The 68,127-nt window shown below is 39.1% G+C and overlaps 3 protein-coding genes across 3 annotated transcripts; all 3 read right to left on the minus strand.

Moving 5' to 3' along the window:
• Positions 1-12,239: 12,239 nt before the first annotated feature.
• Positions 12,240-16,934, minus strand: LOC108668262. Its single transcript, XM_018155448.1, has 6 exons — positions 16,910-16,934; positions 16,335-16,403; positions 16,021-16,133; positions 14,315-14,418; positions 12,872-13,000; positions 12,240-12,479 (listed from the first exon to the last, which is right to left on the minus strand). Exons 2-6 carry the CDS (start codon positions 16,382-16,384, stop codon positions 12,429-12,431), a joined length of 447 nt encoding a protein of 148 aa, XP_018010937.1. The 5' UTR covers positions 16,385-16,403; positions 16,910-16,934; the 3' UTR covers positions 12,240-12,428.
• A 30,102-nt stretch (positions 16,935-47,036) lies between these two features.
• LOC108668260 (cathepsin B) lies at positions 47,037-54,783 on the minus strand. The gene is made up of 5 exons (XM_018155444.2): positions 54,297-54,783; positions 53,610-53,874; positions 53,185-53,308; positions 48,454-48,554; positions 47,037-47,901 (listed from the first exon to the last, which is right to left on the minus strand). Exons 1-5 carry the CDS (start codon positions 54,404-54,406, stop codon positions 47,239-47,241), a joined length of 1,263 nt encoding a protein of 420 aa, XP_018010933.1. The 5' UTR covers positions 54,407-54,783; the 3' UTR covers positions 47,037-47,238.
• Positions 54,784-62,126: 7,343 nt separating this feature from the next.
• LOC108668261 (cathepsin B-like) lies at positions 62,127-66,744 on the minus strand. Its single transcript, XM_018155445.2, has 6 exons — positions 66,684-66,744; positions 66,010-66,140; positions 65,346-65,610; positions 64,864-64,990; positions 63,881-63,981; positions 62,127-63,389 (listed from the first exon to the last, which is right to left on the minus strand). Exons 2-6 carry the CDS (start codon positions 66,117-66,119, stop codon positions 62,751-62,753), a joined length of 1,242 nt encoding a protein of 413 aa, XP_018010934.1. The 5' UTR covers positions 66,120-66,140; positions 66,684-66,744; the 3' UTR covers positions 62,127-62,750.
• Positions 66,745-68,127: the final 1,383 nt, after the last annotated feature.

The following is a 68,127-nucleotide window of genomic DNA, read 5'->3' on the forward strand; positions in this document are numbered from 1 at the left end:
TCTATGAGTTATCCTCATCTATCTCAGACTAAATAGTGGTAAATACCAATGAACTTCCATAAAATTGGTCCTAGTAAGTATTTTCAATTTTAAAAGGCAGGCTTATTAATTTGTATATGTTGGAGCAGTGGCTCCAAGCCGTCTCGGAACTAGTATGGCATGCGATGTTCCTAACATGGTTAAACTAGTATAAAGTTGTCCCATGAGAAGCTCATTTATGCAGATATACAGTGTGTTGTTCGAATTGTTCGAATGTGGTCACTGACCTCGGTGACGTCACGGGTATTAACCAATCATTGAAATGCGATCAAACCAGTCAACCAATCCGTCATGGGAATGATTGGATTGCTTACGTTTCTCGATCTCAGTGACGTAACAAGAAAGCTGAACTGAAAGACGGAAATCCTCGTGGGTCAACCTTATAAAGTTCAACCATGGTTTCTATGGTCTGCCACTTTCTAGCTCTGAGGCTGACATTACGAAGCGTTTGCTGCAAGGCTTGTTTAGGAGTTAAAATTGTGACCGACGGCTGCGCACCCCTTCTTGTCAGGTGAGTGACGATTCATTTTTCATAAGCGATTCCCTAGGGAAAAGCATTGAAATGTATCAGTTTATCCCAAAATTTTATTTTCTTCGATAAGGAAAGTTTCTTCCAAATGAAAATATGCAGTAACTGAGACATTTTGATAGGCAGTGTACTTTCCGATTGAGTAGCTATTGTCATGACAATGCCCCTCATCTTGTCCTGCCATTGTAGACTTTCAGAAATATTCATTTACTGACGACCACAGCACGTCATTAGTTATGTACTTCCAACCACTGCACGCCATTAGTTATGTACTGCCAACCACAGCACGCCATTAGTGGAGTTGAGTTCTGGCAGTGATCGGGGACGCACGTAGTGTTTGCGGGTCCCAACTTTCTCACTTAATCTGAATCTTGAAATGATAGAGGTTTAGATTTGCGATTTGAATTGTCCGAGTAGCCTTCTGCTTTTTTCATGCTCATGAGTTAGTCGACACACAAATTTGCGCAGGCTGCGGGCCGCTAAGTGTCTGACTGCAGCGACTTTATGTAGTGTCCTTGAAGTTTCCATTATGATCTGTACGATTGAGGTTATTAACGGCGCTCTGGTTTCGGAATATCAAGTCTGATTTGTTCTATGGATTTTTTTTTTTGAGCTTAAACTCCTCATTTTCATTCGTACTTCATGGCATCTTGAGGTTGAAATTTATCCAACTTCTGGAACTTAAATTCTTCTCGTTAAGTCTCAGAGATAAAACATTTATCAATAAATTTAAGTTATTCAATTTTAGGTTATGAACATTTCCTATGGTTTCTATAGATGCCACCCAAGAAATAACTCATTAATTCGCATCTACAAATGAGGTTTGAGTTTCGACAAATCAATTTCATGTTTTAAATATACAGTGCGTGATGTTTCTGATCAGTCAAGCTGTAAACCATCATTGCTCATGGCAATCAGGAGCGTTAAGTTTTCTGCCCAGAGCTTCAATTCATTGGAAACATGGCAAGAATAAAGAAATATTAACATATAGGAAATCTATATAGGTACTTGCTGATTGGTGCGGACAAACTATAGGTGTGCAAATGTAACGAATATCTCACGTAGTATTCTTGTAACCTATTAACATATAGGAAATCTATATGGGTACTTGCTGATTGGTGCGGACAAGCTAGTAGGTGTGCAAATGTAACGAATATCTCACGAAGTATTCTTGTAACCCGTGAAAAAAAGTCGACGACGACGATTGTTTTTGGGTAATTTATTTTATTTGGATGTTACACTTATTCGTTTGCATTAATCTTTATGATATTATATTGCTTTTGCTAATTCTGTCGTTTATATTTCCCGATATTGACAGGATTTATGAAAGATCATTGATACCGCAATCGGTATTCATCAACGCACATCATTAAAATAACTTGCCAGCAAACTTTTTAGCTGAACCTAACTTTAACATTTTTTTATTTAAAGGAATTTAAATGGAAACAATGAAGTTTCCGTTGTGCTATAATTTGTGACCCAAAATAATAATGTCAGCAAAATTCTACACTGGTATTACTGGTCTGTACAACAACGATTAAAATTTTCTGTGTCCATATAAAGTGCGTAAATAAATTAAATTGGAGACGCATAATTACCTCATGCATCCTCCTTCAATGCGACGCAATGTCATTTGAATTAACGGGTCTGAAATTCATGCCCAGGATATGAATTGCAGACTCAAAAAGATGGCATTCATTTTGTACGTATTTAGTAAGCAAAAAAGTTGTTCATTTTAACCAAAATTCTTCTATCGTTTACGTCAGTTTCAGCATTATTTGACTTGCAGCAGTAGTGATATGTTGTTAAATACATAAAAGTTTAGAGGCAGCTCTGCCGATTTAATTTATACCTACAGATACGGACAAATTATTCCCGATTAAGTTGGTTACTAATTTCCGAAAATTCTCGAAGACAATTAAAAAAAGTTTATCTTAAAAATTCATCATTCAACATGTTACGTCTTAGCAAGAAAGAAAAATATCCTTGTAGTTTTAGTATGAATAAATCATTTCACTTATCAGTCAGTGATTGAAAAAATACCGTTCGTCATTGTCACAAAGAAGCTCTTTCAATGAGACCGAAATAATCAAAGGTAATAAAAATATTACAATTATTCTTTTCATTGTTTTTTCCTATAATTTAATAACGAATCAGGCTTAAAATGGTTTATTAAAATTTACTAGACATGTACAAATAGCCAGTGTAACATGTGCACTAATTATTACAAATTTCCATTTGGCGGAACCATGCATGAATAAACTCCCTCAAGTTAAGTAGAATTTACAATGTTCTTCAGTTTCAGTTTCTCTGAAATCAATAAATATTTTCCTCATTTAATGAAATTATTCGCGTAATTCTGGAGTTGGGTTCAGAGCAAAGTTTCTCATCCTGTATATGGTGGAGCCGTGAACAGATTAAACTCACGTTGCTATCAGATTATTCTTTAAATTTTGAAAGTATTCCACACTAGGCATTCGCCCATGTTGTATTGAGCCACTTCGGTAACAAACGCGTTATGGACCGTTGCTGACATTGCGATCGTTGACGGTTATATCTCGAGCCATGCATGATGGTGGAGCCGTGAACAGATTAAACTCACGTTGCTATCAGATTATTCTTTAAATTTTGAAAGTATTCCACACTAGGCATTCGCCCATGTTGTATTTAGCGTTGCATTCTGAACCAAGTGGCGAATTAAGGCATAAAAAAAAACTTATTTTTTTCTTTAATTGGTTAGTACTATCAATTTTTTTTTCACGGGAGAGATCGAAATGCGAAAAAATCCGGTCTAAAACATTCATTAAATAATATCTGAGAATAATTGTGTCATTTTTGAGTACTGTATGGTCCTTATTTGACCAACCAACAAATAAACGCTGTCAAAAATATGTTCTAGGTGAGAGCAATGAAATACATAAGAACTTTAAAAGTAAGAGCAGACTTTTTCTTGTATTCGTTTTATTTTATCATTGACGTGATCTTGCATAGTCCATCATGTACAATTTTATTTAAGCCCAGTGATTCCTGTGCAGAGAAATGTAGTCGTGAAAGGTTTTTTAATGATGATCACCAATGCCGATCTAACGGGAGTTTAGATATGTGATCTTGAATATTACTATTTATTCTGGTATTATTGATATGTGTATATTGTTATGTGTATGTTATTGTGTTTTCGAACCAAATTTTTTTTCCATGGCGTATATACATATTTTCCTATATTTTCTTTTACTTGCCCATTTTTCAAAATATCTCCGAAGCTAAGACGAATTGCGCAACGTTTTACACATGATAAATGAGGCTAAAGAGGAGACATGGTTAATGTAACTTGTAGGTATTTGTTTTTGGTTAGTATTTAATATTAATAGACATTTTCTTCATTGTCATTTTATTTTCTCTTAACAGATATTTTCACATTATCGAAAAAATATTGTATTTTTAGCATAACATTTGACCAAATATATGTGGTCATTGACGACTTGATTTTATAAGGGGCCTTGTCTCATGTGACGATGTCGGGTTCAGTTAATGGATCCAACATTTTTATATGTATTCAGGAAACCCCAAGCAATAGCCTAGAATTACAATCATAACGAGAACTATTTAACTACAGAGAGGAGAGGGACTCATCTCTGTCCTACCGAGATAAATAAATGACACAATAAATACACGTAGAAATGAACACTACAGGAAGATAATACAATAATCTAACATACAATAATCCATATAGAAGCTAATTAAAGAACACTATTCCAATGAACTCGTACCTGAGACTAGCGCACTGCAGCCTATAATAGCTCAGTCAGCCTCGCAGGGACACCAGAGACAAAGAGCTCTAACTTGACTGGCTAGGCCGTACAACAGGTACTATTCCGACAAGTAGTGCGGATAACATTCTTACACCCCATATAGAATTGAAATGGCCGCGAGAATATTATACTTGTTCCTAGATCATTGATCCACATATTATCATTGACCCTTTGCAAAGTTCTACAGTTGTTCTACAACAAAATAACGGTGCTGACAAAAACAGGTTATATAATCACAAACTGCATAATTTCTACATCATTAATATTATCAAAATCTAAGGCAGGCCGCTATACTTCAAGTGTTCACTCAATTAGTTCATTAAAATGTTTTTATTTTTAGTAACTAAACATTAAAATAATCACTAATAGATAATATGAGATGCATACTTCAAACTTCATTTTACTTAAGAAAACACTCGCTTAGGTAACAGAAATGATCGAAGCATCTTCAGTAAAATTATTCACGCCCACAGATGGATGAAGATCATCGCAAATGATCTTCTATAGGTCGAAATTTTTGAGTAATTCCATGATTCATTTACAATACCGCATATACTCTTAATTTATTTCTGTTCTACAATTAATTAATTATGATCAATCAATGAAATGATAACAAGCTCACAGATTCAGAGATCACAGTTTTCACACAACCATCACCGCACCCGGACTTACAAAACTTACTCAGATCAAACTTTTCAGAAGCGACCATGACCCCACCCCAATTCCAGCAGCACCTCGCAACGTTTGGGCAGCACCTCGCAACGTTTGAAGAGTTGGAAAAGAGAGCCCCTGGTCTAAAGTTCTCGGTGCACGACGGAGACTCTGCCGGCCCTAACTTTCAACTTTTCGACTTACTGAAACGTGACAAACTTCTCCTAGAATTGAAGACCTCACATTAACATAAACCCCCACGACGCTTTCGACGACATGAGCCGCCACTCTTCTGCCACAACGACAATCTTCAGGAAAACCAAGCCGTCCTCTACAAAACATTCTCCTACAACATAACACGACAGCGTTCAATAAAAATTACCCAACACTGTGTTGGGTAATAATATGTAATTAATGAATATTATTAATGTTCCTCTCTTTTTCAGATACCAGTGACAATCTGGAAGTCAATTCACTTTTTTCCATGCGTTAAAACTGAAGAAACTATGCAACATCGGACTCACTGGCACGCATTTGCAAGGAAAAATTGTTGACGATTTTGAAATAAATTTGGAATCTAATTGCGTAATTGATTGAAATTTCTTATAAGTCTGTTATCGAGTAAAAATGCCTATGGGTGCATGCCGATAAGTCTGGTATAGGTCGAGCGGTGAGAGTTTTGTATTTCATTGACAATCTTCAGAAACAACAAAAGTCGTTCAAGAAATGTCAGGAAAAAACACCTCGCTCAATGATTTGGATGCTCCAAGTACAATTTTAATCGTCTTTAAGGTGTATATATTGATAGCAGGCCATAGGTGTGTTCGAAAGTTTTCGAGACATAGTATGCACTTTATGAATCGATAAATTCATAGAACTCGCTACGAATAAAAGGAAGACAATGGTGCCTCGGTATCCCCACACATCAATAGCGGACTACACCCCAGGGCCTTCCCTCAACTTCCGAGGCACACTGCCGCCCGAGATTGCCCAAGATGCCATCGTCTACGTCATGGTGAGTGATACATCATTAAGAAACGTAAGCAATCGCAAATAAAAGACAAGATAATGAATTTAGTCTCATATATTCATCAGAACTTCAGATTTTAAGTCATAAACATGAATATTGCACGTCATATTTTACTTTTCTGGGCCTACATAGTTCATGATGAAAATGAAGCAAACGAAAAAATTCGTTTAACAAGTCGAAATTTGATTTCTAAAACGTCGTAGAGTTCTGTTGTGCAACAATATGGGATCAGCGATATCTTCTGGAATTATCGGCGATGTAATCTGAGCAGTAATATCAAAGATAGATAAAGCTTTACTAAAAACCTATTGAAAGTTTCCAGTTTTAAAGCTTTTCTAACACTTCAATATTTTGATGCTCAAATCAAATAATATAACGGCAGGCACGTAGACTGCCTCCTGCGAATTTTATGTACGTTGTATCTGCTTTATTGCAGGCGGTTGTTGTCTTCTATGCAGCCATCATCGTGGTGTTGGTGGGCACTAACCTGCACCGTTTTCGGACCCGACCAGCTGAGGCAACGTTACACCACCAGATCTATGAGGATAAAACCAAGAAAAAACCTAAAACAATAGCGTCTCAGAACGTCAAGGTTAGTGATGAAGGTGAAATTGTTCTCGCAGCAACTGACAACATTCTTGATCTCGACTCGCACAATGAGGGAACTGTTATTGCGCCTCTCATAACAAACAATGGACACGAGGAGGAAAATTCTCAGCATTTCACAGCGAACACTTACATAGAATTCATTGAAGTTATTCATCAATCTGATAATAATCAAACATACACACACACATTCATTGATCCTTCGTTGCTCGTGGGAGGTTATTCCTCAGATGACGGCTCAAATTCTAATATGAGCGGTGAATCCAAAGACCGGTCGTTTCCTTCTCGTACTATTACGTCAGGAAGAAATTCTCTCCGAGATGCAAGCAAAAGTTTCACAACTCAGATTTTACAAAAGGTAGGGAAGTTTGCTCCTCAAACCTCCGTTCCTCAAGAATCAAGCGTCAGCAAAATTTCCACGACTGTAGTGTCCAGAAACCATCCGTCAGCAGCGAACAACCAGAAGCAAAATGTTGAGGTCGCCTTTACAGCTGAAGAAGAAATCAAACCCCGAGCCCTGCTGGAGATGGCAGGAGACGATGAGGTCGATCCAGTGTCTGTCTGAACATAAGTGATAAGCGGAGAGCCAACCACAGCACGCCATTAGTTATGTACTGCCAACCACAGCACGCCATTAGTTATATATGGACGGATAAGCTGTGTATTAGTATGGACAGGGTGGCCTAGTTATTACAACCAGGATTGTAGAAAAGAGGCTGCCAAGCAAAGCAAAATTTGAGCAGCGAGTTACGGGTTCGAGATCTTAACAAGCAGTGAAAATTTTGCAATGTATTGAATCGGTGGCAGGCCTACGGCGTAATGAAAGCTAAAATGGATATTATTTTCATTAAACGCATAACGTTTCTTTAGAACAATCACAGCCAAATCGAACTTCCTGTGTACAGACCGCATTAAATGCAAGGAAATTGTTGCCGATGGCATTCCTCATCGTCAAAGACTCGACCAAACTGACCTCGTGGGGTCGAATCATTTCTGAACTTGTTTCTTGCTGCCAGCGTCGGAAGTTTCATTTGCTCAGTGGCGCAGCTCGCACATATCTTTCATTTAATGCGTGAATTAACGGGTCGTGAAAACAATAATAGTTGTCTGGAGTTGTCACCAATGGCTAGAGATTATCCTAATATGATCGTGCTCAAGCCTTTTTATATTTCTATAAAATTTCCATGTTTTTACCTACAGTTCGGCCTGATCTCAGTGTCGTTGAGAGTTCTCTCTCGTGCTCAAGAAGATGGAACCGGGCATAGCAGAGAACGGAAGTTGGCTATTATCTGAATACGGGAATAATTAGAGGAAGTAGAAGCCCCCTGCGATTACCCTGAATGTGGTCAACTCAGGTGCATAATTTTTTGCCTGCGGAGTACTTCGCGCACGATAATTATGGTCCATTTAAGTATCGTAATGATGAGCTAGATTCTTCCATGCCTGTTTAATCTAACGCAGTGGTTCCCAAAGTGGGCGATATCGCCCCCCTAGGGGCGGTGAAAAGATTTTGGGAGGCGATAAGGAAGAAGAAGACGGTAGGGGGGCGATAGGGGGGCGATATGGGGGGCGGCTGTCCGAAGTCAATGTCAGAAGTTCGAACGTTTGTTAGACGATTTGTACACAACACGTGCAGCACATGACTCCCAGCGATGTTTTTTTCTGTTTTTTTTTTTTACCTAGCTCTCCTGTGTTTACGTCTCGGACAAATTAACGGCCGGACTCGAGGCTGGTCTCACGGCCAATTTTGATAACGTTGAATTTCTATGACTAATCCAGGTAGCATCTGGAAGGAATCCGAATATCTCTCAAACTAATGAACTTAACTCGATGAAACTTGGTACACGTATTCATTAGCACCTAACGGTAATGTTTTGCTCGTGAAAATTGTTTGAATTTTCCCAGCGTTCGTTTTTTTCCATACTATATGCCAATACGTGCCGAAATTCACAGTTATCAAGTAATTTCTTCCAAACTACTGAACAGATTCGAACGAAATTTTGAATTTACAGTCCTAACTAAAAATTTTTCGATTGTGCCTTCGTTCGCGAGTTTTTTTTTTCATTTCACCTTCATTTGTGATTTAAACAGCAATTCGTGCTTAAATTCGCAGTAATCAAGGATTTTTTTCCAAACTACTGAACAGATTTGAACGAAACTCAGTATTTAAATACCTAAACCTCAGCAACGATGATGCTTACATTTTTTCTTTTTGCCTTCGTTTGCGAGTTATACGGCTATTATACGTATACTGATTCTGATTTATAGAAGCCACCGATCGACCGGTAGAAAAGCTGGTCGTTCCTCATATATCTGTATAACTCGCAAACGAAAGCAAAATGGAAAAATTGTCACGAGCTAAACATCACTGTTGAAAGGTTATGTATTTTTATACAAAGTTTCGTTGAAATCTGTTCTGTATTTTNGTTGAGAGGTTATGTGTTTTTATACAAAGTTTCGTTGAAATCTGTTCTGTATTTTAGAAGAAATTTCTTGATCGCCGCGAATTTAAGCGACAAATTACCCGGCGATACTGGCCGAATATAAGGAAGTGTGAAATCAAGAATGACGGTGAAATGAAAAAAACTCGCAAACGAAGGTAAAATCGAAAAAAATTTATAAGCCAAAAAATCACCGCTTGGTAGTTAGGAATGTATATTCAAAGTTTCGTTCAAATCTGTTCAATAGTTTGGAAGAAATTCTTTGATCAATGCGAATTTTGGCCTGTTACGCAATATACGAGCAACTCACGAATGAAGGTGAAATTTAAACAAATTTACTAGCTAAACATCACCGTTAGGTTCTGATGAATACGTGTTCCAAGTTTCACAGTATAGTATAGTATCTTCGGCATTTAAATAATAGGCCTGGATAGGCCTGTCGCCGATTCTTCTACTCTTCTTGACTAGACTGGCCTTTTGATCAGATCTTTTCAACGGACGGTAGATTTAAAATAGCTTCTAGATATCAGTTGTTCCGTAGGGTACGAGGCATTTTAAGATTAAACTCAGAGCTGCGTTGAGCTGCTCTTGTTGATTAAACACAGAGCTGCGTTGAGCTGCGTTCATTTGTTTTGGGAGATATTTTCTTGATAATTGAATTTGGAGATTGGTCGTGAGACCGGCCACGAGTCCAGCCGTAAATTCGCCCGCGACGTCCTTGGCTTCTACATAGTGCTGAAACAGTTCAAACAGCTGAAAACATATTGGTTTACTATATGCGGTTCTATTTGTGAAATACACATTTGTGTTCAACTTTTATCTTTCAAAATTTCAGCGTACTAAATTTCAAGAGAGTGGCGTATGTCTGTGGGGGGCGCTAGAAATTCACTAGGGGGCCAAAGGGGGCGCCAGCCTGAAAAAGTTTGGGAACCACTGATCTAACGGGAATACCTTCCCCTCATAGCATATAATTTCATAACAAATTCTCACCTTGTTCCTTCTGTAGAATAGCTGTAATCGGCGCAAAATGCTGGTCCTTGAATAAAATAACGAGTCTTGTAAAATATTTTTTCTGTGATGCTGCTCATGGTGTTTGTTGATACATTTTCAACTATCGAACCAATCTATACAGCTGACTGCAATGCATTTTTGCAGGCTTCATGCAGCTTGGAAGCCGTACGTGTTACTGCTTGTGCACTATTCGGTTCATTACCGACCGCCAACTGAAAAATTTTAGCCACGATAAACTAGAAATGAGATATGGAGTTGGTGGGAGACATTCTGGCAAGACAAATGAATTAAAGATTAAGTAAAGATGTCGCCTCTGTTGAATGCGACTGCGGTGTCAAAAAATGCAGAGAGCTGATGATCACTTGTACAGTGAATTATTATTATATATTATTACGTACTATTAAGAATACAATTAATTAAATTTAGTCAGAATTTACATGTTAGAAGTCCCCTCAGAAATATTTGAATGAACCGATTGAGCGAAGAAGTTTATACAAAGTGAAGTTAGGATGAAATCTTCGGCTCTACATCAAGACAGGCGATGCCGGAAAACACAAAGCCGGCTTCGCGGGGCGTCCTTGCATAACGAAATAAATAATCTAATATTGAGATGCAGCGTCTTAACTATCGAATACAACAATCTAAACAAGAAAATAATGTCAAACATGAGCAAAAATTCACAACTAGCTCCTTATCACCGAATAACAAAAATACTCATTAGAACTAAAAGAATGCTGTGGTGCTCCGTTCTTTTCCAGTTACCAAAATACATAAAATTATTGGTTTGGTAAATAATTCAACGCATTCGGAGGTATTTTATTATGTTATGTTATCATCAAAGATGTTTGGTTATATTCGATTAAATTGGATTATTCCGGTCATATTCTGAGGGATTCGAAGGTATGATAAGTTATTGTTCGTTCTAATTTTACTATGATTCAATACATTTCTTTCTAATGGTAACTAATATTAATTCTTCAAATGGCTACATTATTTCATTCACTTGATTGGCCTATTCGATTTTTCAACTTTTCACAATATTTTTGAAACTTTATTTATGAGTTGGAGAGTTTGAATTCTGTTATCATGGTAAAAATCGTTGTATACAATCTGCGTCTCTTACGTTCGGATTTTGCTGCAATCTATTAGTATATCATGCATTTAAGTGTCACTTCAAACATATATATAAATGAATAATGACAATTTTACGAAGGCTTTAACCAGATGAATGATCACTGCAACTTTTAGTTAGTTGGTAAAATTCAGTAATGCAGTGTCAGAGCAAAGCTCAAACTGGAAACTATATAGAACCCCTGATATCGCTAGAACTCAAGCTTGTAATGATCCTTTCTAGAGACAAATATTCCGAGCACATATCATATAGTGTGGAACTGCTTGAAAAGTGCAGTTTTATCTGTTCTGTTGCTCCACATTTATTGTTAAACTAATTCTTCTGGTTTCTATTTAAATTTAGCTCGAAACACAACATTCAAATTTGCCTGCGAAGTTGCAAAAGACGCGTCAATTTATGCGTCTCATCAATATACTCAGACGCATAAATTATTGATCAACGGCACGTCCACAAATTTTTTAAAATATTACAAATACTCATACTGATGATGATTTTCAGCCAGATATAAATCTTGAATTAGATAATGCACTTTAGAATCAACTTCAAGTCGGAAATGATCACAAAAATTATATCCGAACGATTTATTATTCTTTCCGCCGTGATTTACGTTGCTACACTGAAGCTCAGGAATATGTGATGAACGTGGCATTCTCTTCCTTGGCAAGACAAGCTATTGCTAAGGATGATTTTCTGATGTTCATGATCGCAATTTCAAGCATGGCTTTCAGTGAAGCATAGACGGACGGCTTCTAGGCGAGATGTGCTGTCGCGTTCACAATTCCCTCTGAGCTGGCACGCAGATGACGAGAAACTGACGGAACTTGCTGCAAGTTTGGACGCAGTTCCTAGGGTAACCAAGGCTTGAGAGGGTAATGGGTAACCAACACTTGAGAGGGTAACGGGTAACCAAGGCTTGAGAGGGTAATGGTCAATCAATACTTCAGAGAGTAATGGATAACCACCACCCGAGTGGGTAATAAAACTCAACTTCTTGCATTTCATGGATTATATTTCCGACCATCAATAAAGATTGTTACTCAAAACACTTCCTTACATTATGAACACGTGGATAATATAGTCACACTTGATATAGAAATTCATTCTGATATTAATGTCGATTTCAGTCGTGTTCCGGTTGATTTCAGTACGCCGTGTTCCGGGAGAGTTAATTCCGTTTCATTTAAGTTATAGGTTCAAATTTACCATGTAGACAATAGACGAACCGAAGATACTGGAAAACAGGACATGAAACAACAGCATCAAACATTTGCAGATACAACAAATTGTACCCTCGCTGAAGGCATGGGAGTTAATAATAATATATTAATAATAATAATAGTTAATAATAATAATAATAGTTAGAGGTATAGTGACAGTCATGCTATACATTACATCAATGTTCTGATATAATTGATAAGCAATATATATACAAAAATTAGATCAGTACTCAATGCAGTGAGTGACAGAGAGCGCATTTTCTCGTCGACGAAAACGTGAAGTCACGGACGGACATGACGAGCACAATAGCGCATTTTTTCCATAACTGAGAAAATGCGCTAAAACGATTTGAAGTTGGTCTAAATAATATTAAAAGAAATCATAGACAAAGTAATAGTTCCTTACGTTCAAGTATTTCATGGTTGAGTCCCTGCAAGGCTGGTACGCGGTTGAGAACTTAGTGTCCGAGGTGCACTTGTTCTGCAACGTTGTTTTCTTGAAGGCCGTGTCGTCGAAAGAGCCGTCGGCTTTAAGCTGTTGAAGATAATAATAATAATAGCGGTTTCAGTGTTAATTAGGCCGTAGGCCTGTCGCCGATTCCTAACATCGCAGAACATTCACAGCTTGTTGTGGTCTCGAACCCACAACTCACTGCTTCAATTCTGCTGTGCTTAAATTAACCGCCCGGCCTCCTCGCCGATTCTGACCAGAAACTGGCGCACAGAGCTGGGATAGAACCCGCAACTCTCTGCTCCAATCTTGGTACTCTGGGCCTATGCTCTAAAAAAAAGTTAAGAGATCGTAAGTTCATTAGCCAATCATTGACGGCCTTTCAAGCAAAATCCACCAATCATAGACAAGAAAATAGAGCGTAAGTACTTACGTTCACTTAGCGAGTTTTGAAAGTATGGCCCCTGAACTGTAACCACTGGGCAACCCTGTCCACTCAGATAGGATGCGATAGGGTATAGGATGATAGAATAGAATGTGTTGAGTTAATGGAGAAAAGGAAGTCAAGGAAAATAAGAACCCTTTTTCTCATATGAAGGTTAATGTGGAGGAATGTATTATATGAACATAAAAGTATAAATTGTTGATAAATCAAGATCGTTAGCCTCATGGAAGCAGTTGTTGATATCACTGAGAGAGGATGATGAAAAAATAGTTGAATCACAAGCATGTATCAGAAGAAAAGAAGCAAATGACTAACTCCCCTCAAAACATTGAAGATTCGCTTTGAATGAATTGCCATGGAGACACCAAATGATTCCCTTTGAGATAACTCGAGTCATCTGTTCTCTGCAAATGATTTATATTCATGTTTCTTTTTAGATGGGTTGATATAGGATAATATTACAGCAGCAAGCATATTTAGTCCGTATCAATAAATTATAATCCGATTTTCCTTTCGATGCACATCCATTTCAACTCCAACGACCGTTGTCCTCATTTTGAAAATGAAAATAGCGGTTTCAGCGTTTATTAGGCCGTAGGCCTGTCGCCGATTCTTAACATCGCAGAACATTCACAGTATTTTGCGGTCTCAAACTCGCAACTCATTGCAACAATTCTGCTGTGCTTAACCGCTCGGCCTCCTTGCCGATTCTGACCAGAAACTGGCGCACAGAGCTGGGATCGAACCCGCGCCTCTCTGCGCCAATCCTGATACTCTGAACTTTAACCACTGGGCCATCCAGTTTTAGCCAAGAAGGGACTGGACAAACAGGGTGTGAAAAATAAAAATATTAACGTCCCAACGCATTTTTTTGCAGGCAAACAACCGTGAAATAAATAATAAAACCAAATTTTTAAACACTGAACTCATAATCAGTTCGCAGAGATACTCACAAGTCCTGAAGTTTTTAAGATGCATTTCATGTAATTCATCACAATCGGGTCACAGAATTCGACATTGTGCGGTGCTAGGCCATACATATAGGAGCAGTTTCGGTCTGTTGAGGGAGGGTTAAATAAGGTAACAGAACAAAGTTATTCTTTTTCATTTCATAATCTAACAATAATGCAGCAGAAAGGAAAGATGGTACGTAGCCTTCAATAAAATTACTGTCCACAAAATTTTATAACGTAAATGGTGGCTGTTAGCGACAAAAGTTGTGTTGGAAGCGTTGTGTTTGCTGGTCTCGAGCTAGTTGTCATCTACGGGACCAAGCTAGGGTGTTAGCAGGACAATCTATACACTGTTAGAAAAATATAACTCAGTACTCACTGCAGTGAGTGACAGAGCGCATTTTCTCGTCACCGAAAACATGAAGTCACGGACGGACGGAAGGACGGACGGACATGGCGAGCACAATAGCGCATTTTTTCCATAAATGAGAAAATGCGTTAAAAATCACCGTTAAACGGTATTACCGGCGTTTCAGTAACAGGCCGGCACGTGAAAATATGCCGTTGCCGATTTTATTCCAATTTACACTAGAAACTCGCGTAACATCAGAAAAAAACGGCGAAATGCTATATTTTTACGGGGCCGCTGGTTAGTAGAACGCCGGAAAGATCGTTTTTCACCGTATTTTCGAACAGTGATTGCTCAGGATGAAAAGATGGGGAAACATGTTCAAGCGCAGCGTTGGACGTAGGATGAACTGTGCGTATATAACGTTATCATATGTTGCTTATCATGTGGGAAAATTTTCCCACGATTGTTAACGTTTGTTCTTTGCGAAATTTATTCATTGTTGTCATTGATTTATGTTGTATTCAGTTACGTTTCGTATTTAAGTGGGTAGCATTCCAGATGAGTTGGTAGCATTCCAGATCATCCAGTCATTACTTCGCCCAACGAGTAGTTCACTTGTCTTGTATTCACCTGGACAAGCCTTAAAGTGTATTCACTTCACCCTACACAGCATCAGCATTATTTCTTTTAAATTTCTAATTTATTGCCTTCAAACAGCATTAGCACTAAGATGCTCTAAAACCTTAAGTTTGTTAGTTTTGTTATTCATACTTGACGTTACTTGATTTAAAATTTTGAGTAGTAGGTCATTACATATAGGTAGTATCCGATCAGATTTGAAATGCCTAGCACCTTATCGAACCCGGCGGAAGTCTAGTAGCTACTTCAAACTATCGTCAGTCATGAAAAAATCCGGTCAAATGACACGATTTTTGATATTCTGTGAACATGGCACGAAAAGGAAAAGAATCGGCGACAGGCCCCATCAGGCCTACACTTCAGCGCCGAGATCACTATGTTATGTTATGTTATGTTAATTACCAAGTCGTCAATTTTTCCTTCTAGTATCTGGGATTCATCGAGGCAACGACATTTAGGAACTTTTTTACTGCTGGATTCGATAAAACTCTTTTCAAAGCACCGTCCGTTCAAAATTGTCATCTCCTCGTTTTTTCTTATTTTATGTACTGCAGTATATGAATTTCTAATTAAGCTGCCTTATTATACTGGTCATATCATTGCCAGTAGCACCTGCACATCGTCAATTTTTTATCGATATTCGTTTAATCTTATTTCCATTATTTTTGTCCCATTGTTCGAGTCAGTCATAATTCCGGACAATCTAAGACCTTACCACTACTGAATGAGTAATCCGCAGTCCAGTATTTTTCTTTGCAAGTCCCAGCTGCCAACTCCACTAGCTTCATGTGGGCAGATGACAGCGCCGATAAGCATGTGGAGGGGGCACTGTATTAAAAACATATATCATATATTTTTATTTTAATCTGCTTATGAGGAAACATACAATTAAGCATATTCATTTGGAATTAAGTTTGCCCTGTTTTTCAATGAAATTTTACGGCATAATCAATTTTATCGGCGTAAAATAGTCACAAACGTCATCCTGAGCACAAATTATTTACTGCACTGTGAACGCGCGACACTCACGCCGACACTGACGCTGCTGCCACGACGAGAAGCAAGAGAGCTCGGTTCATCTTCTGTTTGGGGATATGCCTGGGGTCCGAAAAAAGAACAGGATATGATTGGGATCAGAGAGACAGAACAGGATATGTTTGGGGTCCGAAAAAAGAACAGGATATGCCAGGGGTCAGAGAGACAGAACAGGATATGTTTGGGGTCCGAAAAAAGAACAGGATATGTTTGGGGTCAGAGAGACAGAACAGGATATGTTTGGGGTCAGAGAGACAGAACAGGATATGTTTGGGGTCCGAAAGACAGAACAAGATATCCTTGAGGTCCGAGAGACAGATCAGGATATGCCTGGGGTCCGAAAAAAAGAACAGGATATGCCTGGGGTCCGAAAAAAAAGAACAGGATATGATTGGGGTCAGAGAGACAGAGCAGGATATGTTTGGGGTCTGAAAAAATAACAGGATATGATTGGGGTCAGAGAGACAGATCAGGATATGCATGGGGTCCGAGTGACAGAACAGGATATGCCTGGGGTCCGAAAAAAGAACAGGATATGTTTGGGGTCCGAAAAAAAAATCAGGATATACCTGAGGTCCAAGTGCTGTTGTTTCACTGTTGCGGTGTTGACATGAGGCTAGCATTTTTATAGACCTGCTGTTTGTTGGTTCAGGTGCATGAAGAATAAATTCGCAGCTAGACTCTACGCACAGCTTTGATGATAAATTTTTGTTCAAGGCTGCAACCAGTGCAGCCATCCACGAACGAGTGCAGTCATTGAATTTAGGCCCGATCGAATGATGCATGATTATTTTAAAGAATGATAGAATATAATTACGAACTTTCGAGACTTTTTTTTGTTCACTTGATCATTTTCTCGCTGAATTCTTGTTGCTTCCGACCGGAGCCGAGGCTGTTCGATAAAGGCCCAGGAGCCATACTTTGTAAACTCGCTAGTGAACGTAAGTACTTACGCTCTATTTTCTTGTCTATGATTGGTGGATTTTGCCTGAAAGGCCGTCAATGATTGGCTTATGAACTTACGATCTCTTAACTTTTTTTGAAAGTATTGGCCCTGAATTTCAATCGTCATGTTCTGACACTGTAAACGCGACGGCGATGTGAGCCGCTCTTACATCAGTGCCAGCCAGACCAAGCAAACTTTAACCGTGCGGTGAAGTGAACTTTGTATTTTTGGCACTTAATTGATAACGAAGGCACTGGTGAATGCTGATGATGCAGAGAAAATACAGAAGCAAGAACAAAAAAGTGAACCCAGAGATTGGCACGCACTGAACTAAATGATCCTGATAACTGAGTAACTTGATGACTTGAGTAACTTGATTATTCAGTAAAGGGTATAGTGAAAAGGTTCACTGTACCCCCTTTGGAAAGGGTACAGTTAAAATTTGATTGGTCTGGCTGGCGCTGAAGTAAGAGCGGCTGACATCACGCTTTCGAATAAATTCATCTAATAAAACATATATTAACGAAACTAATCCATTCAGCCAGTAAAGGAGTAATTGAAAGGGTTAATCGAACTATCGAAATTGTTGTAAAGTTTTCTAGTCATAAAAAAGTGGGATGACGCTCAATGACTTGCGGCAATAACGTATAACGATAACTCTCATAAATTTAGTTGCAGACTACATAATTTAACGCACTATTTTTTGTATAAGAAACCATGAAGATGTTGATAATCTTGCTGGCAGACTTAAAGGCCAATTATCCGATAAAATTGTCGTTAAATTATTTTAATTCCTTATTAATGTTCCTAAGATTATTTTCTCGTTGAGTTGCTAATGACATCTGCGACCTCGACTGCCCGAGGAAGATAATCGAACTTCATTTGTCAGAGAATTTAAATGCCATGCATTTGTCCTGAGTTATGAACTAACAAACACGCGTGGTCATTATGGCAGTTGACTAATGTTTCTCCTCACGCATTAACAAATGTGAACTTTAGTTCATTTGAATGTGTGAGTCACTGGGCTTATTATTATTCCTAAGAATATTAATTATTCTTAATTATTATATATTAGGTATTGAATAATATACCGCGCCGCATCAGAAATGACTTTAAGGAGCCACATCATTTTTATTAGTTATTATCACGAAGGTTTATAATTTGAATATTTTATTGGTATTAATTATTGGCCATATTTAACATGTGGTCATTCATTTTATAACATTGAAGTCATTTAATTTGCATAATTATTCATATTACGAATAGTTTATCACCGATGCATCTTGTATTAATAAATGCAATGTTAATTGGGAGACTAAAAGTGCTGATGTATAATCAAGAAACATTATATCTGGCCTGCGGGAATTTTGCGCAACGGTATCGCCAATCGCGGCAACCACCTTCGCGATAGCGCGGAAGCTGGCAGTGCCTGCCGGCCTGGGGCCATACTTTCAAAACTCGCTAAGTGAACGTAAGTTCTTACGCTCTATTTTCTTGTCTATGATTAGTGGATTTTGCTTGGAAGGCCGTCAATGATTGGCTGATGAACTTACGATCTCTTAACTTTTTTTGAAAGTATGGCCCCTGGTCGCTCGCGGTAGGACAGACTGACTGCGGCAGCAGGCCCTTTCCAGGCCGAGAAGCGCTGCCACAATATTGCGCTGCTGTGGACATTCCTGCGCTGTTGACCACCCTGGCGTTGCGCTGGGGCGAGCGTTGGCGCAGGCAAGTTCACCCGCGGCTGGCTTCCAGACTGCGGCGATTTCTGACTGGGATTTCAACGTTGAACCACCGTCGATATTGGTACGTTGAATGTTTACTAATTTTTAAACGCTGAATCAATGTTTATTTCAGGTTGAAATGCTGAACAGGTAAAATTAAACGTCCAATCAACGTCGAAATCTGACCAAAACTAGAAAGGACCTAAAACAACCTTATTTAAAGGTTGAAAAATGGTCGATATAGTTACGTTGAATGTTAAGCTATTTACCAGCAAGGAAATAATGTTATCACACCAATATTGAATTATATCAATATAAATAATTTTACGATTAATGACCAGAGAATGCATTTCAATTTTCAAGGAGTTGCACAATTCCTTAGTTTATTTCTATTGCTGATGCACGCGAGCTGCCGTGGTCAAGGTTGCTAAGGCGTCGCGCGGTCTCCAGCGATCCCGGGTTCGAATCCTGCTACGGACGAAAAACAGGTTGGTTCTTCAACGTTGATTTAACCGTAGAATTCAACATTGCAGCAATGTCGTAGTAGTAACACTGATTCAACGTTGCATCGTAACGTCAGTAAGACGTTTCATGAAAGATGTTGCTTCGATTTTCATTCTAAAGTTTTTTTCACCCCGATCTCGACGTCGTAATAGGTAGTTGTTTCAACGTCGATTCAAATATAAGTACTTATATTATCAGCCTGCTTATATCGCAAGTTCACAAGGAATCTAAAAGCAAAGAAAACGCCAAGAAAATTCACCATATCGATATTGAAAACGTTTCGGAGTCCAGCTCCATCATCAGTTCGACCAAACTAAAAATGAATAAAATCATTTTACAAGTCAAAATTCAAAGCCAACTATCAACTATCGAATGCCTGCTGGGTAATCACCGCTCACAAGCAAGCCGTGTTTGTTCGTTGAGATGCTATAATGACATCTGCGATCTCGACTGCAGAATGTATCACAAAATGCGTGTTCACAAGAACGTGTTAGCCAGTTGGCCTCTTACTTATGATTGCCCTTCATATTGTTTTCTTCTGCTCAAAATACCTATTCGTTTAATCACCGATAAAACTAGTTACATCTTCAAACGCGATCATCCAATTGTAGCACAGATAGCTAAATCCCTAGGAATTAAACGCGGAATTAATGCTGCAGAACTACAAAGAATTGATAATACTTTGCACGGTTGCCAGCCGGTCTTTTTTCCGCAATAGTTCCGCGTTTTAGTATTTTTTCAATTGCGTTGGCCGGCTAAAATTTATAATAGGGGTACTTTTTAATTAAATTATAAAAAATTAAATTATAAATAAATGTTTTTTACACTGGAACCTACAAATATACTAGCATAGATTGAGTTATAGGCCTTTTTGGTCTATTTTGTTTACGGACTAGGCCGCTTGTAAGGCATCTGGCAACCCTGTTACTTTGAATACCTTTAATTAACGCACAATTACTTACTCTGTTACCTAATACTAGAGCTTGACCCTCAAAGCAAGAAGATATATGTTTTATAGAATACTTGGGAATAAAATCTTACTAATTCATTATAATTTTCTGTAGAGCATGACACTGGGGCTATGCTTGTGATACATTTCTGGAAGTTACAGCATTAAACAAAGTTGATTTTGTTACATTTGGCAAGCCGACAATATCACATGTTGAGGTCGTAAATCTTTCCTGAAATAATATGCTTCCGAATCTTTATCATAGTAACTTCTTAAAAAATTTAATGAGTCTAACTCAAGACCAGAATTTTCATATTACTGTTGTGTCTACCAATCGGCAATCATTTGCTACTCTTCCGTTCGATATGGCGTCGGAGATGATGACTTGAGCTCACTCATCAGCAGTCGGCTAAAAGGCGAAAAACAATAACACACAGCTACAACACACACAACAAAAAAAGAAAATCACATAACACAACATAAAATAACATAATACAACAACAGAGAGACGGGCGCGCGAGAAAAAAACCCCGGGCCCATAGCTGTCGCCGATTCTTGTACTTTTTGTGACTTGTTCACAGGAGATCAAAAAACAGATCATATGACCTTTTCAAAACTGACGATAGTTTGAAATATAGCTACTAGACTTCCACCGGGTTCGATATAGTGCTAGGCTTTTCAAGTCTCAACATATATTTTTCCAAAGCTATATCTAGTCTGTTCTTGAACGCGTTCATACTTGGAGCGCCAACGATGTAATCGGGGAGGCTGTTCCACATGTCGGTGATTCGAAGCGAGAAGAAATGTTGTCGCATGGATAAGTTATAGCGCAGTTTTTATTTATTTATAGCCATGGCCCCTGGCGTTGGTTCATGTTTCAAATTCTAGCAATCTTTCTGGGACCTTGCATAAACCATCAGTATACATGTATATATCCAGAACTGGGCAGCGCTACTTTGAAATGTAGCCGCCGCTACCACTACCGCTACGTCCTCTAAGTGTAGCGGGCGCTACCGCTACCGCTACAATTGCTTGAATGTAGCGCCGCTACCGCTACTGAAAATGTAGCGCGCTTCTGTCTGGTAACAATTAACTTGCATGTTGACACTAGTAACAGGCTGAGGTTGACAACATTACACCGAAATCTTTCGTACAGTTTTATTCTGTAATTTATTTTATGTATGTCTCATGCTGGTTTTTAAATAATATTTAATACTATTATGTACAGAGTCGTGGTTTAATACTATGAATGTAGTGGTAGCGCTGTAGCGGCAAAACATCGTATCGCTACTTAAATATGTAGCGGGCGCTACCGCTACCGCTACAATTGCTTATATGTAGTGCCGCTATCGCTAGCGCTACTAAAAATGTAGTGCGCTATTGCCCACATCTGGTTACATCTGCACAACTACTGAACACTGAAACATACACGCTTAATATGGATGCAAATTTGATCTTTAATTATTAAAGTATTCCCTCATCTCGCGGATATGGTTTGCGGGAGAGCTGCCACACGTATGAGCTATCCTCGACTACCTGAGACTAAATTGTGGAAAATACCCATAAACTTCCATATAACTGACCTTACTAGGTATTTTTATTATTCTTAATCTTAAAATGCAGGCTAATTAATTTGTATTTGCTGGAGCAGTGGCTACAGGCAGTTGCGGAACTGGTGTGGCTTACGATGTTTTTGAGCACGGTCTGCGACTTCCTAGCTCAGATGCTGACATTAATTAGCTGAACATGTTTATAAAAAGCATTTACTGCAAGATTTGTTTAGGAGTCAGCGACTTCCTAGCTCTGAAGATGACATTAGCTGAGCATGTTTATACAAAGCATTTACTACAAGATTTGTTTAGGAGTGGAAATTGTGGCCGACAGCTTAGTACTCCTTCTTGCCAGGTGTGCGCCGATTTATTCATTATAAGCAAGTCCATTAAGAGTGGGCAGAAATGTATCAGTTTATTCAGAAATTTTGCTTTTCTCCGAGAAAGGAAGTGTCTTACAAAATTGAAATAATGCAGTAACTGAAACATTCTGATACGGAGTGGACTTTCCGAGTGAATAGTTTTTCTCGTGACAATGCCCCTCATCTTGTCCTGCCTTTGTAGAATTTCAGGAAAATTTATTTACTGCCAACCACTGCACGCCATTAGTATGTACTGCCAACCACTGCACGCCATTAGTTATGTACTGCCAACCACTGCTCGCCATTATAATGCTCGACGAAAAAAAAACATTTTTCTCTCAGATCCGAAAATATAGTGCAAGAAGTCATTGCAAAGCATTCATTTTAAATCAAACAATAACAGTGTTGGGTAATATCTGCTATGTAAACGAAAAGTTTTAATCGGCCTAAATAACATATGTTATCAAAACACATTTCTTGCTCAACCTGCACGGGACACAATTTTTCAAGTGCAACGGTCGTTACATCTCAGGAGTTCAAAAATTCACACTCAAAGTATTGAATTTACTAGCCTATTCGTCTCAGAGAGCTTACGGTTTTAAATTTCATTATTCCGATTACGCAGCTACAATTTTCCGAAAAGTGTCGAAATTCGATGGAACCTCGCTCACTCCAAAGCAGTTTTCAAATGTCTGAGGTGATAGCGGAATCATGTAATTTTTTACGAGGCTTCAATAATTTCAATTAAAATACCAGCGTCGACGCATGAAAAGCAACGGGTTTGAAAATAAGATGGTCAGTTAAAAATTAAGTACACATAATAATATTACCATTAAATTAGACCGAACTCACTGTCATGCTTTGCTCAAACTCTGATAGAAACTGCGAGCGATTTATGAGAGCATCGACGAGGCGTTTGACCTCTTCAATGGAGAGCCAATAAAAAAAGAAAGTCTTGAATACCAAGAAGAAGCCTGACCATTCCCGACCTCTTCAGGTATGTGAAGTATCATAATATTCTAGGCGAGGCTACTGCTGAAATGTTCGGAGGCAATCCAGGAATGTTGGATTCAATACCGCACTATACAGGACACTATAGTTATAAGGAAACCACGGAATTTGAAATTGAAATTCGCATTGACTTTCAATTTAAAACTTCGTCAAATCATTACGAAAAGAAGAATAAGCAATGTAATCCTTTGAAATTAGCATGGCAGTTTGTGGTAACGTGTGCAGACCAACTAATAACTCATCGCATATTTGTTTGAATTAGTCTCTTATTATCCAACTATTGGGCAGAAACTTATTGAGCCAAATATGTTTTCTTGTAAAGCTTTCCAAGGCACAAAAATCAATAGATTTATCTCTAAATCTTCAATAAAAACATTTTCAGAACAAAAATAAAAAGTTTGCATCTAAAATTAATATTATAGACAAATCCTGAAGTCAATGCGAATCTCAAATGCCGTGGCTTACTTAAAGCTACAGTATCCCTCTAGTTTGGTGTTGAATCCCAAGTTCTTGGATTGCCTTTGAACATTTCCGCAGTAGCCTCGCCTAGAATATTGTGATCCTTCACATACCTTAATTATTGTGCGTTCGGGAAAAAAACTAGATGCAGGCATTTTAACAAAAGGGCTTTCTCTCATAGTTTTTAAAATAACTGTAAGATGTTCAAATCGGAGAAAGGGTATTAATTTTTTTCAAATCGTTTCCTGGTATATACTGTAAATCAACAATTCGGGGAGCTGTAGCTGCAATATAGCAACGCTGCAACGCCCAGAGCGGGCGTTGGGCTGGTTTGAGCAGGCGGTGCTCAGTAAGGGCTGCGTGTCGGCAGGACAGAGCACACCTAGGCAGGTACTCAGAGGTGAGCGCTGCTACGCGGCTGGCGATATCGTCTCTAATGCGGACATTTCTGCTCTATCGCGGCTCTGTCGCGTCCCTACGTCGGCTCTGCAGCCGGCAACGGCCTGCTCTATTCCCTGCCCTAAATTTTAACTGGGTATTACCCACGATTCTGACTTTACTGTGCATTTTCCATGTATTCAGCGAATACAGAAACAGGCATTAAAAGGCAATCACATATAAACTCGATTACAACTCACTTCCTCGCATTGCGGAGGAAGGGGGAGAGATTTTTCACATCGGCAGGCTCGGCCACTGCAACTGCCCCGGATACGGGGGCGAACCTCTGACGAAACGCTCGGTCGCCAGAGTCGGGACCAGACTCTGGTAGCTGTCTGACTTGGGATCGGGATGTTGGCCAAAAAGCGGACATAGAGAAGCTGATTTGCGTGCTCTCTGAGTCCTACGCGTTCCCTATTCCAGAGTTGTGCCTGGAACGCGACATCCCTTACATTAATTTCAGCCAGTTTTGGCAAAAAAGGGCGTCAATCATTTGAGTGTACCAAGCTGCTTTCACCGTTACTGCACGTTCATGCTGTCACAGTTAGGGTACCATGGGGCAGCGCCCCCCCCCCCCATTTTTTTAAACAAAATTTTAGATGAAGTTTTAATTCATACGAGGTAGTTATTTGTATATTTTAAAGTTACAACGGAATGTATGATGTGAATTAGACGCCAATAGAGTTATTCAATTTTTAATTAAACTCTATTTTGTAGAAAGTGTCAAAATGGGCCCATTGCTCCACCCCTGGAGTGATGGGCCCATTGGCTCGATACAAGGAGCCCACCCCTGGTCCCTTTACCACAATATTTTTTGTTTACAAATTATAAAAAAAAACTTTACAGTTCAAAATTAACAAAATGAAATAAAAAATATTACATACATGCATTCATTTATTAGCAACTTAAAATATCATAGCTTTAACTTGAAAAAATATATTCTTGGCTTAAAAAATCTATCACTGACGTGAAAAAAAATTTCCTTGATATAAAAATATATAACCATGAGTTGAAAAATATTTCATTGCCATAAAAAAATCATCAAAATTCATGAAAATTGACATGAAAAAATGTATCATTGACTAGAAAAATTATATTTTCTTGATCAGAAAAAAACTTCTTTCGTGTTTCGTCCATAATCCAGATATGTGCAGGGAATTCGTACATAATCGTGATTTCAGCCAACACCATACAAACTCATCAACTTTTAGCTAATTGGTGTTGACTGAAATCAACTTTTGGCAAGGCATGAGTCAATAACTCGATAAGGGGTCATAAACACGCATAACTAGAAACTAAACCTGCTGCCTTGAGGCGGCAAATAAAAAATCGTGCAATATGAACTGTATTTTGTACTTCAAAAAGCTAGTCATAGTTTAAAAAGGTCATTGAGACAAATCTAATGATGTATAACACAAGACTTCACTGAGGGATATTGAGCCCACCATTGGCGCTTTGCCCCTTGACAAGCATGGGCCCGTTGCCCCACTAGGTATCATTTCATTTTATATAGTGTCAACATTTTATTTTAGAAGCTAATAGTCTAAACTCAAATTATCCCTATAAATATTACTTTCAAAATAAAATTCATACTAATTTCCAAAGCTTCATATACAGTAATCGAAAACAATTTTTTTAGCAGCAAAAAAACTTTTATCTGGGCTAAAACAGTAATTTGCCAGTAACTTATCAACGCAAACTCTTAGCAAAACGTAGAGCCACACACTTCAGCCCAGTGAAACTGTCGACCGGCAGTGGAACGCACTGACCAATATCTGCCATACTTAGCGGTAAACCCGCTATGGGCCCATGACCCACAGTGGTCCCGCTGCCCCATGTTCCCCAACTGCACGTTCCCTAATGGAACGGCCGTTAGAGAAGTACGCCTCGAAAGTAAACGCACGCTGCTCACTTGTCCAACGCATAGTAGCAACTGACTAGGCAGGACACAAGACTTCATGACCGGGCCTTTCATATGAAATACTTTTCGCTCATTTCCTACATCTTGCTGCTTGGCACCAAGTACAAAACAGGAAGTTTTCATGAATCACCCTGTAGTTGGTTGATTTCTGTTGCTATATTGTATAACTTCAACCTGATATCTTTTTATGGTCCCCGATTGGAACTTAGCAGTTCTCTGACGATTGACCTCATAAACACAGGATTGGTCGCTTCATTCAACCATACTATTTTTGAACAAAATAGACTGACCGTCGATGAAAAGTTTAGAGGCGCGAATGATTTTAGATTTATAACGTTTATTACTTTCTGACCAGGTGATGAACCCGCTTTTCTAAAAGCTTTAAACAACTTTTTCTGATTTGGTGTGTCCGAGTTCAGTAAAATTGCTATTGTGTATTCTAGCTACAGAATGAGATGTGGAAGAACCAGTTATAAACTACAAAAAATCTGCAGATGCTTGTGTAAACATAAGACTGCTTGTTTCAATGATTTATATACACATTACAAGATTGTCGGCATAAATCATCTGTGCAAAACATAGAGCATTTATAAAGGCATTTAAATAATTTTGAGATTTTGAAGCAGACTTCCTAAACTCCTAGAACGAGTAGAAGGACTTGGGACTTGGAATGCAGCATTCGTGCTGGAGCTTCCCACTTCTCTGCTTCTCGCTTCACACTCAAATGTTGGCTTCTCATCCCATTGAGGCGCCAGGTATTTGTGCTCGGACAAAAGAGCTCTCATAAAGTCGGCTGAGGAAAAACCTTTCCGTTCATTTGAATACGTTTTATTTAGATGTAACCTGTTATCTCGGGATACAGAAAAATAGTCACAGACTTTTTAAAAATTCTAAAGCCGGATTTTCTATCCATTTTCCAATGAATATCTGAAGATCATGTCAATGGCATTATTCTCTTTGCCTCGGTTGTTATATCTATCAAATTTTCTCTAAGGATCAATACCAGTAATTGCTATTTATGTTCTATTCCTTCTGCATTTTATTCACTTCTCCCTTATTCTCAATAACTATCAACGTTCATGGACAATCTTTATTCTTAGTTAAAAAAAGATGATTTACAGAATGACTCGATTAACTCTAAGATCAAAATTCTTTATGATTTTTGACGTTAATTGCAAGCTTAGGAGTCCTTGATGAGTTGAGATTTTAAAGTAATCTTACAAGAGAACGATCAGCTTATTCTGTCGAGACTTGCAGCGGAGGATCTAGTTTTAAATTACATTTCTGTCGCCTAACACACAGTTGTTAGGCGAGTGGGGTAATGTCGCCTAACACACAGTTATCCTGTGACGACTTAGCACATAAAGCTTCTTATAGCACGCACGAGTTGCATTATATAATCTGCAATTTCTTCGCTCGAGGATCAGATCATCTCACGACGTATAAGATATTCCCGTGCACGGTACATCTGGCATGAAAACACTAGTGCAACAGATCAAGCTCTTTGACCGGAGGGCCTTCCACGTGACTAAACGGAACCTTCAAGGAGTACGCGATCACAAATAGTTAGTATGTCCTGCGGTAGATAACTTGGCGATAAAAGAATGGAATTAACCTTGCCAGTGTTTAAATTTCGAAAGTCTCGATGGTTATGATAGCCGTAATTGTGAAAATCTATGAAAACAAACTTAGTTTATTATGTACAAAAACCTCATACGTCTTCATTCTCTCATAATTGCTTACAATCGATGTTGTCTACCATTATAAAGGTCAATTTCTTCCCTCTGCCACCAAAGGCGCGCCACAAAATACAACATCGCAGCCCGGACTTCTGCCGCCTCAGAGGAAGATGTGCGGTCCCCACAGCAGGGAGGAAGATGTGCGGTCCCCACAGCAGAGAGGAAGATGTCCGGTCCCCACAGCAGAGAGGAAGATGTGCGGTCCCCACAGCGAGAGGAAGATGTGCGGTCCCCACAGCAGAGAGGAAGATGTGCGGTGGGGTGTCGTCTCTCCTTCTACAGCGGTCCCCACAGCAGGGAGGAAGATGTGCGGTCCCCACAGCAGGGAGGAAGATGTGCGGTCCCCACAGCAGGGCTTAATTATTCCTGCAGCTAACGAGCTCTGCCACCTCAACCTGTGCTGGCGCCTGTTTTGTGTTCAACATAATTGCTTTGTTTTTATATCCTCCTACTGAGTTTAGGTACAATTGTATCTATGAAATCCGACAAAGGTTAAACTATTCCGACAGTAAATGATCACTCAACGTTTGTGTTGGAGGAGGCAATTTCACACGTGCCAAGAGAATTTAATTAAACACCTGAATTGGGTTTCACTAACCAGTATTGATTTATTAGCGAATAGAATTGTTCAATGCAGCTCATGCAACCACGTCGCCTATCTCTTGAGCTTAAGCAATTTATAGAAATCGTTTGATGCATTCATATTCGTGTTCATATTTGGAATAAAACCCGTAGAAATTTGGTCTTGAGTTTACTTGTGCTTTTAAGAGAATCTATCGCTTATATCTTATGTTGATGGAGCGAAGCGTGCAAATTTCTCCTAAGATGCGTTATTCAGATTGCAAATTTACTCACAACACACAGGAGTTGGACAAAATAAGGGAAACACCTGATATTTTGATATTGTTATTTATTAACATGTTTTAAACAATGAAAACGTAACACATTTTTATTTATTATTATGTATTGTTGTTGCTAATTGATATTCTTGCACAGATGTTTTTAGTAAATTTTTTATGTCCATAACCTAACCTATAATCTTTTAATGGCAAACCTCTCTGACTTTCAAATGGTGCTCGTATGGCAGGTGATAGTGTGACAGAAACTTCCCGAATGCTTGACATTTCTAGAGGTAATGTCTCTAAAGTAAGGACTGTTTTTGAAAGAAAAGAAAAACGTCCTCAGCAAAGCACAAGTCTGGCCAAAAGTGGAATTTGTCTGAGAGAGACCGTCGGTACCGAAATCGTATTTTGAGGGACAATCAAAAGTCCGCGGCTGTCAAAATTACTGCAAACCTCAATGGACACATACAGAACCCTGTTTCCATATGAACTGTCCGCCGAGAACTTCACAGATCTGGATTCTATTGAAGATATGCACTTAGAAAACCTGGTTTCAAATACAAATGCTTTAAATCGTTGAGAGTGGTGTAAAAACCTCCTGAATTGATTCCTCGAGAGGTGGAAAAATGTGTTTTTCTTTCTTTTTCCAACCTCTGACCGAGTATACGTTAAGAGACGTAAACTCCGGCTGACCAATGATTTCTCTTCATGGAAGAATCAACAGCCGTGATTATTTAGGAATTTTTGAGGACCAAGTTCATACAATGGTTCAAGCACTGATTCCGGATGACAACGCCATGTTTCATGATGATAATGCCCCGATATACACAGCTGGAATTGTTGAAAAATGCCAAGGAATATTTTAATGAAGTTGAGCATCTCATTCGGCCAGCACAATCACCAGACCAGAGTATCATCGAGCAGATATATGGCCGACTTTAGAGATGCTAGTCAGAAGTCGATTTCAAAAACCATCGCAAAACGACTACAAACAATTTACATACGCCATACGATTAACAATTTTTATGAATCAATACCGCGGAGAATTGAGGCTGTAATTGCCGCAAAATGTAGACCTTCACCATGCAAAAATATATTTTCTGTATTTATCATGTGTTTCCTTTAATTTATCTAACTCCTTTACGAGTACAATCACAAAAAATGAACCTGCAATATTTTAGGAAGAATAATAATATTCTACGAATATCTATTTATAATAGCAACGGGTCAATGGGCGAATATAAAAGGGAATAGTCTATAAGCGCATAGATGTCAGCCTTAATTCAGTAAGGAAATGAAGCAAGACCGAGGTGACTTGAACGCTAGTTTAGTTGCATTTTTTCATCAATTTATTGTTCACGACCTAGAATTATTGAATCTTTCTATAGATACGCACTTGACTATAGCTCAGTCTATTCTCGGTAGTGAAGTTTCTGAAGGTTCGACAGCGATATAAGATACGCTAAAAAAGTTTGCTCGCCAAATTAATATTTACAAATCTCTCTAATGAAATTATTCTGATTATTTTAGTATAATTTCTTGCTCACCATGCAATCATTGCTAGAATCTTTCAGTCTGTGTATATATTACCAAACTAAACAAACGAACTCAGCAAACTGTTAATGTTAATATGTTAATACATATTCCGTACGCAGGGAAAAGCGGCTTTTCCTCCACGCATTAAAATAAATGAATAATTGCTAACAAGAGTTGCGCACATTATGACTCGCGATGTCCCAAATTATATTCCTTAAAACCAAGTTAACATTTCAAGCCGCAATATTCGAAGCCCTCAAACCTTAGTTCAAGTTTCAGGGCTTCAGCTGCTGTGTTGGCCAAATAACGACTCAAGGACTTCGGGGCTTTTTGAGAAGCCGGAGATTCGTTAAAAATTAGACTTTTATCGAAACTCGGGACGTTGATTCAACACAGAGTTGTGATAAAGTTTAAAGTGGTGCCGCGAGTACAGGGGAGAGAAATCAGAGAATGACTAGAAAGAGAAGACGATGGAAACTTCATACATTTTAACCATTTCGTGAACATATTCATTTGACGAGTCAAAATATAAATTAATATTAATCAAAGTAGTACGAAAAAAGTCCTATAAATTATTTACCTTTAATAAATACTGTTAAATAATACTGTTAATCAGAATAAAAACTTTTAATCAAAAACATGGGACAGCTTTATTTCGAAGTGAAACAATTCGGAAACTCGATTGAGTGTAAATTCATTCCAAAAACATTTTTGCGCTTTCATTAGATTAAACATCATTTCTATTTGGGTCACATATTGCGATATTTTCACCTAATCTAATCTTATATACAGTTTTTCAGAATTAGTAGCAGTCTTCTTGAGTTATTCACGAAGCTCAAAGGCTTACCTCTGGAAATTGAATTGAACAAACCGGACTGAATAATTCATCTTGCATGCATGTTCTTCACAACGCTGCAGTGCGCAGGTCCTCAGGCGGTAAAATAAAGTCAACTTAATCGCTCACTCATGGCTGAACTGGTAAGGTACATTGCTCTGAATTTATCATTATCTATTATTAAAAGTGAAGAAATGAAACGCAGTTTAAACGGCACACACGAGGTTTAGCAGGATTCGTGACAATATAATTGTTACTTTTTGTTGGTTTATAAAACTTTAGGTAAAATAAAACATTAGTAGCAAATATTTCACTCCCAAACTATAAAAATTACTCTGACATGCTGATAATAAAAAATTACTCTGACATGCTGATAATAAATATAATGGAGATACTGTGCTGTAACCCAAACATTAATTTACCTATTTATTTTCTATTTACCCAAACATATAAACTACACAAGCACGACCATTGCACAATATAAGCGCTGGCTGCTGAGAGCTCTTGTGTTAAATCCTGAGAGCTTTGTAGGCGCGAGTAGGCGGCAAAAATAGCAGCGTGAGAGGCAAGTAATTGAGGCCGCGTTGCGACGACAAGGTTCTTTGTAACTCCCACCAGCTACAATGGCAGAGTTTAAACTTCAATAAAAGTAATTGAGGCCGCGTTGCGACGACAAGGTTCTTTGTAACTCCCACCAGCTACAATGGCAGAGTTTAAACTGCAATAATTCGAGTACGGCGAACTATCGAGACATTGTTATGTAGTATTCTACAATGTACAATGCAATACGACAGAAAACAATATTCTTGTTGTTTATATGCAATAGGCTAGAAAAAATTTAGAAGTTTATAAAATAATATAACAAGCAGTATTAAATAAAAATTCACTATTACGTGAATTTGAAGTAGTTTTTGCTGACGAGGGTTCACAGTTTTAATGCTGGAAGACTCGACTCCTACCCAGCTAAGACTGAGCAAAATGCATTAGAGCTAATTTTTCTTTTGTCATTGTGCGCTTGAAGGCGCCCAATGACGTAGGTCTTGTTTGTTCACTCTAGAAAATTTTCAATTTAAAACATGGCAATAACCCCAGCAGTATATCGGAAGGAATCTCCCTTCAATAAACACGCTTCTCATGAGATGATACACAGTATCACACATATCAGAGTATTAAATGTAGATGCTATTAAGCATTTCTTTATTACTGTGCTCAGTGCCTTTTGCATTTTGCGCATATCTTCAAAACTATTTGTCGTAAGAAAATTAATACGTAAGTTCGTATTTTATAAACGCAGTGAAATTTACTCTAAAGTAATTTTTTTCAAGACTTCTTTTCATAACATGTGTGTTATTTTAAGCCAGGAGTTCCGTGTCTAGCGGCATTAAAATGGCAGTTGCAATCTCTCGGCTACAGCATCGCTTGTAAATGCATAGCTCATTTCAACCAACTAAAACACAAGATAAGTTACCAATCGAAAGCATGATTAGTTAAAGATTAGGTATTAGTTGTTACAGTAACTCGCTTTATTTCATTTATTGAAGAAAAATAATCCGTTCAAAGCGTACCATTTATAATATTTTACAGTAACCGAACTGACAATCGCGCCTGAGCGCTCACCACGAGCGCGTGAAAATAAAAATTCGTGATTTGTCGACGTCGCTTGCGATACAAGCGCCCACCTGTGGCAGCACAGCGATGCGTGAACGCGTAATTTGCTCCCTGATCTCGCTGTGTCGTACGGCAAATTATTTATAAGGCACAATCAAATGTATGTAAGTGGTGTGTCACCATTGTAAAGGTTGAAATTTAATATCTAAAAACGAAAACCTTTCATTGATTATATAGTACCTGAACTCTGGTGGAATACCATTGCAGCATTTTGCGTTTATAAAAGAATGTGCTTACAAAGTTTACACTCTGGCAACTGTGTATATATTTTTCTCCTATAACGCCTCGCTGATCAACCAAGGTTCAAAAATAGCGTCTGTCACAGCCTATTGGCTCGATCCAAACATCAAAGTGAATTTGGCCTACCGGGCAATTGACTTCCAAAAGAGGCTGGTAAATAGAAGCAAAACACCCTACGTGGCCGACTTGCTCCTGATTCACCCCTAAGCCGAATATAGTTCCTCTAAAACGACCTTAATCGGCACGAAAATTTTGACAGGGTGCTCCTGATTCACCCCTAAGCCGAATATAGTTCCTCTAAAACGACCTTAATCGGCACGAAAATTTTGACAGGGACTGTGCTCAGTGCCCTATATGCATTTTTGCGCATATCATTTTCGCTTAAATAAAGTTAATACGTAAGTTCGTATTTTATAAACGCAAAGAAATTTACTCTAAAGTAAATTTTTCGAGACTTCTTTTCATAACATGTGTGTCTTTTCATGGTCTTCTTTGTTATTGACATTTATTGCGGGATATTTTTCATGAACTTAAGTCTTGCCATACAACAAAGAATTGAGTGATTGAGCCATGTTAACTTCAGTTGAAAATTCTAAACTAAAAAGTTAAACAAACGAGTTACAACGTAAGAAAAAAATTATTTACGGCTAAAATTTAACGGCCAGAATGACATAGCGGCATTAAAATGGCAGTTGCAATCTCTGGGCTACAGCATCGCTCGTAAATGCATGGCTCATTTCAACCAACTAAAACACAAGACAAGTTAACAATCGAAAGCATGATTAGTTACAGATTAGCTATTAGTTGTTACAGTAACTCGCTTTATTTCATTTATCGAAGAAAAGAATGCACGTTCAGAGCGCAACATTTATAATATTTTACAGTAACCGAACTGACAATCGCGCCTGAGCGCTCACCACGAGCGCGTGAAAATAAAAATTCGTGATTTGTCGACGTCGCTTGCGTTACAAGCGCCCACCTGTGGCAGCACAGCGATGCGTGAACGTGTAATTTGCTCCCTGATCTCACTGTGTCGTACGATAAAGTATTTATAAGGCACAATCAAATGTATGTAAGTGGTGTGTCACTGCTGTTAAAGTTGAAATTTAATATCTAAAAACGAAAACCTTTCATTGATTAGTACCTGAACTCTGGTGGAATACCATTGCAGCATTTTGCGCTTATAAAAGAATGTGCTTACAAAGTTTACACTCTGGCAACGGTGTATATATTTTTCTCCTATAACGCCTCGCTGATCAACCAAGGTTCAAAAATAGCGTCTGTCACAGCCTATTGGCTCGATCCAAACATCAAAGTGGCGGAGTTAAGTCGCCCAGCTCGCAAAGGTTTCTACAGAATTTTTGTTTCATACACGCGAAAATCCTGTCCCGAAAGATATGTGCAAAAAAAACGGAAAATATGTATTGCATTGCCAGACTCGCGTAGATAGAGCGATCTAGTCATACACGCCTGCTGCTCGACTTTCTCTAGTTGTTTTTACGTACTTAATTTGGTGCTTAGGTAATGATAAAGAAGTAAAAAATATAACTCAGTACTCACTGCAGTGAGTGACAGAGAGCGCATTTTTTCGTCGACGAAAGCGTGAAGTCACGGACAGACGGACGGTCATGCCGAGCGCAATTAGGAATTTTTCCATAATTGAGAAAATGCGCTAAAAAGGCAAGTCAATTCAACATTTGCAAAATAATTCAGGCTGTCAGGGAATTATTCAATTCCTGCCTTTCCTTCCCTCGTTTGAACACTCTTGGCCCGGAGGGCTCACACACAAAGCGGCTGAGGCAAACTTCGCGACAAATCCCATACATGGGAGCACGATAATACCTGGATTTTGTTGTGTAAATTTCCGAGATGCTAACTTAAATAAGAGATGGATGTAGAGGGCAAGACCCCGAAAATCCTTGATAAGGAGAGTCTTATTTCTACATGAATTATATGAAATGTGTCATATCTGAATGAAATGCATGAAATGAAAATTAGGTTCATTCAAAATTCCAACCATGGGAACCAAACTCTGAACTATTATTTACCACCTGCTATAAGTATTAAAATCACTTGGCTGCTTAAGTCGCAAATTTACCAGGAATTTAAAAGCTAAGAAAATAGCCAAAAATTTCACCATTTCTTATAAGAGAAAACGTTTCGGAGTCCAGCTCCATTGTCAGTTCAAAACCTAGAACACAGGTACAATCAATTAGTAACCTAAAATTCACATTCAAACAATTCACCTAAACTTGAGGACATTAGAACTAAAATCGAAGATAACAGAAATAAAAATGAGATGACATGTAGAGAAAGTACTATCTATTTACAATTTGTAGAGGATAGGAACTGAAAGCAGCAATTAAACTGGGTTTCTGTTTAAAAATATATAATGATTCTAAAATTCGTAGGTCAGAAACACCGGTTGTAGAGGCTAAAACTCTAAAATCACTATTGGACACCGGGACGTTGCACTGCTCGGCATGAATACGTACGGCTGAATGAGGGGGATGCGCAGGTATGTTCCCTGTTCTATAACTCCTGCCCCTATGCTCTGCAAGCCTAGTATAAAAATTGCGCGATGTCATACAGTTGATTTTCTGTACACAGATGTCTGGAAACAGCCACCGGATTTTATGACCTTGCAATCAAGAAAGCATAAACTATTGTTGGATTCAAGCTCCATAGTAAATTTGATGGATTCAAGCTCCATAGTAAATTTGATTAATCGGCAACACAAATCCATCAAATTTACTATGGAGCTTGAATCCAACAATAGTTTATGCTTTCTTGATTGCAAGGTCATAAAATCTTGTGGCTGTTTCCAGACATCTGTATACAGAAAACCAACGTTTACCGGCTTAAGCACCAGCTTTTTTAGCTTCTATTCTTTTCGTTTCAAATTAAATGGGATTCAAACATTATTAAACCGCGGTTTCCGAATTTGCTCTACTTTCCATAGTATGCACACAGAATTTAAATATTTGCGCAGTATGTTCTCACTGAATGGGTTTCCTTCACAATTTGTGTATACTCAAATTAAGAAATTCTTGTCTAAACAATATGCTGAGGTGGTTCCCGAACGTGACGATAGGAATCGTGTTTATTGTTCTTTTCCTTACTTTGGCCCCGCATCTGAGACGATGGCAAAGTAGTTGAAAGATCTATTATCTAAATACCTCCCAAATGTAAATCTTAATGTATTGCTAGTGAACAATTTTAAAATTAGCTCGTTTTTCAAGTACAAAGATCCTCTCCCTGTTCTTACGCGATCATCCCTAGTTTATCAATATAGTTGTGCGCAGTGCGCATCTGCGTATGTCGGTATGACATCGCGCAATTTTTATACTAGGCTTGCAGAGCATAGGGGCAGGAATTATAGAACAGGGAACATACTTGCGCATGCCCCTCATGCAGCCGTACGTATTCATGCCGAGCAGTGCAACGTCCCGGTGTCCAATAGTGATTTTAGAGTTTTAGCCTCCACAACCGGTGTTTCTGACCTACGAATTTTGGAATCATTATATATTTTTAAACAGAAACCCAGTCTAAATGCTGCATTCAGTTCCTATCCTCTACAAATTGTAAATAGATAGTACTTTCTCTACATGTCATCTCATTTTTATTTCTGTTATCTTCGGTTTTAGTTCTAATGTCCTCAAGTTTAGGTGAATTGTTTGAATGTGAATTTTAGGTTACTAATTGATTGTACCTGTGTTCTAGGTTTTGAACTGACGATGGAGCTGGACTCCGAAACGTTTTCTCTTATAAGAAATGGTGAAATTTTTGGCTATTTTCTTTGCTTTTGAATTCCTGGTTAACACCTGCTTATGTACATTCACATATCACGGAGGACTCATGCATGGATCAAAGTCACGTATTATCTGTACCCGATTATTTCCATATGCCATACATTAATACTACAGCATTACATGAAACAATTCTAGCCCTGCTATACAAGTATATGTCAAGTAATTAACTGTGTTCATTTCAGAAAAAGAACCATTGATCTAAGTTCATCAGATCGTAACTACGCAGTTTGCTTCAAGCTCTGAGAATATCCAAATATATGCGTACAGAGCTCTAAGTAAGCTTTAAGTACTGTATGTGTATGTGTACGGTGTACAGTGCTCTATGTGTACAGTGCTCAAGTAATCTTTATGTATGCGTATGTGTGCGGTGTACAGTGCTCTATGTGTACAGTGCTCAAGTAATCTTTATGCATGCGTATGTGTATTGTGTACAGTGCTCTACTGTATGTGTACAGTGCTCTATGTGTACAGTGCTCAAGTAGGCTTTCACGAGTGCTTGTCCCTTGATCAGGAAGCCTCGGGACAGTGACTGACGCGCATGCAGAAACATTTTAAAAAGCGATAAGACGCTTCACCGTCCACACGACTTTGCTTTCAACATTTGTGGAGATTTAGAGACCTCTAAACATGTCCATTGAGCCGTGATGATCGATGGTGCAGCTGTAGAGTGCAGCTGTAGAGTGCAGCTGTAGAGTGCAGCTGTAGAGTGCAGCTGTAGAGTGCAGCTGTAGAGTGCAGCTGTAGAGTGGGCAGAGAACAACACTCAGCAGCAGTGTTGGAGAGAATGTCTCGCCTCCACGCCACTACCGCGACAGCATGCAAGGCAAATTTACCTTCACCACTTTCATGGCTGTGCAGTTATTTAAATCATATAAATGGAAAAGATATGTTCCAGTACCACGACAATCGTGAAATTTCCACACGTTGCAGGCAACCTATAACTGCTCACAAATATAAATTGCATGATATTATTACTCTGGAAAATGGTACATCTACCATGCCTCCGGTTAATCATCAGGTAAAATAATACAATTTGCTATTTGTATGACTCGATTTTTAAATTATTTCTTCTGCTTTTACATTTCGAAACGTTATTGCGGGATTGTTTTTTAACCTCAATGTTTGATTTAACCATAACTCGTTCAACACTGTAAATGTCTCAATACACTTTCCAACACAAACTTGTTTGTACCATAAAAAACCGTCTCACATGCTCAGTTTGCCGTTGATTTTCAAGACCTACGAATATCAGATTTATTTTCACAGTGGCCGCGCCCATCAGTGCTACCAGCATTTAGTGTGCAGAAGACCAGCTTAAAGGAATAAATTTATGTTCAGGTATAAATGTGCCTTGCCTAATAATTATAAGTGGACCAAACTTGCTTGTTGGACGAGACACTTCAGAACTGATATTTTAACCGCGATTATTGCGACTTCTCACCCTCCCTCTCAGGACCATCATCAGCACAAACAAAACTGCAGTCAAAATCCCGGCGCTTCAGCACAGAAGTCAAGCAAAAGAGTCATTTATTTGTCATGCAAAACATTATCGAAACATTTTCAAACCTTTAGTTCACTCGTATTTTTACTTTAAGGAACAGTTTGTGTTTGAAAAATTTTTGTTAGCATTATCAAATTATTGCTGCTCAATTCAGGTAGAATAAAAACTCTGATGCAATGTTTAATTGTCCGTGTGACATACACACGAACCTTACTGAAGTAACAACACTGAAGTAACAACACTGAAGTAACAACACTGAAGTAACAACACTGAAGTAACAACACTGANGCAGAGCTCAGTTCATAACCCTCATCATATTTATAATTGAGCGCAGCAGAGCTCAGTTCATAACCCTCGTCATATTTATAATTGAGAGCAGCAGAGCTCAGTTCATAACCCTCATCATATTTATAATTGAGCGCAGCAGAGCTCAGTGCAAACTTCTGCTATATATGCAGTCAAGAAGCAGTTCTCGGTACAACACTCCTGTTTTATTAGAAGTCAAGCGCAACATATCTCCAGGTAAAACTTCTGTTACATTTGCAGCCCAGCAACTGAAATCAGAAGAAAACTTCTGTTAAATTTACAGTCCAGTCAATCAAATCTCGGTGCATGCAAATCTTTTCTATTTACAGCCAAGCATCAGAGCTCAGTGAGAAACAAAAATTTCAGTCCAGCAGCAATGCACCGTGCAAAAGTTCTGCTATACTCATAGTGAGGTGAGGTGAAGAAAATCTATTCAACACTCTAGCAATTGAGCTCTAAGCAAAAATTTTTATAAATGGTAGAGAATTGAAGCTCAGTGCCAATCTTTTTCTATTTGTTATCGAGCAGCGGAGCTCGATCGAAAATTACTTTTACAATTGTTATTTTAATGGGTTTTTGGTGCAGAAATGAATTCTGGACACTTACATTCGTTGGAGTCAAGCACGCTGATGTCGACATGGAGTCATTTCCTATTGAGCTGCAGTTTATCGCAAGTGAGTACATTTATTTGAGCCATCGTACGTTAATTGTAACATCACTCAGACGGCAAGAAAATTACTGCTCCATTTTTACGTCATGTATTTGATCGAAACGCAATAACGACCATCTTCTACTGCTTTTCAAGTTCGATCACATCATTTCCCGCAGATTTTTTCTCCTTAATTAAGGTGTTTGTTATTGAAGGCTTTTGAAAAGAATTTTCCTCTGTGTCTCCCCTGCTTATCATTACTCATTTTTCCTTCACTTAAAGATAGGCTGCGATTTTAGCTCGGTTTATATGTCACAGATGCCTACACCGCACACCGTCTCGGCGAGGCTTTAGTTCTGAATCTTGTGCAGCGTATAATGGTCATGTAGGCGATGTGAAGAGACGATTTATCTGCAGCGGGAGACAACGTACTGTGCATCGTAATTTGTTACTGGACGTAATAAGTACGTCACTGGAGGTCAATATTTCGTCGCAAGCAATAACTGAGGCAATAGCAATTATTTGGGCATGAGAATGAATGAATCGTTCTCTTGCGAACGAATGCGGTATCAGTTAAGGCGAAAACAAATTCCCTAATTTTCATATTAACAGGGAAAAAATTCAGACTGCGTTCATTAATTAGCGCTGAGTATGAGAATAGATTAAGTATTGTTGATAGGTTAGTGTAATCATAACTATAAAAGCGCGCCGTAGCTTTATAGGAACATCCTCACAGCTTGCTTTTTTCGTGAAAAGTATGTTGACGACAAATTCAGAATATGTTGAAGAATCGGTTTAGATGTATGTTAGTGAACTCATATGGAAGACAGAATGAATAAATTGGCGTTTTCTAAACACCTGATAACTTATTATCCAATAAACAAAATTGACATTCTTTGGTAAGACTTATTCTTGTTCATTCTTATTCACCACTATTCTACTCAAACGGGAACATTAACGACCGCGTGACTGGTTCGTAACTGGTTCGGCAACGCAAAGTACAGGCTCCTTCAATCTAGAAATCAAACCACCATAGAACAAAATATATGAATTTTTTCGAAGAAAACTTGAATCGATGTTCCTTCGTCTCAGAAGAAATTAAGTCATAAAAATTACGTCAAAAGAGGGTGCGGGCATTTGCATTCACGTTTTAGGTTCTCTGGTCGTCTTCTTTAAACTGTTCCTTAAATTCCACCTTGGAGACACTGACTGTAATGAAACTGGGGCTTTGTCGGGCTCGTTATACTATTGTGAGGAACTTCCTTTAAATTCTCGAACCCAAACAGTTACAAATTATTATTATAATAGGCACATCATATGAAAATGGTTATAATAATACATGGTACACTTGGCACAATGGATGCCAAACCTCACACTAATAGACCACTCGAGCGATCTGTGATCGTCCCCTGAACATATAATCAGAGCATCTCCCGGGGTCACATCGGGCGTGTTCTTCAAGACGGACTTCAATTAGCCCGCTCCTGAGAAGCAAATGGAACTCCAGCTCCGCAACCCAACGCATTGAACTAATAATGCTTTAGGATTGAATGGTTGCTTCGGCAACTACACAGTGTAAATAACCGTATTAACTTTATTCCTAAATATAACATATTCATGCCAATTGTAGTCAATTATTTGATTTAGCAATATTCGGTTTACCTCACCAATAAAAGCAGTGTTGATCCACTGAACTAAATTGGCTAAAGCAAGCTACCGTCAGCTGACAATGGCTCCTACACGGGCTGCTGACTGAACGACTTCTGGGTTCCGACTGAGCCAATGTCGGTCCCTGCTGATCTCAATTTCCATTCAGTGCCTTCCAAAATACGATTCAAAGCCTTACACTGACTCCAATAACTTTCCGGACATCAATTATTTACATTAAATATTACTTTGACGCCTGCTGCATCAAGTCTGGGGTCAGATTTCTCTCGATTAGCAGTGTGAAGGATCAGATTATTAAGTGCGATTAGCAGTTTAGTGGTTCAGATTAATAATCTCGATTAGCAGTTTAAAGGGTCAGATTAATGAGCTCGATTAGCTTGAAGGGTCAGATTAATACGCTCGATTAACAGCGTGAAGGGTCAAGTTGATATACTCGATTAGCAGTGTAAAGTGTCAGGTTAACACGCTCGATTAGCAGTTTGTTAGGCCAGGTAATATGGCCGAAAGGCAGTGTAGAGAATCCTGGGTTTATTTCTTAGGTTTCTAGGGTACAGTATAGAAAACGGGGTTACGGGGTTTAGTACTTATTTACCGGTTTCAGAAACAATACAAAAAATATTATATAAGGAACACATTTAAATAACGACTTGATTCGTATTCAAATTAGTAAATCATGAATCTTTTATAAACAAATTTCTTACGAGTTCTCACCAAATTACTGGAGCTATGCGTAAATCACTCTCAGCTGAGAGACTAGTAAATGAGTTGGCGAGTACAAGAAAGCTTTTATTCCAGAGTAGTCGGCCTAAAAGAAATGAGGGAGCTTTAAACAAGCAGAGTACAACGAACGACAGGAAGGGTTAATATATGCTCCATTTGCAGTGTAAAGGGTCAAGTTAATATGCCCGAATAGCAGTGCATAACGACACATCAATATTGACTGATTATCAGTGTATAGTGGCATGTTAATATGCTCGATTGCCATTGTATGGCGACATGTCAATACGCTTGATATTATCAGTGTATATACGTATAGCGATGGGTTAATACGCGCGATCATCACTGTATAGCGACTGGTTAATATCAAGTGTATAGCCTCAGTTTGATCTCAAGTGTATCGCGAAAGGGTAATAATGAGGGCGCCATCGGCAGGTTATAGGTGGAACATAGGCCAGACACGTCATCGGTCACCTACAGCCACCGATAATCATCGATGGTCCACCAATAATATTTATTTAGGATGCTCCTCAGAGCGGGTTGGGGTTTCAACAGCACGTGTTCCATTGCCTGTTCTCTGATCCGGAAATTCGCTCAGCCACACAGAGCTCGCCAGCGCGCAGGCAATCAAGCTGACTTTATTGGCTTGCGAAGAACTTTCTAGGCCAGTGACGACGTTTGCATGACAAGCAGGCCCAACAATCAGGATTTGACAAGAGGAGTGCCTTGTAAATGCTACCCTCAAATGTAGGCTGACTATGTTTCTGCGTTTGTTATCTTTTAAAGAAGCATTTTTGGGGGATTTCCGTGCCTGGAAGCGTTCTATGTGTCGGGGATTAAAGCGCACATTTTAATCCCCCTTTGAGGAGCCGTAATTGCTTTTGAGGTGGCCGCTCACGTGCGAGTGGTCTGAGCTAACATGCGCTTCTTGACTTTCAGGTGCAATTAATTAGTACGAACAACCTAGATGGGGGATTAAAATAACACAATTTTCTTGTATTCTTAACATGCATGGACTCGGTTGTGAGTAAAATGCCCAATTAAAAATAGTTACAATCACGGCGCGCCTCACGTCGGCAAAAGCATCTTACACAAGGCATTTTTGTGCAACAGAAATATTTTATGCAACAGACAACCGAAGATTATGCCGGCTGAACCAATACGTCATTCCATTAATAACATGTTACGGACAGTTGAAAAAGTCTGTGGAAATTGTTATCTGAAACGGTGTGAGGTCGCCTTTGCAAGTAAATGTAATGAACCACGTGATGTTTTTCTCAAAAGATTGGGATTTGCAACATAGCTGTGTAAATAGAACGAATACTTGACAATTGTCCCGAACGACAAGAATCGGTATATTTGTTAAGAATATCGGCAGTTACAGTACATTCTGTAATGAAATTGATTACCTAAAATTTTTTATGACAAATAATGTATATTTTGAATGTTATAATTACTGTAACTCTATTGTCATACTCATAAAGCAATTGGCACAGTATCGCTGTACTCGTAAAACAACTGAACTATTACCACCACACTCGTAAAACAGAACAATTAATGTCAAACTCGTACAACTGCACGGACACTGATGGTCCGATCGAAACTTGTTCATTTTCTGGGTTTTATATGTAAAGGTTGTAGGTGAGGTCAAAGCTTTCCATTGTGCTCTCTCAAATTTTAGGGTCAGGCTTAAGGCTTTCCTGTTAATACGAAGAGTAGTTGTTATAAAGATGGTGAACATAATTTAAAGCTTTATTTATCACTCAAACTGTTAAGCAACGAATGAATTTAGAACCTCAATTAAATCTTTATTTCCCTTGAATCCGTGACCAAGAAAATCTACACTAGACAATTTAAATTTCCTCCGCAACTACACAGCGAGACAACCACCTCCTGAACGGCTACGAATGATACAATTTTCGATCGCTCCTGTCCTGCGGGCGAAGCAATCAACAAAGTTGTCTTTAAAACAAACGGTAAATTAAACCGTCTAATTGCATCAAAGCCTTTAGTTGTCTCTAAAACAAACGGTAAATTAAACTGTCTAATTGCATCAAAGCCTTTAGTTGTCTCTAAAACAAACGGTAAATTAAACTGTCTAATTGCATCAAAGCGTTTAGTTGTCTCTAAAACAAACGGTAAATTAAACTGTCTAATTGCATCAAAGCATGCTCCATGTTACACTGAGTGCTACATGTTACACTGAGTGTTACATGTTATACTGAGTACTACATGTTACACTGAATGCTACATGTTACACTGAGTGCTGCATGTTACACTGACTGCTGCATGTTACACTGAGTGCTACATGTTACACTGAGTGCTATATGTTACCCTGAGTGCTACATGTTGCACTGAGTGCTACATGTTACACTGCGTGCTACATGTTACACTGAGTGCTACGTGTTACACTGAATGCTACATTTTACACTGAGTGCTACATGCTACACTGAGTGCTACATGTTACACTGAGTACTAAATGTTACACTGAGTGCTACATGTTACACTGAATACTACATTTTACACTGAGTGCTGCATGCTACGCTGAGTGCTACATGTTACACTGACTGCTACATGTTACACTGAGTGCTACATGTTACACCTGTCTCTTATACACATCTAGATGTGTATAAGAGACAGGAATATTCTGCACCGCCATGCACACAACACCAAAACAATATTTTGCACCACCGCACGCAACATCAAAACTATATTTTTCTCCGTCATGCACGAAACATAAAACAATATTCTGCACCGTCATGCAGGCAACATCGAAACAATATCCTGCACCGCAATGAATGCAATATCAAAACAATATTCTGCACCGAAATGCACGCAACATAAAAAAATCTTTCTCCATCATGCACGCAACATCAAATCAATATTCTGCACCGCCATACATGCAACATCAAAGCAATATTCTGCACTACCATGCACGCAACATCAAATCAATATTCTGCACCACCAAACCTGCAACATCAAAACAATATTTTGCACCGCCATGCATGCAACAAAGCAATATTCTGCACTACCATGCACGCAACATCAAATAAATATTCTGTCACCGCCATGCACGCAACATCAAAACAATATTCTGCACCGCCATGCATGCATCATCAAAACAATATTTTGCACCACCATGCATGCGCAACATCAAAACAATATTCTGCACCGCCATGCACGCAACATCAAAACAATATTCTGCACCGCCATGCATCCAACATCAAAACAATATTCTGCCACCGCCATGCACGCAACATCAAAACAATATTCTGCACCGCCATGCATCCAACATCAAAACAATATTCTGCCACCGCCAAGCACGCAACATCAAAACAATATTCTGCACCGCCATGCATCCAACATCAAAACAATATTCTGTCACCGCCATGCAAGCAAATCAAAACAATATTCTGCACCGCCATGCATCCAACATCAAAACAATATTCTGCACCGCCATGCACGCAACATCAAAACATTTTTCATTCTCCGTCACGCTCTTTCATTCCCATGATTTGCTGGTTGTCTGGGCTTTTTTTCCTGTCTCATAACACAAACCTGGTGTTGTTCTCCTATAGTTATATTACGGTAATCCTGACAATCCAATAGATGGCAGAAATCAACTCTAGTATCCCGTCAGCATTCTCTAAACCTACTTAGAAAAAGATTTATTCCAGAATAGGGTTGCAAATAAGTCATTGAAATGAGACTAAGGCTACTAGCGCTACTGCTGATTGTGTCCTCTCTAAATTTTACGCCGCCGTCCCAACAATCTCTTGTACTGCTGATTGTGTCCTCGCTGAACTCCATGCCGCCTTCCTAACAATCTGTTGTACCGCTGATTGTGTCCCCACTAAACTCCTTGCCGCCGTCCTAACAATCTCTTGTACTGCTGATTGATCTCTCACTTAACTCAGGGCCGCCGTCAGAATCAACACGCATGTGGCCGGGACAGAGGCCCAGTGTTGCCTCTCCCTTGACAACAGCGCCATAGTTGATCGCTTTAGCCGTGACCTCGTTGAGTGTCTTGTAAAAACAAAGCCGTCAGAGTTTCCAGATTTCGATCTCAATTCTACAGTGCTTCTTGCGAGGGAGTTCCTAAGGTAGACAATTACTCCACCCTTCTTTCTCCCTTCTTTCCGGTCCGCGCGGTAGTGTTGGAATCCTTCCATTGTAATTTCTACATCGAGGATATCTTTTCTTAGGTGCGACTCCGTTAGTGCAATCATAAAGATCCCACCCTCGTCGACCATCTCACGCAGCACGCCAATCTTGTGACGCGCTCTCACTGGGAAGAGCCCCTCGATGTTGGCCAGCAGAATGCCAGACTCTTCCCTTATTGGTGCGCTTACCTGCGTCTCCACCACTCTGCCTGGCGCCCCTGGCCCAGCAGCTCCTGCATCTGGTGTTGAATCATTTCCAGCTGATGCCTCATTTCTAAAAAAGCGCTGTAGGTAACCTCTGGCCCCCCGCGTGCGTCCCTGTCCCATACGCTTGGGCCACTCCCTGGAGTAGCCAGGTCATCCCTCCTTCTCCAAGAACTACCCTCCTCACCGCTCCTTCTACCAGTGTTTCCCGCAACCCTATCACTGCCCTGTCTTCCCTGTGATGGTGGGGACTGTGAGGGTGAGGGAGTGGGCTGGCGTCCAGCAGGAGCCCTTCGTTGTGGGGGTGAACCACCCCCACAACGACACATGCTATGATGGTTGTCTGCGAAAGCGAGCGATAAACAGACAAGGAAACCTCATTCTAATTTCATGGTTAATCAATATCCAGATACGACATACAAATTAAAAGTGAGTGAAGTATTGGTGTGAAAGGTGTGTGCCTAGAATAAAGCCTTGAAGTATTTTAACAAGGACTTTTGGATTGAAATATAGTGAAGTCTCCTTTTGAGTCAACCGGAGGACTGTCTTTGAAGAAGGCGTGAACAGGAGGAAAGATGGGAACAAAATGAAATAGAAATGAGAGGGGAAGTAAACGGGAGGAATAAAGAGAAAGAAAATTTATCCAGCACAAGCTGCACGCTTCCTGGTCGCAGATCTCCCGCAGTGATGGACAAACATCTCATTGAGCAACTCATTGAAGATCATTGCATTTTGAATTATATACAATTCTAGCAAAATTGCATGGAATTTTATTACACGAGTATCAAATTGAATGTTTGATAGAACCCAGCTATTCGAGTATTGGCTGATTAGCGCCGCTGGCAGACATCGCAGGTCTACATTCCTTGTAACTATAAATAATCTGACAATGTGGAAATTTTCAGGCTCATCCGATCATTTTAAGTTGGCTGTGAAGGAAGTCTAATGAATTATATTCTCGTTTATTTAATTTATTTTTACACAAATAATCACATGCGTTGTTAGTCAGCAGTCCTACCACCCTCAACAATATCTCTGTGCAGTGTCCAGAGATATAAAATAAAATAGACGTTAACAAGTATCTATCCTCTCGGGGAGACAACGTTTTTCAATTGTCCAGACTGAAAATGAGATCTGTTGGGCGCAAAGAGCCAAACTTAGGCGGATGGAACTTGCTTAGGGATGCCAGTGTACATTACACTGTCCATTTCATCTCTTTTGATTTTGAAGAAGCCATTATCACCCCAGTCGGTGTTCCAGGAGTTGGAGCAGAGGTAGTAAGGGATGTCATTTTCCACTCCGTATCCGATAACCTTAACAGCATGCCCACCTAACAGGTCTCCAGAAACATGGTGGTAAACGCCTGATTTGTAGTGCAAAAAGTCTTCGTAGACATCGAATGAAGCTTCCAGAGGCCCGTGTTCAACAAGATCATTGAGAATTTCATCCTCTGAGAACAGCCGATAAACTTTACTGGCGGAGTGTTTGTCATCAGCATACAACGAATTGTATTCCGGGATGCACGACCGGACGCACTGTGGAGTGTTGAAATCGATATCATTACAGTTTGGTCTGGGGCCATCAACGTGGTGTTCGCAGGCAGGCACCACATAAGGTTGGCATCCCGACTTAGATTCGAAATTTCCACCGGAAACGATGCCTTCGTCTAGCCAGAACGTGAAGGCTATTTGTGGCCAACCTCCATCACATCCGTCACCACAGTCAGTGCAGCAAGAAAGGAGATCTTCGGCAGAATAGTGGAACTGCGTCTTGTAGGCAATGCAGTGACGATCGGTCATCGTTTCCACAGCACCAAAAGCCTGTGAAAGGAATGATGAAAGAACTTCATATGCTAAAAGTATCAGTACATTAGCAATCAAAATATAAAAAAAATCATGAGAAAACTTGAAAATAGTGCAACAGTTCATAAAAATATTAGATGAGCTTGAGATGAATGCAGGTTTAGGCAATTTTTCAACATATTTCTGTGTTAATTTCCACCTTGTTGAAGGTCAGTCTCAGTCAAGATCAATGTATGTTACCGAAAGACTTACGACATGATTTGGATTTATATGAATAATATGATCATCGTGGACATAAAATCTCAAAAAATATCTTTGTTTGCGTCAATCTAGATGTAAGATATCAAACAAATGACTGTAGAGTCTTATACGAAAATACTTTGCGGAGGAACTAGTAATAACCTGAATTAAATTTACATCTTGGGCTGCACACCAAAGCTAAAAAAGGTTTACCTCCGAGTCCTGAAGGGGTAAAGTATTGAAATAGAATTTTTGTAGTAAAGTGACCAATGTGAGAGAGAAGAGAGCATAAAAGTTGTATAAAGGAAGTAATGAAGAAAGTCAAGTTACCCAGCACGAGCCGCAGCCTCCCTGGTCGCGGATCTCCCTCAGTGATGGACAGTCCGGCCATTGTAGCCGCGCGTCGAACTCGGCAGGGAGGTCGGAGAAATCTGCGGGTTGGTGAATAGATTTATAAGTTATTCATAAATGTTAACGGAAAATATAATGTGATATCTATCTACATCACGGATGATACACACATCAGCAGGAACTTTATGATGTGATTGAATGAGAGAGCATTTAACACAAGTGTGACGTTTATGGGTGTCAGAACTCAGACCGGAAAGTGTATAAGGGAGTGTAAGGGAAATTCACCCTTTATGATTTGTTACTGAAATTTATTTTTGTGTCGTAAGTTTTACGGCTGCTTATAGGGTTGGCAACCATGCTATTTGATGACGTGGCGTTACCGACCTGAAGCCCGGGTTAATTCGTCTCATTCGATTGCTGTCACTTGGTCGTAGCGTACCTACTGTCACTATTTTCGAGTGCACCTGTAGCGTCTCTATTAGGTGGGTGTTAGTGCATTTGCTCTCTACTTAATGTTCGAGTTTTGAATATAGTGTATGAATTCTTTGAATGTATTTATGTGTTGTGTTAAATGAAATTGTTCCATAGTACAGTATTGTTAGTTATAGTCTTGCTGACCATCATTGTCCGGCAGGACCGACTCTTTGCCCGGCCAGGAAATGCGGCTCCTAGTTAGGCCGACCTCGACGGTACTGCCCAACTCCAGTACCTGCACCCGTCCGGTCTCCACCCAAGTTCACTAGCCCTTGCTGTGTACTATAAGCCCAGTGCTCATCAGACTGTGCACCATCAGTTCAGTGCCCCGTCGTGCAAGTACAGCATCAGTCCAGTGTACTACCATTACCATGTATGACTATTGCTGTGTACCACCACTGCTGAGTACCACCACTGCTGTTTACCACCACTGCTGTGTACCACCACTGCTGTGTACCACCACTGTTGTGTACCACCACTGCTTTGTATTACCATTGCTGTGCCTTACCATTGCTGTGCCTTACCATTGCTGTGTATTACCTTTACTACGAACTACCTATGCTGCGAACTACCTATGCTGCGAACTACATATGCTGCGAACTACCTATGCTGCGAACTACATATGCTGCGAACTACCTATGCTGCGAACTACCTATGCTGCGAACTACCTATGCTGCGAACTACCTAAGCTGCGAACTACCTTTGCTGTGAACTACCTCTGCTGTGAATTACCTCTGCTGTGAACTACCTTTGCTGTGGACTACCTTTGCTGTGGATTACTTTTGCTGTGGACTACCTTTGCTGTGGACTACCTTTGCTGTGGACTACCTTTGCTGTGGACTACCTTTGCTGTGGACTACCTTTGCTGTGGACTATCATTGCTGTGAACTATCATTGTTGTGTACTATCATTGTTGTGCGTTAGTTACTAGGATCCTTTCATTTATTAGTGTTTAATTTACGTGTTTTGTTCAATAAATATTTGTTTATTATGCTTTCATTCCTCCTTTGTTAAGATCGGTGGCAGTTTAGGGTTAATTGTCGAATCTACTTGGAGTCGTCCTTTACTTGAACCTTACAGGGAGCGTGAAATATGTAATATCTTAACCGTCTTTTAGCAACAAAATTAACTATTTTATTAATTAATAATTTCATTCATAAACCGGCAGATGGGTGTCCAAAAATACGTTTGTAAAGTTTTCAATGCCTCGCCCTACTAGAATATTTCTGTTTGTTTACCGCTTGACTAGCAATGATAATTTGCCAAAAAATTGTTGTATCAAATATTGGTTAGGGATATTATTATTGGTTAAGATAAACACATATTATTGTACCGCACTGCTCTTTTCACTTGAATCCGTTACTAAAAAAAATGTTAAGGCGAAATTTGTAATTTTGGTAGTCACACATAGTTGAAAAATGTTTTAGGGGCACCGCCGCCTCAAGTTTTACATACATTTCAAGTTTCGAATCATTGCCTAATTTAGACTTGCAACAGATAGGACCTGGAGCTGGAGATTTCTCGCCACACAATCGGGGACATCCTTATCACCCCCTGTGAGGCTGTGAGGGTCCCTAGTTCCAGTAGTTTTCCCTAATTTGGGGTGGGGTTTTAGCAAAGTTAGTTTGAAACATATACCAACCCATATGGAAAATTTAATAAAATTTTATGAAGGACAAGGGGACCACTGGTAGACAAGACAGGGAATGATCCAAATAATAAAACTAACGATTTCAAGGCACTCCTAAGCATTACCTGATAGGCCAATTTTTCTGTTATATGATCATACTTGCCAAAAAGTAACTTTCTGGAAGACTAAACTTCCCTTTTCTTGACACCCTAGCCATTAGTCGTACTAATGCAGCAATTCAAGAAGCGATATGGTAGGGTCACTTTATCGATTCTACAACACCTACTGTATTTGGTAATAGATATAGAGATAATATCCGTGGCGCAAGCATTCATTAAACGTCATAAGCGTCAACCAGACCTTGTCGAAACTCCTTGAACGCATTGCGGTCCGACATCTCAGTTTTCATCTTCAGCAGTCCGGTCTCATGCCTCGCCTCCAGTCTTCATATCGTCATTTCCACTCGGCTGTCAGATATTCTGCCAGCAGTAGACCGCGGCGACATTGCGGCACTGGCTTAACTCGACCTGTCGGCCGCATTTAAGACGGTCGACCACGCCATTTTATTGCGTCGACTTGACGGATCATACGTCCTGCCCGGCATGGTGTTGCGGTGGTTCAAGTCCTATCAAAACACTAGATTCCAATGCTTTCGACACAGGAACTCTCCTTCTACCCCACCGTTGCGCTGTAACACAGGGATCACTCATTGGCCCGATGCTCTACCTGTTATGTACTGTTGACGTTTTGCATATCATTGATTCACATAGTTTTAATCCGCCTATGCTCGCCGACGACACCCGAATTTATCGCTACGGTGCGCCGACATACGCTGCAGCGTTGCAGGACCGGAAGTCTGTCTGCATGGACGCCTTCTCAGACTGGATGCGCTTCAACCGGCTCCAGATCAATGCATCAAAAACCAATGACTTCATTTGTTTTGCCACTGCTCGGCGTCAGCATCAGCTTCCGGCCAACCCTTTTCTCGTAGGCAACGAGTTCGTCATGCCTGCGTCTTTGTTTGCAACCTCGGCATTCAGCTGGACACGGAACTTTCTACGGAGAATCACATTGCCTAAGTCACCACCGCTTGTTTTGGCGCTCTGCAACGAATACACAGCGTCAGCCGCTGTCTTTCAAGGCCGGTCCTCGAGGCCCCGTGGTGGCGCTCATTCTGATCAGATTGGAGTATGGTTATGCCACACTCCATGGTATTACTCCATGGCATTGCACGCAGTTCAGGGTCGTTTTCTGACGTTCCGATGCTTTCGCGGTCTGGCACTTCTCTATCTCACGGAATGTCTGCAGCGCGTGTCGGATCTGCCGACTGCGTTTGTCATCAAAAGCGGACCTCGTCGTACCAGCTACACTTATATCGGAGACCGAGCGTTCCCTGTCGATGCCGTAACAGCGGATGGATAGCTAGAGGTCAGCATAGCCCAAGTCCACAGTGCGATTCATATACCTTCCCGAGCGTAACGCAGCCGGGCATCTTCAAGGCTTTCGACACAGAGCGCCCACCACAACAGCGCCGTTCAGTCACAGGCCGGAGCGCATACAGGTCGGAGCACAACTGGCCGGGGCGCAACAGGCCCTACCTACAACGCCTTACCCCGGCCCTACTCCTAACCTAACCTAACCTAACCTGCGCTTGTTGCGGTATGGGGCCTGTTGCGCTCCAGACAGTTGTGCTCCGGCGCTGCGAAGCAGTGGCTGTGTTTTTTTAAAGTTGGTGTGGTGATATGAGTCACTTACACACAGCGCATTGATCTGAGGCTATGTGTAGATATTGCATGCTGATGGTTGGCGTTGGGCCCAGGGCCTGTTTACGAGTCAATTTTGTTACCCACGGCTGCGCTCCCGTCACAGCATGGAACAACTTGTCGGCTCCCGTATCATCGGCTCCTTCGTTGCCGGTGTTTCGTCGACGCCTATAGACGGAACTATTTCGCAGAGCCTATGAATCAAGTGCTTTGTCATTTTTATCCGTTTCATCCTTTCTCGTTTCTTTTTATTTTCCGCTAATGGAACTATTTCGCAGAGCCTACGAATCAAGTGCTTTGTCATTTTTATCCGTTTCATCCTTTCTCGTTTCTTTTTATTTTCCGCTTATGGAACTATTTCGCAGAGCCTACGAATCAAGTGCTTTGTCATTTTTATCCGTTTCCATCCTTTCTCGTTTCTTTTTTATACTCCGCTTGCTATTAAACTTATGTGTAATGTGCCCTCGAAGTTCGTTTGAACCAGACGCCGCGATAATTGATTCGTAGGATATTAATAATAATTAGGCCAAATGTGCCTGCTGACGATTCTTGACATCGCAGGATTCTTGCAGCTGGTTGGGCTTTGACCCCGAGATTCACTGCTCCAATCTATGTATATTCAACGACCCGGTCACCTTGCCGATTTTGACCAGAACTATCACAGGAAGCTGATATCAAACTCAACTTTCTGCTGCTATCCCAATTCTCCGAACTTTGAGCAATCGGCCAACCTGACGAGCATTACACTGTTTTTTATCATATCATCATAAATTCATTTTTCATTGATGTTTCGATTAGGCCTCAAACAATAATTCAGCTTCGGGCCGCATCAAAGATACTCACTACCGCTGGAGACTTTCAATGGGAGTTGGAGGGCAGAGGAGCCTTGAAATTGACTTTCCTCCTTGACCCCCATCATCTTCCTGAGCACGCGCATGGACGTCGAGGTGGGGAAGTTGCGACCAGCCTGTGAGGCGAGGTTGTTATCAAGTAACTTGGATTGCAAATGACAATGCATCGATATGTGCTATTGTAATGAAGTAGGGATTAATATGAGATTGCTTGGATTTGAAAATTTTGCGATTACGTAATAATTCGACTTATTACATAGGAGCGCTATACAACCAATTGTCAATCCTTTGAATTATTATAACAAGCTTAGAACTTGCCATCGCATCATAGTTTTTCTCTCTTCCAGAATAGATGTATACAAGTCCAAATATTGGATGCAAGTTATTTATGTTGCATGCATTATATGATGTTCTTACCTCCCAATGATCGGTCTTTTCGTTGATACGTTGAATGAATTCATCTGATAACGCATACGGTATTTTTCGGGTTTCGGTTATGAACGATGCTGGTTGCGAGGAATTTTGAGGTTGGGAGGAATTGAAGAAGTTGTTGATGAAAACCATAATTTGGGGATAGTTGATATTAACTGACGAGGCCATTACGAGGATCATTAATACCCAAAAAATTATGCAACTCCATAAAAGCAGTTCGTAAAAGTAGTTCTCCGTGAGGCTTTGAAAGCTGAAACATAAATAGTTCTGGAAATTATTTAGAAAATAAAATCGAATTCTTTTTTTCCTGTCATAACAATCTAATTATTTCGGATGAAATGCATTATACAATTTTCAATTAATTATTCGTAATTCTAATAACTTCAATTCGACGAAAACTTCATAACGAAGTGGAAATCATTGGTAACTATGAAAACATAAATCATAGATTGACCCAAGTTCCATTAAAATCTCTATTTATTAGATGAAACCATGTCATTAAAGGGAAATGAAATTGAATTTCAAATTGAAGCGAAATTTGAGACGAGACGTTAAGTACAAGAAATTAACATCGTCGTTGTGTATAGCATCGTTGTCACTGAACAATTGAACAGAAATACATAAGATAGTTCGACAAAATTATATTCGAGTTTGAATTCTGAATAAGCTCACAGCCATGCCATGGTGGAGCGTTCTTCGACGGTCGCGGCGGGAACGGTGATGACAATTTTCGCCTCGCCAGCGCGGGGCTTCTGGTCGCCCGAAGTCTCGATCTTGGTCATGGTGGCTACCTACTCTGTCTGTTGGAATAAAAACCTTATTGGAATCAATTCCCATTTCATTTCATTTCTCATTTCATTTCCCAATTCCCATTTCATTTCAATTCCCATCAATTCTAATTCAAAGTCACTAAGAGCCTAAGTGGCCAAACCGTTTCAAAGCCACAAGCAAGTCAGGGTCGCAAGACTGAAAATAATTTATTTCTCAGAATATAGTTTAGGTAATAAGAAAAGTTGAGGAATTCAATCAAACGAGTAGGATGATCATATTTGCTGGCGGCATGCTTTCTCTCATTTAAAATAAAAGAAATCAAAGTAATTCCAGTCAAGCCGCAGATAGCACATAACCTAAGGAAACCTTTCAGCCAAATGTAACATTTTTTTAGAACATTTTATCTGATAAACGTAGAAATATACGTAATATACGAACAATTTTTTATCAACCTTGTTCCCCAAGCAAAAGGATTCAGATAACTTACGAAAAACATGATTAACATATAGATTCGATTTTACTGAATATGCCACATTTTATATTCTTCTGAAACTAGGTAAAAAAAACGTCAATTCGTGACGATTTGTAAAATATGACTCTTTAAATTTTTGCGTATGGGAACATTTTCCTGGATATAATAGAATTTTTATTGGTTTTCGAAAACGAAACAAAAGATCTCGAGGATCATGTGAAGCAGATTAAATTCTAATTATCTTTGACCTCGGTACGTGATGAAAAAACAGACTCACGAATAATCATACTGAATTTGAAACACCTCAGAAAACAATTTGCCCTTTCATTACGCTTAGACATAAAATCTAGATCATACGTTCTAGTTTCAAAAACTTGGTCACGAATTATTGATAATGTTGCACAATAAATGAATAGAATGAGTGAACGCTCTCAGTTACCCATGATTTAAAACATGAATTGTCGCGACAAAGAGCCACATCGATAAGCCTAGAAGTGAGAGGCTTTATCAGTTTCATGAATTTCTAATTAAAGCGTTTACCCAAATCCGGGTAAATATTGAAATTTACTTCAAATGCTCAAGAGAAAAGAATGCATGTATAAGTGCTTCCTTACTGTTTACTATGAGAGACCATAAGAAGAACTACTTTTTGGTTTTGGTATTTATTTATAGAATTTCTTAGATTCCCAAACATATAAGTTAGCTAGAATGTAATTTCAAGTAACGCAAACTTTCAGTTTTTATTTATTTGTGGAAATTTTCACTAAATTAAAAGGAACGTAAACATAATTGTTGGGCATAATAGATACAACAGAAATTGATAAAATCCTTGCAAAATTTTTTCCTTCGAGTAATTTTGAGACAGCATAAATTTAAGGCCACGCAAAAGAAGATAAATTAAATGATTACTGCAATATTTGCATACCAAAACGAGGATTGTGTTAAATATACATCATTTTAAACAATCAACGAAAGTAAAGCCAACTCCACGATGATTATCAATATTGAGTTGAATTTACTAAATATTTCAGAGTTAATTTAAACTTGGTGAAACAGTTACGCTTGACCAAAACTGAGATCAACGCTACGTATGGAAATCCTACCAAATGCAAACTCAGAAGGTACACAGAGGCAGCCACGTAAGGAATACAACAGTGGATAGCGAAAAAATGTAGTGACATTTAAAATGATTAAAAAATGTAGTGACATTTAAAAAACAGTGTAGCGAAAAGCCAAGAACCCCACACCCTCGCCTTATTACTCACCTGGCAGCACTGATTAGTCACTTCCGACCCTCTGCCTTATATGAAGGGGAGGAAGATAGCGGTTCTCCCCCAGTTAATCTTGCCAGTTGTCAGCCAAACCCGGATTTTACCGTACACTTATCACAGGCCTATGAATTATCGTAAGCTGTGTAGACCACTGATACGTCGTCCACTTGTGGACGTATCACATGAACTCCTTATATTTATTGTATTAAGAATAGATTATGCATCACTATACTAACGTACAAATTTCTGAGAATTCGCGCGAACGAAATAACGAAAATATGATCTATTATATCTAATTTTACATAAAAAATAATCAACAGGACTGTACGGTCTGTCTTTGTGTGTGTTTATTTCTAGTATTCGTAAAGGCCGGAGACGAATTAAAGATCGTAATCTCATTTCGTCTTATGATGCATGACGGTAAAACTGAAATTTGGTTTACCTCGCACTTGCGAAGGCAGTAAAAAAATCATAAGTTTTCTTAATAACATTCTTGACTGAGCAGTAACACAAAGAGAAGTGGAATGGCAGCTGCGGAATAAAACTACAGGTGGGCGACCTAATTTGTGTTGTTGAGCTGGCTTATAATGGGACAGATAACAATGATGACATCGCTTCGTTTCGTAATTGGTAAATCCAAAGGCACAGAAATTTCGTGACAGAAGTTATCTTGATATACGAACATGTCAAACGAAAAATGAGCATACTAATTTCAAAATTAAACCTATGCGACCAAAAGTTAATATTAAGAGTTCTCCTATAAAAATCCTGAAAATCTATAATAGGGATATTTGTGGGCTATAATTTAGGAGGATCTGTGACGAATTAATATTCTAGCGATCCGATCAAAATGAAGTATCAATTATTTCTAAGCTGTGAGAAAAGGATTACGTGATTTAAGAAAGATACGTAAATTAAGTGAAGAAAGCACAGCTTGACTTTATCAGTGAGAAGCCACACTAGTGAACTCTAACTTACTTAAATGGTACCATTGTAATGAAGAAATTCGTTATTGGCGTCTTCGATCTTTAGCCCTAACAAAATTTAGAGTCGCCCCAGCTTCTGATTTGGGGTACCAGAATTAAGCTGGGGCGACTCTAAATTTTGTTAGGGAGCCGACTTCATCAGTGATTGGTCTTATTCTTCTCTTTTTTACATCATTGTCATTTACAAGTTAATTTTAAGTAACATTTCGAACAACCAGTATATCTAAAACTATAATAACAAATGTGGTGAACTTACCATCTAGCAGATATTTTAATCATTTGTTCATATATTTAAACACGAAAATTAGATGTGTGTAAAGATTTTTCTGGAATCCATTGCCAATGACTTAATAAATTCAGTTCTTAACGACATTCCAACTGAATCGTACGATAACGTTGGGTAAATATGTCTTATTCAAAAATTTTCGCGGAAATGTATTGTAGTCGGCCCTTTTTTAGCATCCCACCTCAAAAAAACAACGAATTTCGTACTTTATTTCTTATTATTTGGTCTGTGAGTCGAATTTTCTGGGCGAAAGTTTGCGCAGATCGGACTGCTCCTAACAGCGCTTCTGATTGCTCGGCCTACTTCTGTGGTGAAGGCCAGAACTTTTCTTCCTCAGCCTGACTTGACCACGTTTACTTGCTTCTCTATAGGTCTCTGTTGAGAGTTTTTACTTACCGCTATACAATATTACCTCGAATTACGAATTATCAAAGCCACAGAATAGAATGAAATGTGGCGAACAAGTAAGGGAGAAGCACACGTAAAAATTGTACTCGATCAAACGATAAATGACTGAAAAGTTTTTTTTCCGGATTGAAGCGACAGTATTGCCATGTGACCAATGCTGGTGACAATGTACAGGCAAATACGGAAGAAGTATTTTCTAAAATAATTGTTTGAGGCTCCTTCTATCTTGTTTTTAGATAACACTGAAGACTCGACGCTATCGAAGACACTACTCTGTAAACAACCAATAACGAAGGTTAAAACGTCAAGTTTTCACCCACTGGACACTGTTATCGAACATGGAGAAACGCAGATAAGGCAAACCCAGTAGTTCATTGGTTTTTAGAGAACAGAAAGGAATAATTTCCGTTACGAAACATCAATTCGCATTTGTGCGTACCTCGATTATCTTTGCACAGTCAAATCGTTCTAAATAACAATGGAAATAACTTAGTTCATTAGTTTAGATAATAATTATTGTTAATTGAATGCATATTTTGATATTGAATACAATAAGAGCTATTTTTAAATGATAGAAATTACTGACGCGGAAACTTCTCTGCGCTGTTTGTTTGCTATCGCTGTCTAAAGCTTCCTTCATTCCCGCAGATTCATTATTCACTGGAATCTAAAAATGAGAAGCAATCAAAGCAACTTCGACCCAATAATTTCGCCATTTTTGTGAGCTGCGATGTTTGCTTAATTCACTTGGTCAGGTTTGCCGACTCAAATTATGGATGACATAAACTATCGCACTATTGATTATTTTTCTTTCAGAGTTTAATAATACAACTGGAAACGAAGTGTTCGGGACAGAAATCTTCAATGTGTGGAAATTTACACAGGGTAAATTACCATGTGTATTATGGTAATAATATGTGATTCAATATGTGGTGATAATTACGCATGGTAATTTGCTCCCCCTCGAACTAGGGACGAGTTCGTGTATGCAAATAAACATGACGTTCAAATCTAAAATTATGACATCAAAGTTCGAGCAGGCCATGTTTTTGAGTACTTGTGTCTATGAACGCCTGAATTCGAAAGAATAAATTACTGTAAACAAGTGAATTTACGAGAAAACGCGATGAAAGTCTTTAATTGACATTCGAGAAGCAGAAAAGCGCGCTGAATATTAAAAGTGCTCAGAGAAGTGCAAATATGCTTAATGGTGAGCGGGATCCACGAGGACTTAATCACGCATTGAATATTCAATATTTTATAACAAATCATCCATTGAGAATTAAACTGTGAAGAGTGATTTTTTACACTTTATTATGATAATGACGATGAACATGTGTGAATAAAAAAACTGCTGAAATATATGACGCAAGGTTGCAGCATTAAATCTTAATAAGAAAGAGTTCTTTGTGTTCAGAAATTTTGCCGCATCATTTTACTTGCGCTTTGCGTAAACGCATTCTAAAGACGAAGAAATATAGTGAATGCTTCCAGTGCCACGAGAGTGATGGTCTCGTTGCACCAAGCAGCCAGATGTAGGAAAAGAGCGAGGAGTATTTCATATGAAATGTAAGCATGACGTTTTGTGTCCCGCCTAGTCAGATGCCATTATGCATTGGACAAGTGAGCAGCGTGCGTTTGCCATCAAGGCGTACTTTTCTAATGGCCGTTCCATTATCGCTACTCAACGAGCATTCCGTACTTAGTTCCGTATTCGTCCTTCAAGTCGGGTTTCTGATCGGAAATGGATTTTTGCGCAAGTGAACACATTAAGGGCAAGTAGAGTTAATTTTTATGGGGTTATCTTAAATCAATTGTTTACAATGACTGTCCAAGGACCCTACCTCATTTGAAGAACAACATACACCAAGCCATCGCCAACATACCCGTCAACATGTTTCAGCAAGTTGAACGGAACTACAAAAATCGACTAACATAATGCATTGATTACGGGGGCCATCATTTGTCCGATGTCATCTCTAAAACTAAAAGATACCAAAATTCAGATAACGGCTTTTTCAATTAAATTTATAATGTAATGATTTCTTTACAAGTTCTTTTTTCATTGAGCGTTCAAATCAGGTAGATTTCGTGAATCACCCTAGGCTGTAGTTTCTTGGTCCACCGGACTGAAGATACCATGGTGAAGCAGCGGCTGAGCGAGGTAGTTGCCAAACTAATGTACTTAATGCTCGGAAGAAGTCTTCAACCTTCCCAATTAAAAAAATATAAACTACATTGGTTTCTTGCAGGAGTCTCAAATTCTTGCAGGAATAATCTTTAATGTCGAAGTTTTTTATTTTCTTAATTTCGGAGTAAATGAACAGGGCCAACAGGTAATCGTGCAAAAACACAACAGGAAAGGACGAAATAAAACGTCCAATAAAATCTGGATTCCCACAAGAAATCCATATCAATTTCGCTTTTCGTTCTCTTTACTTTATAATGAGTTTACGCAATGCGCAATTAAAATCTTTTATCACAATACAAACTTTTCCTGAAAGTTTTGATGCTTGGGCCACTCGTTGACCATTTCAGCAATGTTTATTCACACATATCCAACATCATTATTACTTTATTAGTATAATTAAGTGTAACAAAATAGTTATTCTTTGCTAAATTTTCGCTGCCTAGTAGGTTTTTTCAAAATACTCAATCCCTTATTTAATTCTCTTGTAAAATGTTCAGCACTGAGCATATTTTGAGTTTTTGCAACAGTTGAAATAACCGTAATTTAATAATCGTAAAAAATAATAATCGTAAATTTAATTCTTAACAGTTATTTATTCTCTCCATTTGTAAAATTATCGTCCCAACGGAGGGAACAAAGTGCCGTGCTCACTTTCAGCAACCTACAATGATTTTCCTGACGCAAACACTTACTCAACAGCCGGACCTATCCGGTTGTATCATCAGGCTGCGAAGAACACTAAATAGTGCGATTGTTTGTATCGTCCATAAATTGGGTTGGTAAACCCAAACAAAGTGAATCAAGCAGACATCGCAGCTCATAAAGACGGCAAAATTATTGGATGAAAGTTGCTTTGATGATTTTATATTTTTAGGTTCTTTTGAATAACGAAGGAATGGACAAGGAAAAAGACAGCTACAGCTTCGCAGAACCGTTCAAGCTATCGGTTTTAATTTTTATCACACAAATAGTTTTGAACTTGAATTTGACAATTATAGTACAGATAGACTTGCGACAAGCAAGCAACAAAAAATACTACAGGGTGCGCCCTAGAAACTTACTTATTTGAAAAGTCAATAAAAACAAAAGTACTTCAGTTATTGTTTTACATTTTTTTTATTCGAGAAAACAGTATCCCAAATTTTTTTCATACAGTTTTGAAAATTAAATCTCATTAATGACGGCCTCCATTGCGCATAAACCAATGAAGTCGCTTTTTTCATAATGGTTTCCACTCTATGAAGCATATCAATCGGTATTTTGGCAATGACGTCGCGAATGTTGTTCTTCAGGTGTGCTGTGGTCCGTGGTCGATCGACATAAACCAGAAATTTCAAATATCCCCATAAAAAGAAACCGCATGGAGTCAAATCTTGAGAGCGTGGCGGCCATTGGAGATCGCCTCTGAGAGAGATGAGGCGGTCTTGGAAATGTTGTCGCAACAAATTCATCGAGTCTCGTGCTGTGTGTGCTGTGGCTCCATCTTGCTGAAACCACACGTTCCTAAAGTTCATTTCTTAGAGTCTTGGAAGAAAAAGTTCCTCGATCATGTTCCTGTAACGAGCTCCATTAACGGTAACTGCGCGTTCGTTTTCTTAAAAAAATAAGGACCAATTATTCCCATTACCGTCGTCGCACACCAGACAGTAACTCGCTCACAGTTAAGTGGCTTCTGGTGAAACTCACGTGGATTTACACCACACCAATAACGCATGTTTAGCTTGTTAACGCAGCCGGAAATGTGGAAGTGAGCAAAATTTATTTGAGAAACTTTGAGAAACAAACTTGGGAACTTTCCCCTTCAGATGCACCCCCTCTCGCCCCTCTACCCGACCAACTAACAGCACAGGAATTTTTTCAAATAAGTAAGTTTCTGTGGCACACCCTGTATTATCAGTGACAAATCAACGTCCCACTTTAATTGAAATAGTAAATCCCAAACATTACAGGAATGTATTGAATATTTATTCAAAACACTCAATTCCCGCTATAGTAGGTTCCAAAAAAATGTCACTTGAATTGAGGTCACAATATTCGTCGAGAAAATTCACCGCTAGATTAATTTGCAGTTTTTGCAGTATGTTTGCTGCGTGACCTCGGGCATTAACTAAGCGGAATCGATGTAAAAATTATATTTTATTAGTGGACTAACGAAGCTTAATGCAAGCAAAGGAAACACATTAAGATGCTCAAAAATATTGTTATTAATTTTATTTCACACTACATGATCCAAATGGTCTCGTCCCAAACTTGCGCTGCAGAAGCGAACGCTTGTCATCCGCATAACCGAATATTTATTGGATTCAATAATATTGTGGGAAACTTAATGTGGAGTACATATTCTAAACTTCCCATCTGAACTCGTTAGAGCAGATCTGGGTGATTTACGAACTTTACATTTCAATTCTTAATAAAAGTTCAAACGTTAGGCTCGTGTAAGACATTGTGAATGTGATTCGTATTTTTAAATATTTTTCTAAGAACATTATCTTATACTTTACAGGTCTCAGTTCAATACTTCTACAATGAAGAAAGTCCTGCCTTTCAGCAAAATCATGTTTATGCAGAAGTTTTTCAATCAGACGTCAAACCGACCATTCTGCCCGCATACGCCAACATCGCTCGCATGACCGTATAGCATAACGGTTAATGGAATTTATTTCAAGTGATTTTGAAAAAAATTGGTTCTCCTAAGAATACTCTATACAATAGAGTAAAAAAAACTATGCGGCGGGAACTGGCTACGGGAGACCAGAGTACATGTTGCCGATAATTTCATTTCGGCTGATCTTGAAGAAACCATTGTCACCCCAGTCGGAGTTCCAAGAGTTGGCGCAGAGGTAGTAAGGGATGTCATTTTCCACTCCATAACCGATAAGCTTCACAGCATGACTTCCTAAACAATCTCCATGCACGTGATAGTAAACGCCTGACTTGTAGCTCAAAAAGTCTTCGTAAACATCGAACGTTGCTACCAGAGGTCCGTGTTCTACAAGATCTTTGAGAGCTTGATCTTCGGATTCCACATAATATACCTGACTAGCGAAGTGTTTGTCGTTTGCATACGAGGAATTGTATTCCGGGATGCACGAATGGGAGCACTCTGGAGTGTAGGCATCTTCACAATTCGGTCGGGGGTCATCAATGTAGTGTTCGCAAGAAGGGACCTCATAAGGCATGCATCCCGACTTTGAATCAAAATTTCCTCCTGAAACGATGCCCTCATCTCGCCAAAAGCTGAAAGCTTCCGATGGAAAACCTCCACTACATCCTGCACCGCAATTAAGACAGCAAGAAAGCACATCTTCGGCGGAATAATGGAATTGAGTCTTATGGACAATGCAGTGACGATCGGTCATAGCTTCCACGGCACCAAAGGCCTGTAAAAAATTTTGAAAATTACCAACGATGAAGAAGATATAAAACATAATTTTGGAGTAAAATGCGAAATAAGACAAAGTTCTGATTGAAAAATTCCCAATAATGACATTTGTGCGCGTTACCATGCACTTCATGAGGATCCAACTATATGTATATTCTGAAAATCAATTTAGGTAGGTATAGGGTTCAGTTTAAGGACCTCATATTGGTTTGTCTAAAATACAAGAAGATTAAAGTATTTGTGAGGCTTAGTAAATCCATCTAGATAAGACGTATGAAGAAGCAAATGTATGTGAGCTGTTCAGTGAAAATTAACTTAGAAAATCCATTAGATTATAGTCTTGATAATGTTTCCAACATGGACAATAGACAACAGCTCAGCAAAGTTTACTTGGGAGACGACCAAGATCATTGTCTTCAAAACAAAACTGTGGTCATAATATGAACAAGAAAATATGGAGTATACGAGGGTAAAGGAAAACCAAGTTACCCAGCACGAGCCGCAGCCTCCCTGGTCGCGGATCTCCCTCAGTGATGGACAGTCCGGCCATTGTAGCCGCGCGTCGAACTCGGCAGGGAGGCCGGAGATATCTGCGGGTCGGTGAATAGATTATTTTAGACGTATCTAAGATTGAAGCTTGAGCAAATTTTCAATTACCGGGTAAAAACAATGCAATTAAGTACTTATGGTACCCTGTCTGCGCATCGCGCATAAAAGGGAACTTGATGACGTGTTCGAAATTAGCGACCATCCCTAACAAATTTCGGGGACCGCTTAGGCTTCGGGCGAATAGTCACTACTCTCAGCGTAAATTTATTCTGGGTCTGCTTGGCCATCCGATCGAAATCCGTTACTCGTTTGAATCTCCTGCTATAGTCGCTTGAGAGTATGACGAGGGTTGACCGAGACTAGCCATACTGAACTAGCAAGCTGCCCAGAAACTGTCCTTCGAACCCTAAGCCAAAGCGAACATCGAGAAGCTGATTTACGTGCTCCCCGAGTCCTAGGCGGCCCTAATGCAGGGTCGCTCACGCCTTTAAGTTATGTTAGGGATGTAACAAGATGTTCAGGCATTATCTGGGTTTAAAGTTCATGTCCTTGAATGTTTCAGAAAGAAAAAAAAATATTTTCCAATGGTTATCTAAGAACTTTCTGATGCTTCTTGAGGGAAAGATATGAATTATGTTGTATATTAATACTAGTTTGTCATTATTGCATTACACAAATATATTGTGGAGTAATTTGTGAATTAGTATACCGATTATCAGAGTAATGTATGAATTGAAAAAAAGGGATGCGTGTATTACTTTATAAATTTCGCTACACGTATTGCTTTGGATACATGTATTAATGGTTTCTCGACTATTAAATGACACTGTCTACTACAATATAAACGAAAACTGATTTTCCATCGTTGTTAAAAAGTGGCCTCGCACAATAATTCAGCATCGGGCCGCATCAAAAATACTCACTACCGCTGTAGACTTTCAATGGGAGTTTGTGTGCAGAAGAAGAGCCTTGAAATTGGGGCTCCTCCTTGACCCCCATCATCCTCCTGAGCACGCGCATGGACGTCGAGGTGGGGAAGTTGCGACCAGCCTGTGAGTGTGGGGTTGGGCTAGTATGAGTTACACTTTGATTTATTACAGCTATAAATGTGCGATTATAAAACAGATATTTCCCATAATTGACATCGTCGATGAGAAACCAATTTATAAATCAGCCTGTAAATAAGTAATACCATGAACTTTGTCGATCGGAGGATTTTAGATGGAGGTTGTTCGGAAAATGTCACTGTTCGGCATTGTTTTGAAACACATTATAACATTTTCGCTGCTAGATTGGGTTGTCATCACATCTTAGAAGATCGTCCTCCAGATTAGCACTTAAATTTACCAGATGAAGTGTTTGTGAGTCGTAAACAATAGAAATGTGAAAAACATATCGAATTCACCTCCCAATGATCAGCCTTGTCATTGACTTGTTGAATGAATTCGTCGGATAGCGCATGAGGGTTTCTTCGGATCTCAGACAGAATTGAGATTTGTTGCGTGGAATTTGGAGGTTGAGAGACATCGAAGTAGTTCTTCACGTAGACCATGATTTTGGTATAGTGAACGTCACTCGAGCCAGTTAATATGAAGAGCACTGACAACGTACAAAATAGTACACTCAGGGCGGCCAAGAGAGCAATGTAGTTCTTCAGAGAGCTCCTGGACCTGGAGCATAGCATTTCCGTCAATAATTATTCTTCAACCAATTTAGAAAAGATTTGGCAATTTTTCAATAAATTCTCTTGAAACTTTCGAATTGCCAATCAGAAGAATAAAACACACTAATTATGTGTCACTGAAAGCACTAAAATAATTTAAAATAATTTCACACATGCATTCGATTGTATTCGAAAATTCAATATCCGGGTGAACATATAAAAACCTAATCGAAGTTTTAAATAGACAACAAAATATCATTTGCAATGAATGAATAATTGAATATAGCCAATAAAAACCTCTACAGAGTATACGTAGATAACAATTGGAACAATTCAGAAGGACATTCCTCTTTGATGCGAATGGCAGATGAATTAATATTTGAACATGACTTCTGAATGAGCTTACAGCATCGCCATGTTGGCGCGTTCATCGGCTGTCTCGGCAGGGCTGACTATGACAATTTTCGCCTCGTCGGCGCGGTGCTTCTGGTCCCCCGAAGTCTTGATCTTGGTCATGGTGGCCACGTACTCTGATCTCTTGAAAGGGAAACATTATAGGCTTTCATCTCCGTTCAATTTAGCTATTTATTTAATGTCACTATAGGAGCATAAATGCTCAAACACTTTCAAAAGTGAAAGAAATTTCTCAGTTTCGCTAGAAAGAAATTATATTACTCTCAAAAGATTGTCCGGATAACGTGATGAGATGTTCAAACGGTTTAAAGGAGCCTTGACTCGTTAAAATCAGGAATACAGGGTAACCACTCGAGGTTATATTTAAAGTCATCGCAAATCGACGCAAAGAATTTGGCGTCGTTAATGTAATACATTCTGCTTTTTGATGTATGGAAGGGCAAATCAAAAAATAAACTTGTTGAATTGGCCCGACCCTTGGCATTCAACTTCAAGTAAGATATCAAGGTTAAATTTCTTCAAACGAGCTTCAAAGTGTTCTTTAAACGAGGGAAACCAGCTTGCGCTACCCTTGAATCCATGTCACTGAATCGCATCAAAGTTTGCACATGAGAAGCAGCCACGGAAATGATACAGAAGTGCAGCAGAAAACCAAGAACCGCTCACCTTCACCTATAGACTCGCTGGAAGAACTGATCGGTCCTTCCTCACAAACTTATTTCTTTGGAGAGTTAGCAGTTATGCCGTGAGGGATCTAACAAATTACCGATCTAGCCCGGACTTCATTATCTGCCAATCAAAAGCCTGCTAATCATCGATGGTCAAATATGAACTTTGATATGTCCATAAGTGAGGCCCCAAATGCTAAAAGACCGCTGAGGCGTTCTCAACCAATGATGAGTTAATTTACAAATAACATGCGTTTAAAAATAACTTTTTAAAAACAACACTTCTAAAGAGGCCAGTGTCTCCGATGTTACACATGTACAATGAATTTCTAATTTTATTTGTTATTACTTACAAAATTATTGTTCTAATTTTTTAATATTAAAAAAGTAAAAAAAATCATTATTTATTCTATCAATTGATTCAAGCATTGTTTCCGACTTTGCGCAAGTATGCAATATTTCAGGTCGATTGGACAGATAGAAGTGTGTTAAATATCGCTTATAAGATTTGTGGCACACAAACTAACAAACAAACAAAGTGAAATTAAAGAGAAGTGTACGCTGGAAATTTGCAATGATGTCAGTTTACAAATCGCCAGATTGATCGGAAAATTAAAATTATTTTCAGTGTAGTTTAGATATTAATATTCGTATTGCATCTACAATACCCAATGTTTTTACTTATGTCATTTCAATTTTAAGCGTTGCAAAACCTTAATTCTACCTGATACTGAATAATTATTCAGACGTCACTCAAATAAAATAAAATGTCTATTGCAAATCTGTCCCATCTCACAACGGCCTAATCCAACTAAAAGTAAGATTCACAAAATCGGAGAAGCAATGAGAAAATCTGTTCAAAGAGCTGTCATTTTCATTAGACGATTCTCTACATTTCTTCGATATAGTAGGCACCTTCACTGAAAAAAGTTCCCAGAGTGGCATCTATTGACATATCAAAGGTCATATTTGTCCATCGATAATTGGTAGGCCTATGATAAGAAAATGATGGAGTCCGAGATATATAGATCGGTAACTTGTCAGATCCCTTACGGCAGAACCGCTAACTTCCTCTTAAAAAAATACGTTTGTCGTGAGTGACCGGTCTGTTTTTCCGGCAAGTCGTACGGCAAAGTTGTTAGGTTTTTGGCTCACTTGACTTTAGTATGCGAACTCTTCTAATACGAATCAATTTCGTTGAGTTTACTTCAGTTTGACTTAATTTCTAATTGGTTTCCCTAGTTTAAAGCCAACTTATAACTAGTTGCTGTTGTAGTAAAATTCGGGGTCCCCCCGGTTTTACCCCGCGCTCTCAGTACGCGTATTGATACTTGTATCCGAACAACTTTATACTCACTAACCGGGAAAATCCAGAGCGAGGTAAAATTTTTACTTTTTCAATCATAACTCGGCAACGGCTGCTCCGATTCAGTTCAAACTTT

Source organism: Hyalella azteca, unplaced genomic scaffold, assembly GCF_000764305.2.
Source record: "Hyalella azteca isolate HAZT.00-mixed unplaced genomic scaffold, Hazt_2.0.2 contig10381, whole genome shotgun sequence".
In the NCBI taxonomy this organism is placed as follows: Eukaryota; Metazoa; Arthropoda; class Malacostraca; order Amphipoda; family Hyalellidae; genus Hyalella; species Hyalella azteca.

Coding starts and splice junctions, on each gene's coding strand:
- LOC108668262 (XM_018155448.1), bottom strand. CDS start 16,384: ATGAACCGAGCTCTCTTGCTTCTCGTCGTGGCAGCAGCGTCAGTGTCG. Junction 14,419..16,020: donor GGATTACTCATTCAGTAGTG/GTAAGGTCTTAG, acceptor CTCCCTCAACAG/ACCGAAACTGCTCCTATATG. Junction 12,480..12,871: donor CAACCATGAAATACTTGAAC/GTAAGGAACTAT, acceptor CCTGTTTTCCAG/TATCTTCGGTTCGTCTATTG.
- LOC108668260 (XM_018155444.2), bottom strand. CDS start 54,406: ATGACCAAGATCGAGACTTCGGGCGACCAGAAGCCCCGCGCTGGCGAG. Junction 48,555..53,184: donor ATTGAAAGTCTCCAGCGGTA/GTGAGTATCTTT, acceptor ACCAACCCGCAG/ATTTCTCCGACCTCCCTGCC. Junction 47,902..48,453: donor GAGGCTGCGGCTCGTGCTGG/GTAACTTGACTT, acceptor TTCCTTTCACAG/GCTTTTGGTGCTGTGGAAAC.
- LOC108668261 (XM_018155445.2), bottom strand. CDS start 66,119: ATGACCAAGATCAAGACTTCGGGGGACCAGAAGCACCGCGCCGACGAG. Junction 64,991..65,345: donor ACAAGGCTGATCATTGGGAG/GTGAATTCGATA, acceptor CCACACTCACAG/GCTGGTCGCAACTTCCCCAC. Junction 63,982..64,863: donor ATTGAAAGTCTACAGCGGTA/GTGAGTATTTTT, acceptor ACCGACCCGCAG/ATATCTCCGGCCTCCCTGCC.